Raw genomic sequence first — 72089 nt, forward strand, 5'->3', positions numbered from 1 at the left:
TCTCCCTGCACATTTTCTTTTGAGACTACGAGGCGGTTCCTCGGGAGTTCTCCCTGTATATTTTCTTTTGAGACTACGAGGTGGTTCCTCGGGAGTTCTCCCTACACATTTACTTTTGAGACTACGAGGCGGTTCCTCGGGAGTTCTCCCTACATATTTACTTTTGAAACTACGAGGCGGTACCTCGGACGTTTTCCCTATATAATTATTTTGGGACTACGAGATGGTATCTCGGGAGATCCCCTATTGTTTACCCCTGTGTGTTGTACTGTTGCCTTGATATATTCCTTTTGTTAAATTCTAGTCTCTTATTATACTGTATATTCTCTTGCTTTAATTATTATCTACCAGTGGACCTGACCTGACCACGTCACTACTCGACCGAGGTTAGGCTTGGCACTTACTGGGTACCGTTGTGGTGTACTCATGCTACTCTTCTGCACATATTTTTGTGTGCAGATCCAGGTACTTCTTATCAGCCCCGCTATTAGCTGGGAGTACTTGTTGTTGTACGAAGACTTCAAGGTACATCCGTCGTGTCCGCAGACCTCGGAGTCCCTCTCTATTCTCTCATATGCCATTTACCTTCCGTACTTCTTTTGTTAGACTCTGGTGTATAGAGATACTAGTTTTCTTTTGTAGCTTTGTGACTTAGGATGTTCCGGGTTTTGGGAAGACTGTGTATTTATAGAGTATTGGTTATCATATATACCGAGCGGCATTGTTACTAGTTATTCAGTTATCCACTACTGTTAGTTGCCAAGTTTTACTTTCGTTTGTTATTTTCCGCAATTTTTTAGGCTTACCTAGTTGTAGAGACTAGGTGCCATCACGACATTATACGGAGGGAGTTTGGGTCGTGACAAGTTGGTATCAGAGCTCTAGGTTTATAGGTGTCGTGAGTCACAAGCAAGTTTAGTAGAGTTTTGCGGATCGGTACAGAGACGTCTGTATTTATCTTCGGGAGGCTATGGAACTGTTAGGAAAAATTTCACTTCTTTAATTCCTTATCGTGCGAAATTGTTGACTTCAAAATTCTAAACTTTTGTATTCTATTCTCTCACAGATGGTGAGGACACATACTGGAGGATCTGATGACCAGGCACCCGCGCCCCCTGCTAGAGCCGCGAGAGGCCGGGGCCGGGGTAGAGGCCGATGACGTCCACGCTGTGCATCTAGAGCACCCGCACGAGCTGCTACAGAGGAGCCCCTATTAGCTCCAACTGGAGGGCAGACACCTGAGATATATGTTGCTGCACCAACTCTCCAGGAGACTCTAGCCTAGTTTCTGAGCATGTTCAGCACCTTAGCTAAGGCTGGATTGATTCCACTTGCTCCTGCCATATCTTAGGCCGGGGGAGGGGCACAGACTCCCGCATCCCGTACTCCTGAGCAGAAGGTCTAGGTTGACCAGGCCCCAGAGTTCATCCTTATGTAGTCGGTAGCTCCGGTTCAGCACGAGACTAGGACAGTCGCTTCTGAGGCGGAGTAACTCAGACTTGAGAGGTACAAGAAGTACCACCCACCTACCTTCAATGGATTGGCTACGGATGATGCTCAGGGTTTTCTGGAGGAGTGTCATCGTATTCTCCGTACTATGGGAGTAGCGAAGACGAGTGGGGTTTCTTTTACCACCTTCCAGCTTATAGGAGCAGCCTATCAGTGGTGGCGTGCTTATGAGTTGAGTAGTCCGAATGAGGCAATTTCACTTATATGGACTCAGTTCTCGAACATATTTTTGAGAGAGTATGTCCCTCAGAGCCTCAGGGACTCATGGCGCATGGAGTTTGAGCAGTTGCGCCAGAGTGCTATGACTGTGTCAAAGTATGCAGTCCGCTTCAGTGATTTGGCCCGACATGCACAGGCCTTGGTTGCCACAGTTCGAGAGAGGGTTCGATGGTTTATTGAGGGACTCCACCCCAGTATCCAGATTAGTATGGCCAGGGAGTTGGAGATGGATATTTCTTATCAGCAGGTTGTGAGTATTGCCAAGAGATTGAAGGGCATGCTTGCTCGGGATAGAGAGGAGAGGGAGGCCAAGAGGTCCCGAGAGTCTGGCACTTATAGTGGCACTCGTGCCCCAGCTACAGTTAGACATGGTAGGGGTTATGAGAGTCGCCCCATTCATTCAGCTCTTCTAGCCGCTAGTGGTGTTTCAGCCCCCGCTAGGCCCCATAAGCCTTATTATGCACCGCCAGTATCTAGTGTGCCTCCTGTTCGGGATGCTTTTAGCGGCCAGTCTAGCAGACCTGGCCCGAGTCAGTCACAGCAGCCACGCCCTCCGATGGGTTATTTTGAGTGTGGCGACACTCGCCATATGGTGAGGGATTGCCCCAGACTTAGGAGGGGTGCACCTCCATAGATTTCTCAGCCACCGCGTGCTCCACCGGGTCCTCAGGCTATGATTCCAGCACCAGCTACCGCCCTGCCTGCTCAGCTAGCTCGAGGTCGAGGTCAGGGAGGTCGAGGTCACCCTAGAGGGGGAGGCCAGACCAGATATTATGCTCTTCCGGCTCATACAGAGACAATTGCTTCCGAATCTATCATTATAGGTATTGTTCCGGTCGTGTTTGATTGCTCTTAGTGGTTTTGAGACCAGAGCTGATTTATTATTACTCAACATGGTAGACTTTGATGTTATCTTGGGCATGCACTGGTTGTCGCCCCATTATGCTATTCTTGATTGTCACGCTAAGACCGTGATGATGGCTATGCTAGGTTTACCACGGTTAGAGTGGAGAGGTACCTTAGAGTATACTCCCAGCAGAGTTATTTCATTTCTTAAAGCTCAACAAATGGTTGAGTTAGGGTGTGATGCGTATCTAGCTTATGTGAGAGCTGTCAGTATTGATACCCCTACAGTTGAGTCAGTTCCAGTAGTGGGGGACTTTCCAGATGTGTTTCCAGCTGATCTTCCGGGCATGCCGCCCGATAGAGATATTGATTTTGGCATTCATTTGTTGTCGGGCACTCAACTCATCTCTATTCCTCCATATCGTATGGCTCCTCCTGAATTGAAGGAGTTGAAGGAGCAGTTACAGGAGTTACTTGATAGGGGATTCATTCGGCCCAGTGTGTCATCTTGGGGTGCTCCTGTCTTATTTGTGAAGAAGAAGGATAGTTCTATGCGGATGTGTATTGATTATCGCCAGTTGAACAAAGTCACAGTGAAGAAAGAACAAGTATCAATTGCCTCGTATTGATGACTTATTTGATCAGTTACAAGGTGCCAGAGTGTTTTCCATGATTGACTTACGTTCAGGCTATCATCAGTTAAAGATTTGGGAGCCAGATATCCCTAAGACTGTTTTCTGGACTCGGTATGATCACTACGAGTTTCTTGTGATGTCATTTAGGCTGACCAATGCCCCAGCAGCATTTATGCACTTGATGCACATTGTGTTCCGATGCTATCTTGACTCATTCATAATTGTGTTTATTGATGACATTCTAGTGTACTCCCGGACTCGGGAGGATCATGAGCAACACCAGAGGACTGCGCTTCAGACCTTGAGAGAAAAGAAGTTGTATGCAAACTTTTCAAAGTGTGAGTTATGGCTAGACTCAGTGGCATTCTTGGGTCATGTAGTATCGAGTGATGGGATCCAGGTGGATCCAAAGAAGATTGAAGCAGTGCAAAGTTGGCCCAGACTGTCCTCAGCTATAGAGATCCGGAGTTTTCTTGGTTTGTAGGGTATTATAGTCGATTTGTAGAGGGTTTCTCATCTATTGCAGCACCTATGACCAGGCTGACCCACAAGGGTGCTCCGTTCAGGTGGACAGAGGAGTGTGAGGAGAGCTTTCAGAAGCTCAAGACAGCTTTGACTACAGCCCCAGTATTGGTATTGCCTACAGGTTCGAGGTCTTATATTGTATATTATGATGCATCGCTGATTGGTCTTGGCGCGGTGTTGATGCAGGACGGTAGGGTGATTGCCTACGCGTCCAGACAGCTAAAGGTGCATGAAAAGAGCTATCCTGTCCACGACCTTGAGTTAGCAGCTATTGTTCATGCCTTGAAGATTTGGCGGCACTATTTGTACGGTGTCCCTTGTGAGATCTACACTGATCATCGGAGTTTGCAGCATCTGTTCAAACAGAAGGATCTTAACTTGCGTCAGCGGAGGTGGTTGGAGTTTCTTAAGGATTATGATATTACCATTTTGTACTATCCCGGGAAGGCCAATGTGGTGGCCGATGCTTTGAGTCGCCGGGCGGAGAGTTTGGTGAGCTTAGCATATCTACCAGCAGCAGAGAAGCCATTGGTGTTGGATGTTCAGGCCTTAGCCAGCCAGTTTGTTAGATTGGATATTTCTTAGCCTAGTCGAGTATTAGCTTGTGTGGTCTCTCGATCTTCTCTTTATGATCATATCAGGGAGCGTCAGTATGATGGCCCTCATCTGCTTGTCCTTAAGGACAAGGTTCAGCACGGTGATGCTAAGGAGGTCACTATTGGAGATTATGGTGCATTGAGGATGCAGGGCAGGCTATGTGTGCCCAATGTAGATGGATTGCGTGAGTTGATTCTCCAGGAGGCTCACAATTCGCAATACTCCATTCATCCGGGTGTCGCAAAGATATATCAGGGCTTGAGACAACATTACTGGTGGAGAAGAATGAAGAAGGACATAGTGGAATATGTATCTCGGTGTCTAAATTACTAGTAGGTGCAGTATGAGCATCAGCGGCCAGGTGGGTTGCTTTAGAAGTTAGAGATTCCGGAATGGAAGTGGGAGCGGATCACTACGGATTTCGTTGTTGGGCTTCCACGGACTCAGCGGAAGTTTGATGAAGTTTGGGTGATTGTGGATAGGATGACCAAGTCAGCTCATTTCATTCTAATGATAACTACCTATTCTTCCGAGCAGTTGGCTCGAATTTATATCCGTGAGATTTTCAGGCTTCATGGCGTACCGGTATCTATCATCTCTGACCAGGGTACGCAGTTTACGTCACGGTTCTGGAGGGATTTATAGCAGGAGTTAGGTACTCAGGTTGAGTTGAGCACAACATTTCACCCTCAGATGGACGGACAGTCCGAGTGCACTATTCAGATACTGGAGGATATGCTCTACGCTTGTGTGATAGATTTTGGGGGTGCTTGGGATCAGTTCTTGCTACTTGCGGAGTTTGCCTACAACAACAGTTATCAGTCGAGCATTCAGATGGCACCGTATGAGGCTCTGTATGGTAGGCGGTGTCGGTATCCAGTGGATTGGTTCGAGCCGGGCAAGGCTATATTATTGGGTACAGACTTGGTTCAGGATGCCCTGGATAAGGTGAAGGTGATTCAGGATCGACTTCGCATAGCTCAGTCCAGACATAAGAGTTATGCGGACCGAAAGGTTTGCGATATTGCATTCATGGTTAGAGAGCGGGTCTTACTCTGAGTTTTGCCTATGAAGGGCGTTATGAGGTTCGGAAAAAAGGGCAAGCTGAGCCCAAGGTTCATTGGTCCCTTTGAGGTGTTGCAACGTGTTGAGGAGGTTGCTTATGAGCTTGCCTTGCCTCCCAATCTTGCAGGGTTCCATCCAATATTCCATGTTTCTATGCTCCGAAAGTATCACGGCGATCCGGCTCATGTGTTGGATTTCAGCTCAGTCCAGTTGGACAAGGATCTATCTTATGTTGAGGAGCCAGTGGCTATTTTGGATAGGCAGGTTTGAAAGCTGAGGTCAAAGAACATTGTTTCCGTGAAGGTTCAGTGGAGGGGTCAGCCGGTCGAGGAGGCGACTTGGGAGACCGAGCAGGATATGCACATCTGTTATCCTCATCTTTTCACCACTTCAGGTATGTCTTTATGCTCGTTCGAGGACGAACGATTATTTTAAGAGGGGGAGGATGTAACGACCCGGCCGGTCATTTTGAGAGTAATAGCCCCAATCCCCTATTTTCTGCTTTCCCTGTATTTGTTTCTGCTTATGTGACTTACTGGGAGGTTGTTGTTGTGGTTTCGGAGTGATTTTGGGATACTTAGTCCCTAAACGGAAGCTTAAGTCTTAGGATTTTGAACGTAGTTGGAACTGTGTGAAGATGACTTCGGAATAGAGTTCTGTCGGTTCCATTAGCTCCATTGGGTGATTTTGGATTTAGGAGCTTATCCGGACTGTAAATTTGAGGTCTGTAACTGATTTAGGCTAGAAATGACTAAAGTCGAATTTTTGGAGATTTTTTACCAGAAGTGGACTTTTTGATATCGGGGTCGGATTCTGATTTTGGAAGTTGGAGTAGGTCCGTAATGTTGAATATGACTTGTCTGCAAAATTTGAGGTCAATCGGACGTGGTTTGATAGGTTTCGGCATCGGTTGTAGAAATTTGAAGTTTCAAGTTCATTAAGTTTGGATTGGAGGGTGATTCATGTTTTTGTTGTTATTTGACGTATTTTGAGGGCTAGATTAAGTTCGTATGGTATTTTAGGACTTGTTGGTATATTTGATTGAGGTCCCGGGGGCCTCGGGTGTGTTTCGGATGCTTAATGGATTGAATTTGGACTTAGGCTAATTGCTGAAGTTTTCTGGTTTCTGGTGTGTTTCGCACCTGCGGTGGGGAGACCGCAGGTGCGGACTCATAAGTGCGGAAGGAAGAGCGTAGATACGGTTTTGTCAAGCTTGGTCTGTGGGCGAAGGTGCGAGATTGGCCCGCAGAAGCGGAGCCGCATCTGCAGAAGATGGAGCGCAGAAGCAGACGGGGCCTAGAGCATGAGGATTGTAGAAGCGGAAGATATCGGCTGGAGCGGGCGCGCAGGTGCGGCCCCTTGCTCGCAGATGCGGACCCAGCCTCCTTAAGTCATTTCCGCACCTGCGAGGGAAATTTCGTAGGTGCGGCATCGCAGGTGCGACCGGTGGTCCGCAGATGCGAAAATGCCTGGGCAGAACCTTTTTAAGCGATGCATCGAGATGTTTGGCCATTTTCTTCATTTTTGAGCTCGGGTTGACGATTTTTTGAGAGCATTTTTGAGGGATTTCGTGAGGTAAATCCCTTGTGCTTATTTTTTATCAATAATCTTGCTTCCCCATTTATTTTTTCACCTAGTTAGTGTGTGAAATTTGGGAGTTTGAGGCTAGGGATTTGAAGAGTTTGATTTTGGGTTTTGAGTGGTCATTTGAGGTCAGATTTTGATAAATTTGATACGGTTGGACTCATGAGTGAATGGGCTTTTAGATTTTGTGATTTTTGACCAATTCTGAGATGTGGGCCCGGGTCGACCTTTTAGGATGGATTTCAGAATTTTTGTTAAAGTCTTGATTTCATTAATTAGATTAGTCTATTATAATTGTATTTATGATATGTAATTATTTTTTGCTAGATTTGGGCCATTCAGAGTCGGATAATCGAGGAAAGGGCATTTTACTGATTGATTGAGCTTGGTTCGAGGTAAATGGCTTGCCTAACCTTGTGTGGGGGAAATCGCCTTAGGATTTGGTACTGTTATGATATGTGAGCGCTGTGTACGTGAGGTGACGAGTACGTACACGAGCTATTTGTTGAAAAACCCGATTTATTTTACTGAGTAACAACATGTTTTTCCTTTAATTTGAGTTATACCATTTAAATGAGTATTAGTCTGTTTTCATTCTTAATTGAGTTATTCCAATAACGAGGCGGTACCTCGGGAGTTCTCCCTGTATAATTATTTTGGGACTACGAGACGATATCTTGGGAGATCCCTTGCTGTTTACCCCTGTGTGTTGTATTATTGCCTTGATATATTCCTTTTGTTAAATTCTAGTCTCTCATTATAGTGTATATTCTCGTGCTTTAATTATTATCTACCAGTGGGCATGACCTGACCTCGTCACTACTCTACCGAGGTTAGGTTTGATACTTACTGGGTACCGTTGTGGTGTACTCATGCTACTCTTCTGCACATGTTTTTGTGTGTAGATCTAGGTACTTCTTATCAGCCCCGCTATTAGCTGAGAGTGTTTGCTGTTGTACGGAGACTTTAAGGTACATCTGTCGAGTCCGCAGACCTAGGAGTCCCCCATTATTCTTTCCTATGTCATTTACCTTCCTTACTTCTTTTGTTAGACTCTGGTGTATAGATATACTAGTTTCCTTCTGTAGCTTGTGACTTATGATGTTTCCGGTTTTGGGAAGACCGTGTATTTATAGAGTATTGGTTATCGTACATACCGAGCGGCATTGTTACTAGTTATTTAGTTATCAGTGTTGTTAGTTGCCAAGTTTTACTTTCGTTTGTTATTTTTCGCAATTTGTTAGGCTTACCTAGTCGTAGAGACTAGGTGCCATCACGACGTTATACAGAGGGAGTTTGGGTCGTGACAGTTGTACTCATACTATACCTTGCACTTTGTGTGCAGATCCAGGTGTTCTCGGGACACAGTTGGTGTTGATTTCTTTGCAAAGTTGATTATCCGGAGATTTCGAGGTAGCTTCCGGTATTTCGCAGACCTTGTCTCTCCTTCCTTATCTTTTTGATTACTGTATTTGGTCTCAGACTATTATAGACCGTGTTTTCCAGACATGTGAGGTATAAATGCTCATGTACTCTGTGACACCCCGATAGTTGGGAATTCTGCATTATGTTTTTGGTTTTCTATCCCGGTTATGAGAACTTTTACTACTAAAACTGCTTTAAATTCATTCTTGTTAAAAGTGTTGGAAATATTTGCGAGAAATCATCTTTTCTAGTACCACGTTAGGCGCCATCACGACAGGTTAAGATTTTGGATCGTGACAGTGCATGTTTGGTTTGAAGCCCGAGGGGCTCGGGTGAGTTTTAGGTGAGTATCAGATGATTTTGGATAGTTTTATGACTGCTGGTGCAAGCTTGCAGATCCTCGCAAATGCCCGCTTTTACGGTTATTGGATCGCATTTGCAAAATGGGGACTCGGGGCTGGGCATCGCATTTTCGAGGGAAAGTTCGCTTTTGCGAAGCTTGGACAGTCGCTTTTGCGAACATTTTATCTGCATTTGCGACCATTGAGAATTTAGGACAGCTTCGCATATACGAAGTAATTACCCGCATCTGCGAAGGTGGGGAGTTCGTATTTGCGATAAATATGTCGCATTTACGACTACAGTGGGTCTGATGCACTGTCGCATTTGCGAACAATTGTTCGCAAATACAACGTCTGCAGCTGGGTAAAAGAGGGGGAAAACGGGACTTAGCTCATTATGCACCATTTTTCAATCCCAAACACTCTAGAGACGATTTTGGAAGAACTTTTTCTTCCAAATTCATTAGTAAGCAACTCTAATTCATTTCCTATCAATTCTTCATTACCTTTCATGAATTTTTAACATTAAATATGTGATGATCTGATAGGCCATTTATAGTTTTAATCCTCAATTTTGTGTTTTGAAATCTCGAATAGCTCCGTTTAGTCAACCTCAATTTGCGTGCACAGTCCGTGTCTTTTTCCGAAAGATTTTTATATGAAAAATTATTAAACATGTGAAATCATGCTTTAAAATGTATTTGAGTTGACTTCGGTCAATATTTTGAGCAACCGGACCCGGATCAGTATTTTGACGGTACCGATGGATCTGTATCGTGATTTGGGACTTGGGTGTATGCCCGGAATTGAATTCGGAAGTCCCTAGCTTGAATTATCGTCATTTGTTGAAAACTAGAAGTTTAAAGGTTTAAAAAAATTCCAAGTTTGATTGTAATTTGATTTTGTTGCTATTGGGTCCGGATTCTGGTTCCGGGACTTGGTATAAGTTCATTACATTATATATGACTTTTCTGAAAAATTGGTGCAAAACGGAATTTATTTGACTTGATTCGGACGTCCGGTTGTTAAATAAAAGTTCTTAAGTTTCTTTGAAAATTTCATTCGTTTTAGTGTTCGATTCGTAGATGTAGGAGTCATTTTGGTGTGTGGATCACGCGAGCGAGTTCGTATGATATTTTTGGACTTGTGTGCATGTTTAGTTTGGAGCCCTGAGGGCTCGGGTGAGTTTCGGATGGGTTACGGATGTTTTTGGACTTAGATATTTCTGGTTTTCTTGACTCCTACTGGTGTCTGATGAATCCTTCTTCGCGATCGTGAAGATACTCTCGTGATCGCGAAGATACTCTCGCGATCGCAAAGATACTCCCACGATCACGAAGAGTAGTTGGGACTGGGGTGGATTTTACTCTTCATGAACACTAAGTGTTGGACGCAAACGCGAAGTGGAAGGGGGGTTTACCTTCGTGAACGCGAATAGCATATGCGAGCACGTAGTGCTAGAGAGGCGGGGGCTTGGGAATGGAAATTACTTTACGCGAACGCGAACGCGAGCCCAGGCTTGCGAACGCGAAAGCAAGGTGGGCTAAGCCTACGCGAACGCATGGAGTATTTTGTGATCACATAAGCCAATTGGGCAGTGCCCTTCGCGAACGAGTCAGGTGTCTCGCGAATGCGATGAACACCTGAAACCCAGTCATATAAACTTCTAAAAATCGGGATTTCACCCATTTTTCACCATCTTCCATTTGAGCTCAGCCTAGAGGTGGTTTTAAAGAGAAAATTCACCATCTTTTTCATAGGTTAGTGTTCTTCAACATATTTTCTTCCATTTCCATCATCACCTATTAATTTCTAACCTTAATCTTTGTTCTTTCATGTTAGAAAATTAGGGATTTGGAAAGAATTGTGGGGGGGGGGGTTGCAATTTTTGGATTTAGACCTCAAATTTGGGTCGAATTTCGAAACTAATTACATAATCGGGCTCGGGGGTGAATGGGTAAATGAGTTTTAGTCCGAATCTCAGGTTTTGACCAAGCGAGCCCGGAGTTGACTTTTGTTGACTTTTTGGAAAAAGTGTAAAGATCTTAACTTTATATATCGTAATTGATTTCTCTATCATTATTTGATGTTATTGAGTCGATTTTAGTTAGATTCAACTGGTTTGGACATGGATTCAGAGGAAAGGCCCCGATAGACCTCTGAGTTAATTGCGGAGTGAGGTAAGTGTTGGGTCTAACCTTGATTTGAGGGGATAGGGACCTTTGAGCTCTGTGATATGTGAATTTCATGTGTAGCGGCGTATATGCAAGGTGACGAGTGTATATACGCCGTCAATTACTTGTTTCCATGTCTACCCGTATTTCATTAATTATGCCATTCCATGTCTTGATTGTTACATGCCTTAATTGCTTCCTATGCCTTAACTTGCTACTTGTCATTTATTATTCTCGCATTATAAATGGTAATTTCTTCCATGCTTCCATGCTTAAGTGATACTTGGTTTAATTGTCTTACGTGTACCCTTTAACTGTCATATATTTGACTTATCTTGTTGCTCGGTATTAATTGTAGCCTTTCATGATTTGGTACGAGATTCCCTCTTGATTTGTAGCTTTCATATTTGTTAATTGTAGAGATTCGTGTGATTCGAGTTATTAAATTGATTGCACTTATTGATTTATTTATGGATCGGGCTGCACGCCGCAACAGGTGGAATAAAGGATAATTTATATTGGTACGGTGGATGCGCGCCGCAACAGGTGAAATAAGGGTGGATTGATATGGTGAAATAAGGGAGGATTATGATATTGACTCTGATTATATAGTGGGATTGGGTTGCGCGCCGCAACATATATTTACTTATTATTATTGATATTTACATGTTGGAATAAGGGATAATCGTATTATATGACGGGATCGGGTTGCGCACCACAACAATTTATGTGTTTTGTATTCCTTGTTGTATTGTGTTGGCTTTAGTGCTTTCGCACGAGACTTTGAGGATTGGTATTTCTGTATTTACTGGATTTTGAGGATTGAGTTACTTTCATGAGTTAAGTGTTTTACTTTTCCGTATGTTCCTTTTTCTGTCATTATTTTTATACTACGTACAGGTTATTGTAAGTATTTCGCCTTAGCCTCGTCACTATTTCGTCGAGGTTAGGCTCGGCACTTACAGAGTACTTGAGGTCGGTTGTACTCATAGTACACTCTGCACTTCTTGTGCAGATTTTGGAGTCGGTCCCAGCGGCGGTCAGTAGATTGCTTGGGTTGATTATCAGTACATAGACTTGAGGTACAGCTGTTCGGCGTTCGCAACCCTGAAGTTCCCTTCTACTATATCTTAGTTGTGTATTTTCTTTCAGATGGTTTTACTTTCATTCAAACCTTTATCTGTATTATTCTAGTAGCTCATGCACTTGTGACACTAGATTTAGGGTTGTATTTAGATATTTCAGTTGTTATGGCTTTCCGCACTTTATTCTAATTTTATCTCAGTAATTGACATCAGTTAAATTCGATTTGTTTAAAAATGGCTTAAAACTAATCTAACGTTGGTTTTCCTGGCAAGTGAGATGTTAGGCGCCATCACGGTCCCGAGGGTGGAAATTCCGGGGCGTGACAAAATATATGAAATCATGGTAGAAATTAGGGGTTTTGGGTAAAATTTATAAATTTTATAAAATTGAGATTTAGACCTCAAATTGAGGACGAATTTCGAAATAAATCATATAATCGAGCTCGGGGGTGAATGTGTAATCGGGTTTTGGTCCGAATTTTGGATTTCGATCAAGCGTGTCCGGGGTTGCCTTTTGTTGACTTTTTCAAAAATGATCAAAATCGAACTTTTTTGTTTGTGTGTAATTTCTAAAGCTTATTTTGAATTATTTGATCAATAATTGGCTATATTCGATTGATTTGGAGGCTTATTCAAAAGGCAAAGTCACGATTGATTGTTGATTTGGTTGCGGAGTAAGGTCAATATCGTGTTTAATTTTGACTTAAGGGAATTAGGACTTGTTGTACTAATTGCTATGTGTATTATTTGTGGGGACGACGTATATGCAATGTGACGAGTATATATGCGTTGTCATGAGTTAAAGCATGCAGCTGGAAATTGTCTTATTGTACTGTGTTGTTCCATTCGCTATGCCTTCCATGTCTTAGTTAGATGGTTACTCTTAATTGGGCTTCCGTATTTATTGCTTATCTTGAAGTTATAGAGATATTGAAAGTTGAGATTGCTTGTTCTAACACCACGGTTGAAGTTGAAATTTGCTTCCAACCTTGTTTGATACCTTGGATTATTATTGTTGCTTGGCGAGCAAGAGTGAAAAGCATGAAGGGTGTCGTGCCTTATTTGCATATTGTTATCATTGATTGAATGAATGTGAGGATTAAAGCACGAAGGGTGGTGTCGTGCACTTGATTACTTTATTATGATTATCATGTGAGGATGAGATTAAAAGCACGAAGTGTGATGTCGTGCCATTGCATTTATCATATCATGTAAATAAGAGAGTAAAAATACGAAGGGTGATATCGTGCCATTGTAGTTATTATATTATATGGTGATGATGCGAGTAAAAGCATGAAGGGTGATGCCGTGCAATTTGATATTTTCATTGCTTTTACTTGGTACTTGGATTGTGAATTTAACTTGGTGATTTTATTGCTTATTTCGGAAAGAGACTATTTGGTGATTCGGTACTTATTGTTCCGGTTGTTGCTCCCTTTTATATGTCCCCTCCTCATTATTACTTTTAAACGTTTTACTTGTTATTTTCATTGCTTTATGTTTATATCTGTACAGGTTTTTAGTAGGTGTCTTGTATTAGCCTCGTCACTGCCTCATCGGGGTTAGGCTCGACACTTACTGAGTACATTTGGTCGGTTGTACTCATACTACACTTTTGCACTTCTTGTGCAGATTTTGACGTTGGTACCAGCAGAGTCCCGAGAGTGTTGTATTTAATTTCGGACAGTGTTGTATTTAATTTCGAATCTTGTATTTAGCTGGATCTAGATGCTCATGACTTGTGACACCAAAGATCTTTGGATAGTTTATGTTATGTCATTGGCCAGTTATTAGATATTTATTGCTTTTCTTTTTATATATCTGTTATGTTGGCTTGCCTGGCATTCAATGTTAGGCACCGTCATGGTTTGTGGTGGGAATTTCGGGTCGTGATAACTATTTGAAGTTTAGTAAAAATAAAATATTTAAAATTGAAGTTGTGTTTGGAAATAAAAACATAGTTGGAATTTTGTGATTGAAAAACTCCTAAAACATATTTTTAAAATTTCAGATTCAATATATCAAACTTGAAGTTAAAATGATAAGCCACGTTGATAAATAAACACATATTTTGAATGCGTCTGCTTCTTATATTAAATTTTCGAAACAAGGTCTATGGACAAACTTGATTGCATTATTTCATTTATTTGTTTATTTATTTATTTATTTATTTTTAGGATTAGCTGGATGTCTTTGTCTAATTGTGCAGTTCCTCAGTTAGAGGATTCATAGATAATGTTAGTTCAAATCTTGTTTGTCTTATATTGTATGTTCGACGAAATGTGAAATTAAAAAGGAAAATACGACTTTTGACACATATATAAAATATTTTGAAATCTTGTAGTTTTAAATTTATCATAATATTTTTATGGCTATAAGAAGATGTCATTACGCGTAAAGATAAATTTAAGTTAATAATTTTTTAAATATATAAACGTGTTATTTTATTAGAATATATTTCAAAAAAGAAGTCCTATATAGATATGGTAGTATATGATCTAGTTTCATCAAAAATATATACCGACTACTATTGAGGTGATAAGCTTAATTCTGTTTTGGCAATATGAAAATCATAGACTGACATTCAACTTTGTATTAGGACATCTCGCATTTGATTTAGATAATTAAAAAGATTTAAACCATGTTACTTTTAAGAAATCATATGCATAAACAGGGCCCTAGCTAGAGCACGATCTACGGGTTCGGTCGAATCCAGTAATTTTTGTCCAAATCATGTATTTGTCTTGAAAAAATCATCGAATATATATAATTTATTTATTTAGAATTTAATAACTTAAACAGATTAGATTCCCGAACCCATAAACTTCAAATCTTGACTTCGACTCCGTGCACAAACAGTTATGGTGATGGAGTCTTCACTGTAGTGAAAGATTTCATATACAGGTAACATCTTAACCGGTGTGGAAGTGATAGGGGCTCCGAGCTTATTCTTTAACTAGTGCATTTTTTCGCGCTTCGCGCGGTCATTAAACAAAATAGTAAAAATATCATGTGATCCTGCTATAAACTTAATTGAGATAGAAGAGATTGGTAGGATGCATTAGATAAAGTAATGCATGCATTAACTTTGTGTATTAATAATATCTTATTTGGTACACTTTTTGAACATATGCATTAGTTATGCAAGTATTTTGGTATTATCTTATGCATAACTAATGCATAAGAAATCATATTATTAATAATGCAATGAGTTTTAATGCATGCATTAGCTTAGTTAAAGATAAAATTATCCTTCAAAATTTATACTTGATTAAAATATACTATTATATTAATGCAAGTTTGATATAATCCAAGAAAGTGAGAAATAAAATTATATCTCTAGTAAATAAATAAATACTTAGCATATTTCTTCTTTTATAAATATTTAGTTCTATATTGCAATATAGGTAGACAAATCAAATAATTTTTTAAACCTTTTCATATAAAAACATTCCTCAACATATGTTTCTTTTAAAAAGATAAAGTGATGGACTGGTTATGAGGGTATTTTTGTAAAAAAATAATTCTTTTAGAAATTATGCAATACTTTAATATATCAGACCAAACAATAAATAAGAAATATGTCAGTATAACTAATACTAGTATTGCTAATACACCCTATTCAGCATTATACTTATACACCCTACCAACCGACCCCTAAACGTACATGTAATATGATTCAAATGCATATACACTCATCGTACTATAAAATCAAATGCTTACACCCTTTTTAATTAACACTATTATATGATGTTCTTCAATCTCTGAGTTCGAAGGGTAGAACAAGGGAAGGTTAAGGCTTTCATCTCATTACTCTTTTCACGGCAAAGTCAGCATCTTAACTCAAAGAGCAAGGATTTCTTTTTATATAATTTTCATAATATAGGGGTATACGTGTGTGATTTATAATATAAAGAATATAAATACATCTAATAGCTTGTTTGACCAAGTTTCTTTTGAGGCAAAAGCATTTTTATTTTTGTCGAAGGTATTTTTTTTCTAAAATTAAGGTGTTTGGCCAAGCTTTTTAAAGGAAAAAAAAATGCTTTTGAGGTGAAGCATAAAAAAGTAGTATTCTCCAAAAACACTTTTTTGAAAAATACTTTTGAGAAAAATATATTTAGAATCGGTTTTTAAAAGTTTGGCCAAATACTAATTGCTGCTCAGAAATACTTTTTAAATTAATTAGCCAAATACAAATTGATTCTCACCAAAAATACTTTGAGAAAAAACACTTTTCAAAATAAGCTTATTTTTGTAGCTTTACCAAACATGCTATAAATCCTATTACAGAAATATTTTTGCGAAATATTACCAAAAAAAAAAAAGAAAAAAAAGAAAAGTAGTCTTGGTGCTGATTAATGGACCATAGCTTGATACCCCATTTATAGATAAGCTCTTTTTCTTTTTCCCTTTTCCCCAACATTTACACGTGAAAAATATAATATGGTCAACTTTGACATAAAAATTCAAAAGTTAGTATTCGCCATTCAACTCGGCCGAGTTAACCCGAGTGTTATTTATAAACAGCTGTTGACCCGTGAAGTCATTTCACTCAACTTGGTCATTTCCTTTTCAGGCCAAGTCCATTGTATTGTATATCACTTTCCCCTCTTTACTGTGAATGTGATCATCATCTCCCAATTATTTTGGCGATGGGATCTCTTCTCCGCATGAATCGCTTTGTAAGTCCCTTTAAACCCTAATTACTACTCTCTTTTTACTAAGTTTGACTTTTAATTGTTGAAAAATAGTCTTTTTAAGAGTTATTTAGCTCAAATTAATTAATTTATGATACGCCAAATAGCATAATTGAAATTGCGAGTCAGTTAACGTTAGCATTTTAGTGATTTGAAAGGTTATATTTTCGTCGAGCAAGGTTATTAGTTCTTGGAGTGTGGAGTATATTGAGATTTAGGGACGTTTTTTAAGAATGATAAATAATATTTAAATGAATTCAAATTGCAATGATCAACTATTAATATATTAGTGGAAGTTTATTCAATAAGTAGATTTTTTTGTACATAGCTCGGATTATGGCGAATTGAAAGAGAAATGATACAAAAGAAAAGAAACTAAGTGGTCATTTATGCGACTGAGTTTCGATGGTTTCTCTGTTTCTGTTAAAGACATGATATAGTTAAGTAATTAAAAGTGTGTTCTCTCCAACTATTTAAGCTTTTAGATGAGTTGGTCACACATTTCAACAATTTCCGAATGTGATAGTATACCTTTGTGAGGAGGAGGAAGTGAGGAAGGAGAAGTAAGTGAAAGAAGAGAGGAACTTTACCAAATGAGATAAGCATTGATCCCTTGTGATTGCCAACTATGATATTTATAGTTAGTAGTAAGTGGCTTCACCATAGACTAGTAATTGTAAAAAGAGAATCTATCTAAGCGATGCAATTTATCCATGAGTGTTGAGAACCACTTCTAACTGCCCGTTGGGTATAACTGCTTTTTTAATCGACCTCCACAAGTAGTTTTCTGGCCAATTCAACTTATCTTGCCTATATGGATCTTGGAGGAATTGAAATCAAAGGTAAAGTTGAAAGTACCTGTCACACTTGCACAACCCTGCTTGAGGTTTTTATCCTTTAAAATGAAGAAGGTCCAGCTTTGGAAGAATGAGTAGGAATTTTGAGGCCTTGGTTTCATGGATTTTACTCCTTATGGTCTTGGAAGGTTCCCGTCGCCGGTATGATCTATTCTGGAAAAGGCTCTTAAGATGCTGCAGTTGTCAATGTTCCAGTTCTCCAGAGTTTGACTCAACTCTCTTGAGTCTGATCTAACAAGATCTTGTTGACTTTGGCATCATTCTCCTATATGTATTATGTCGCCGGAGTTCTACTCTCTTTATATACTACGACTCACCTTAATTTGATCATGTTCTCTCTGCTATGATGAATAAGTGGGTCAAGAAGGAGGATCGGATATTAACTGCAATGAACTAAACATGCAATCCATAGAGAGCGGATTGAAAAGTTTATTTAATTAGCAAAATTTTTGTAAAGCTCGGAGTACAATGAATCAAAAGGGTGTTACAAGAGAAAGGAATTAAGAGGTGACTCCAGCAATTGACTGTTGTTTCCCCATTGATAGTTTTCGTGTCAGAATGAATCAAAGAAATAAGGATGTCTACTATATCGACAACAACTCCCCTCCCGCTAGAAGGTGGAAGAAGAGAAACTGGGAGTGGAAGAAGAGATGAACTTTACCAAATGATATTCATTATGAGATAGCAACTATGTGCAAGTGGCACTATAGATCTGTAACTGCCAAAAGGAGAATTGATGTGAGCAATCCAATTAATCCACGAGCACCCGGTCCACTTTTTTTTTTTTTTTTTTAAATTTAGTTGAGAGGCTTTTTTTATTTTATTTTTAAATTATAAGGAAAGGTCTTACAAAACAGAAAATATCATCAAGCTGATACTGTGAAATTACATAGAGAAAGCTAGTTGAAGAACATTAAAACCCTAAGCAATCAAGCATGTCCAGCATGTTATGTAAAATTCAGCACAACATTTTCCATCTCTCCAGTAATACTGAATGTAAGAAATTATATTTAACAGACTGCAGCTGCTCCTATTTGCCATCAAAACATCCTCTATTTTTTTCATTCCATATAGTCCAAGCAATGCTAGGAGGAATACCTCTCTAGATCTTCTTTAGGGATGCTTCTAGACATGCGGATTCCCAGCACTACAGCACACTCCTGAACTTCATAGGGCTTCACCAATGGATGCCAAAGTCAGCCACGAACATGGTCTATACCTGCCTAGTAAATTCACAGTGCACAAAAATACGATTCACAGTTTCACAAGCCTTTTCACACAAGTAGCATCTACTGCACATGATCCAACCCCTTCTCATCAGATTTTCTTGAGTCAAATATGCTTCATTAGACACTAACCAGCAAAGACATGCCACTTTTGTTGGGACTAGTCTTCCGGATCAAATTCACAGTGCACAAAAATATGATTCACAGTTTCACTATCCTTTTCACACAAGTAGCATCTACTGCACATGATCCAACCCCTTTCCATCAGATTTTCTTGAGTCAGACATGCTTCATGAGACACTAACCAACAAAGACATGCCACTTTTGTTGGGACTATAGTCTTCCAGATCATCTTCCAAGGCCACTTCTGTGCTTGCATTGATTGAGCAGCATTGAGGATTTTATAAAATGAACTGACAGTAATTCTACTAGCTTTCTAGAATAAACAATCCTTTTTATCTGGCAGTAATTCTACTAATTGCATCGTCTGTATAAATTTATCAACTCCCTGCATTTCCCTATCAAAGAGATTACTTCTAAACTAGTAGTTCCATCATGTATCGGTAAATATATCAACCAAGATTACATCAGGATTGTAAGCCAATTTGTACAGGTTGGGAAATTGGTCTTTCAACAAACCAAAACCATCCCAATTGTCTTTCCAAAATCTGATCTTTTTCCCATTACCCACCTTCCCATTACTTATTGAATTCCTCTCAGAGATTACTGATTTGTCTCCAAACAGCTACTCCATGGAGTCTTTACTGCCTTGGGTGCCCAGAAATCTTCTTTCCCATATATCACCTCAATCAATTCTTTTCAGGGAGCATCTTTCCCATCATTTAACCTCCATAGCCATTTACAAACCAAACTCTAATTATGAGCTCTTAAATTTCTAACTCCCAGCCCCTCTTCCTTCTTATGTTTTGTCACAATGCTCCACCTTACTAAATGATATTTCCTCCTTTTTCGTTACATTCCCATAAGAATTGCCTTTTGATTTTATCAATTTTCTTCTCCGCACTAGCTGGCATAGGGATCGGGGACATTAGATAGGTTGGTATGCCATCAAGGATACTATTTAATAATGTCAGTCTGCCCCCAAATGATAAGTAATGTTGCTTCCAACAAGCCAACTTCTTTTCACACTTCTCAACAACTCCATTCCATACAGATTTATTTTTGAATTTTGCACCTAAAGGCAATCCTAGATAGGTGGTAGGAAAATTTTCAACTTTGCAACCCATAGTATCAGCCTGCATATTTACATTACTGTTAGCATTCAAAGAAAACATTAAACTCTTGGCCTAGTCGATTTTCAGTCATGTTACTGCTTCAAAAGCCAGCAAAACCACTCTCAAATGCAGCACTTATTCTCTTTCAGCCCCACACATTAACAATGTATCTTGTATCATCAACATAAAGCTATAAGAGACTTCTATAAAGTTTCCTGAATGACCCTCCATTTTAAAGCCTTTTATCCAGTCTCTTCTCACAGCAATTTTGATCATCTGACTCAAAACCTCCATCACTAAAAGAAACAAATTAAGGAGATAGTGGGTCCCCTTGTCTCATGCCTTTTTGGGAATTAAAATGCCCTACTGGACTACCATTGATAAGAATTGAGAACTTAGCAGTGGAAAAACAGAATTATATCCATTGAATCCATCTTCCTCCAAAATTCATCTTCTCCGGCATCTTCAACATACAAGGCCAGTTGACATGATCATAAGTCTTTTCCAAGTCTAGTTTAAACACCACTCCAAACAATTTCCTTTTCCAATAGGAGTCATTGCATTCATTTGCCAAAAGTGTTGCATCTGCTATTTGCCTGTCTTTCATAAAAGCATTCTGATTTACAAATACCAATTTTTATATTACAAGCTTCATTCTCTCAGTGAGAACATTAGCTATCAACTTGTTTATGCTCCCAAGCAGACTAATAGGTCTGAATTCCTTGATGTTGACAGCCCCTTTCTTCTTTGGAATTAAAGCAATGAAGGTAGAATTCTAGCTTTTAACAAATTCTCCTTCCTTGTAAAACACCTCAAATGTCTTCAGAACATCTTCTTTCACAATATACCAACATTTCTTAAAGAAACTCATATTAAAGCCATCCGGACCAGGTGGCTTATCCCCTTCCACCATATTAATAACTCTTGTTGCCTCAGCTTCATCAAGGTCTCTCCAACCATTCTTTCTTCTGGTCACTGATCATAGCAAGCTCAGGGCATATCCATGAAGGTCTCCAATTCTCCTTCTCTGGAAAACGATCTTTTTAGAACTCAAGGATGTGATTTTTAATCGTACTTTATCTTCAGTGAATTCCCCATCAATTTGTAGCTTGTCTATCCAATTATATCTCATGCTTGAATTTGCTATTTTGTGAAAAAATCTAGTGTTTTACCTCTGGTTGATCGATAAAAATCTGGAATTTTGTCTCCAATGTATCTCTCCTGTCCAGACCCCACGGTGTGGGATATTACTGGGTATGTTGTTGTTGTTGTATCTCTCCTGCCTTGGCTATATCATGTATTCCTTTGTTAATGCTATTCTATTAGATTCTTCTTCCTCTAAGTTACTATTCTGATTATCACTTTGCCCCCTTCTTTCCAATTGTTGCAAAATCTGATCTTTTCTTCTTCCCAGGTAACCAAAAAATTCTTTGTACCAATTCTTTAAATCTTCTTTTAACTTTCTGAGCTTTTTTGCTAGAACCCCATCTGGTTTGCCTTGGAACTCATAAGAATTCCACTAATTCTCCACTGTGGACAGGACATTAGCATGTCCAGACCACATGTTTTCAAACTTAAAGTACTCCTTCCTTCTTTCCCATTCCCCACACTCCAACAATATTGGACAATGATCTGACTCTACCCTAGGTAGCACCGTTTGTTTGATGGCTTTGAAGGAATCATCCCACTGTCATGAAACCAAAAATCTATCTATTCTTGAAGCTGATTCTTCATTATTCCGTCTGAACATGTGAACTGTCCACCATGTAAAGGAAGATCAATAAGTTCCATATCATCAATGAACCTTGATCCACTTACGATACCTATAGGAAATAATTTCTCTTTCAACCTCTACAACTAATTTTCCCACCTATTCAGCTTGTCTGTATATCCCTTAAATGCAAAACAAATTATGCGGGGTACTTGGTGTAGCGTTTTTCCAAGATACGATGGTGAAGACCCCTAGTTTCTAATATTTGTGGGTAGCATTTGCATTGTAAGAACTAGATCATGTTTAGGACACAATCTTATCATTTCCAACAAGACTGCTGAAGGAGAGTTATGTTTTTCAATATATTCTATGATTCTTGTCTAAAGGATATTATTAAAAAGAAACACTTAGACCCCCGAATTCATCCAACACTTTTAGCTTTTAGCTTTTTAGAGATCTAGGCATATTAAATCAATAAAGAGGCGGCTTACAAAAAGTATGTATCATAGAGATGAAAGTCACAATTTAGTTTTCTTTTGGTGTTAAGGGCACTATGATTTGACTCTAAGCACAATAATTTGACACTAACTTAGCTGTTATATTTTATTATTGGTTTCTACTTCACCTTGTTCATTTGAAGCAGAATTCCTTTTTCACGAAAGTATGTCATAACTTATGCTGCAGTTATGTTCAGTGTCTAATTCTTGTTTAACTTGTTATTCTTCTGAGCCATATTTCCTTCTCTTTCATGACCTTATGCCCTAATTTTTGCTGCAGTTATCTTCCATCGTGGATTCATGTAACTGCATCATCGACCCACAATTGCCTGCTGATGACTTGCTAATGAAGTATCAGTACATATCTGATTTTTTCATAGCACTTGCTTATTTCTCCATTCCAGTGGAGTTGATATACTTCGTTAAGAAGTCTGCTGTTTTTCCATATAGATGGGTTCTTGTGCAGTTTGGTGCTTTCATAGTTCTTTGTGGAGCAACACATCTTATCAACTTATGGACATTTAATATGCATACAAGGAATGTGGCAATAGTAATGACTACTGCAAAGGTCTTGACTGCGCTGGTATCATGTATAACTGCGCTCATGCTTGTCCACATCATTCCTGATTTATTAAGTGTCAAAACTAGGGAACTATTCTTGAAAAAGAAAGCTGCACAGCTTGATCGTGAAATGGGTATTATTCGCACTCAAGAGGAGACTGGTAGACATGTTAGAATGCTAACTCATGAAATCCGAAGCACTCTTGATAGACATACTATTCTAAAGACTACACTGGTTGAGCTAGGAAGAACATTGGCCTTAGAAGAGTGTGCATTGTGGATGCCAACACGTACTGGAGTAGAGCTTCAACTTTCTTACACTCTACGTCATCAAAATCCAGTTGGACTGACTGTACCTATACAACTTCCTGTAATCAACCAAGTTTTCAGTACAAACCGTGCCGTAAAAATATCACCAAATTCCCCTGTTGCAAAACTTCGACCTACTGGGAAATACATGCCTGGTGAGGTGGTTGCTGTCAGGGTTCCGCTTCTGCATCTCTCAAACTTTCAGATTAATGATTGGCCTGAACTTTCAACAAAGCGCTATGCTTTAATGGTTTTGATGCTTCCTTCAGACAGTGCAAGACAATGGCATGTCCATGAGCTGGAGCTTGTTGAAGTGGTAGCTGATCAGGTTTGATTTTTCTATTGGAAGTTCCTTCATGTAATATTTTGTAGTTTCTCTTTGTACGAGTATGGATTGCGCACAACCATGTGGACATACTGAGTTTTGGGTGTGAAATTAGATATGGAGAAGACAACAACAACTAATCCCAAACAAGTTAGGGTTGGGGTTGACCAGATGAATCCTCGCTAACCATGTTTCTCCATTTAAACTCATCTCAGGTCAACATTTTGTCAAATAACAGATAGGGAGAAGACCAATTACAAAAATCTGAGATATCCTCTGATAATCTGCAACAGGAATTGCATAGCTGAGTTGTTATTTGTATTATTGGTATTAAAAATTGGAATTGCAGAGCTGAATTTTTATTAGTAAAATTGTTATTATAAATATTTTCAAAGATGAATCAGCAGGTGAATTATGACTATATATATCTTTCATCTGTTGATTGCTTTCCGGTGAGTGAATAGTTAAGCTGGCTGTGGATGTGTTTATTGAGTGTATTTTAGTAGATTTTCTGCTAGGACCTTAACTCCCACTGGATTTTGCTTTCATAGCTGACATACTGTATTAGAAGCATAGGAAGTAGGATCTATGGTATATAAAAATATTAGGAACTGCCATTCTGAATTAATTGAGTAGTCCTTTCTTGGTACATAAAATTTATTATATGTAGTTTTTTAAGTACTTCTATCATGTGAAGTGAATCACTTCTGGGGTAATGTATTTAAGTGTATAAAAGTAAATACTACTGAGTTGCTACAAAAATGATTTTTCAACAGAGCTGTTTCAAAAAGTTACATATCTGGCATCTTACTTCTTCATCAGAAACTTAGAAACTTAACTTTTTCATTCTGTCCCTGGTAATGCACTGTTCTCGAATGTAATTTAGCTCACTAGCAAGTGGCAAGCCTAGTCTTAGCTTGACTCATTAAATAATCATGATATTTTTTCATTTACAGGCGACGTGTCCAAGTTTTACTGTTATTGCTGTTTACATTGTACGATATTCAGGAATTTTTACTTTTTCTCCATACTTAAGAATTATTATCTTTGTCTCTGATTCCTGGATTTCCAACGGATATTGATGGAAAACACAACTCAATCAACTTGGCCTCGATCTCAAAATCGGAATCAGAGACAAAAATCGGAATCGCCTATAAGAGTTTAATAGATCCTGACATGTATGAATATGGAAGAAAAAAGAGTAACGCGTTTCAATAACATTTGATAAGATAGTAATGACACAAACCATTATTTAAAGTAAATAACAATATATGCACTTCATAGTTCTATTAAATATTATATCCTATGAGAGGATCACAAATATTTCTAGGCATTTTCTAAAAACAACAACAAGAGCAAGGTGGGGAGTTCTTGGAGGGATGTAGCCGAGGGTCTATCGGAAACAGCCTCTCTACCCCAGGGTAGGGGTAAGGTCTGCGTACACACTACCCTCCCCAGACCCCACTAGTGGGATTATACTGGGTTGTTGTTGTTGTTATACTTCTAGACATAGGAAAATACTCTGTTCTAGCTGTTAGTGTCTGGTTGCAACTAGTTTTAGGTGTGTATACGCCTATTTAATCAACTAAGAGCCAATCTTGAGTGCCCAGTGTGATTTAATCTACGCGTTGTCAATTCAGGTTGCTGTTGCTCTCTCACATGCTGCAATTTTAGAAGAATCGATGAGGGGTAGGGATCTTCTTATGGAGCAGAATGTGGCTCTTGATCTGGCAAGAAGAGAAGCAGAAATGGCTGTTCGTGCACGTAATGATTTCTTGGCTGTTATGAATCATGAAATGAGAACTCCCATGCATGCGATAATTGCACTTTCTTCGTTGCTGCAAGAAACTGATCTAACTCCGGAGCAACGTCTGATGGTTGAAACAATCCTCAAGAGCAGCAATCTTTTAGCGACACTGATCAATGATGTCTTGGATCTTTCAAGGCTAGAGGATGGAAGTCTTCAACTTGATATTGTCACTTTTAATCTTCATGCTCTATTCGGAGAGGTGACCCCCCCCCCCCCCCCTCCTTTTGTTTCTTTTTTTCTTGCCAAGTTCTAGGTTATCTGTGAAAAATAAAAAGCAAAGACTTGTAGATCTGTTTAATACATTACTGATATTTTGCAGTTCACTATGTTTTGCTGGACGTCACTGACTGATTTATGTGTCTGCTTATTGCTGTAGGTCCTTAACTTAATCAAGCCTATTGCATCTGTGAAAAAGCTGTTCGTCACACTTAGTTTGTCTTCAGATTTACCAGAATATGTAATTGGGGATGAACAACGGTTAATGCAAATTCTATTAAACATCGTCGGCAATGCTGTAAAGTTCTCAAAGGAAGGCAGCGTGTCAATTTCTGCTTTTGTTGCAAAATCAGATTCTTTAAGAGATCCTAGAGCCCCCGAGTTTTTTGCTGTGGCTAGTGAAAATCACTTTTATTTACGTGTACAGGTATAATTTTTACAAGCTTGATATACTTGTTTTTTTATAGGTTAAGGATAGTTGCAAATTTGACAGTTTATACTTGTACTGTCAAATGATTAATTCTTGATATATTTGTTATTCTCACTACTATCTTCTGTAGTTTAGGTAAAAGATACAGGGATAGGAATTAATCCCCAGGATATTCCCAACCTGTTTAGCAAGTTTACACAAAGCCAAGCGCTAGCTTCTACAAATTCTGGTGGCACTGGGCTTGGCCTTGCAATTTGTAAGAGGTACCTCAGTTCTTGGTGTAGTCTTTTCCGAGTTTTTCTTTTTTGCTATGTGAACTTGGTAACTACTTCAAATTGAATTTCTGTTCTCTTATTGCATTTAGTATTTGTTCATGCACTTAGTGGAAATAAATGTGGAGTTACTTGCATATTTGTTGACGCACTTACTGGAAATAAATGTGGAGTTACTTGCATTGGTGATTATTGTCTGACACATCTTCTAATGGGCTGGAAAACAGGTTTGTAAATCTTATGGAAGGACATATTTGGATTGAAAGTGAAGGTCTTGGCAAGGGATCCACTGCTATATTTATTATTAAACTTGGCATTCCTGGACGCTCCAATGAATCTAAGCTCCCATTTGTGGCCAAATTGCCAGCAAATCACATGCAGATGACTTTTCAAGGACTAAAAGTTTTGGTTATGGATGATAATGGGTGAGTAATGAATTTCTGGCCTCTTTATCTCCAGTTCTTGTCTTGTCATGCTGTTTAATGCTCTATATCAGTCATGAGTTTCTCTACCTTGTATGTCTTGATCCATCTTACGTGAGACTGAACATGTAAATACTTAACAAGAGGTAATCATAGATATCACTTTTGAAGATCCGGGGCATCTGCTGAGTCTTCGTAAGAGTAAGGAAGTTAGAATCCTAACAACTATATGTGGATGTGGGTGTACTGGCGCCATGTACTTAGGAGTATAGGCCTTAGAATCCTAACAACTATTTATGGATGTGGGTTTGTTGGCCCGTGTACTTAGGAGTATATGCCTTTTTGTAACGAAAATGAGGATAGGTGGTGAACTGATGGGCTTATGGTAGTAGGATCGAGAGAAGGGAAGGAGACATGATCCGCCTTCCCCTTGGGACTCACATCATTATTTCTAGTTGGAAGAAAGGAGTGACCAACTAGCAAGTAGTACTTTTGAATCCAATAAAAGGAAATATTGTCCTTTCAAGGCATAAGAAGATGGAGGAAAAGGATGTGTGTTAAGAACCATGATGTCTCAGGTTTAAATCCTAGCGAAGGCAAAAAGAAAATAGGTGTATCTTCTCATCTGTCCAAGTCTTGCTGGACAGAGTTATCTGGTACCTATGCTGGTGGGAGGTAGCAGGTATCCGGTGGAATTAGTCAAGGTGTGTGCAAGTTGGTCCGGACACCACGGTTATCCAAAAAAGAAAAAGAAGATGGAGGAGAAAGTGGCTACATAAATGTCTTAATTCAAGTCTTTGTTACATATGCATTGAAATAAGGGGTGTCATAGTCAATCTGATTGCCTTAATATTTCTTTCCTCAGACTTCTTTAAAGTAAGAAATGAAAGTGTGGTAATCTCGAAGAGTAGCTTGTCGATTGTCCTACATGAAACCCCTCTAAAAATGAAACTACAAACCTCTTTTCCACCTCCCTCAAAGGGCAAAGAAAGAAGAGAAGATGGGGATTGTTATGGATATTATTAACCTTTCCTTGCAAGATGTTCATGTATTATTTGTGTAAAGATCATTATCATTGGGTTTTGGTTCCTCTTGCTTCTGTAGTTCTGGGCTGGCCGCAAAGCATGCCCTTGTTTGGCTTGTCAATGATCTCTTGATTAGGTGCCTAGTCCTGTATGTAACTGAAGGCACGAGATTTGGTCTTGCATTGTCAGCAAAACCAGAGTTATAGTGCTAGGTCTTCCCTTTCAAAAGGAAAGTAGGAAGGTGGAAACCACTTTTCTCTAGTTCTTTTGGAACCTATTCCTGAGAAGACGAACATACTGCTCTTGCAAAATATTCTGTTGCGATAATAATAGTAAATGGGAGACCCGAGCCAGTTATAGAGTTCCTTCTCTTTTTCTTTGTATCCTCCTTTTTCCCGCCTGCCTTTCACTTTTCTCTTGTGATGACTGCTGTTAATTTTTTAACCCTAGGTAATGATAAATTGAAGGCCAGTTCTATTACCGGATGGAAATTTGTATGAGTGATAAACTGAAGGCCAGTTGTTTTATTGCCGAATGGAAATTTGTATAAGTGGCGATCCTGCAATTCTCCTTTTAAGATGTTGATCATAGTTTCCCTTTTTTGTTTTCCAACCTGGTTATATGATTGGTTATGACATTAACTATCAGAATTGTTTGTCTTTTTACTCTTTCATGCAGGGTTAGCAGGATGGTAACTAAGGGTCTGCTCGCACACCTTGGATGTGATGTAACAACAGTTGGCTCACGTGATGAGTGCTTGAGAGTTGTTACTCAGGAACACAAGGTAGTGTTCATGGATGTTAGCATGCCAGGTATAGACTGTTATGAAGTTGCCGTACTGATTCATGAAAGGTTTGGGAAACATCATGGCAGGCCACTTATTGTGGCGTTAACAGGGAACACGGACAGAGTAACTAAGGAAAACTGCATGAGAGTTGGTATGGATGGAGTTATTCTAAAACCTGTTTCAGTGGATAAAATGAGAAGTGTTTTATCTGAGCTGTTAGAGCATGGAGTTGTACTTGAATCTTAGTGAACCTAGGAGTTTGGGCGGGGGGAGGGGGGAGCGCTTCACTACCAAGATAAGTATATGTCAAGACCTCAACAAAATGTGCAGCAACCATTAGAAAATTCACTCAAATGCACGGGTCACTGTATATATGTCTCGGCTTTGGGCAAAAGGAAGAGTTATTCTTGATGAGGGCACAATATGACACTTGCAGGTGTATGTATCTGATTAAAAGTGATGCAGAATGGTGCTCAAGGACTTCAACAAATTTGTAGAAAGGAATTGATTTTTCCACGTCAATTCAAATGTTGAAGTGTTCATATTCCACGGAACTTGCATAACATCTGGACGTTGACACATTCCGTCATTGCTTAGAAACTTTAGAAACATTGAAAATTTCTGGAAACCATATTGCCTTGGCTTAAACTTTGGGGCAAAAACATGATTGATGAATAGATTATGTGTTTCTTCTTATTCTTTTTTCTTTTCCTCTTTTACTTTTTACATTTCGTTTTTCTCAGGGGTCAGGCAAAAAGGATTTTGACTCTACGCGCCACGGAAGCAACAAACAATAGGGGGTCAGAATAAAAAGCTAACTGGTCTTTCAAATGGGGAGGGGCTCTCAAGTTGAGACCTTCACTTTTTTTTCCCCTTGAATTTTCTTTTCTTTTAGGGGTTAAGGTTGACTTATAAGTCGTTAGGGAGGAGAATTTAGAAAAGGTGGAAGGCGTTTTGGTAGATTTTTTATTTGTTTCCTGGTCAGTGTACCATACCTGCTTTGCAGCCCGACTAATCTAGGTTTGTGCTGGGAAGTCCCACTCCGAAACATTGAGAAAGTTGTAATTCATAACGCGATGTCAATTATCAGTCTCTTTTTTTTTTTAATTTATTTTTTGGGCGTATAATGAGGCATAAACTTGAATATTGGTGATGAAAGATGCAGTTATAATTATTGTCCAGGCCTCATATCAAATTGGTTGGAAGGTATTTGGTGTATGAGAGGCATGGACAGCAACATCAAAGTAGTATACCAAGAAAAATGGTATCAATCATAATCACGTAACTCAACTGTCCAACAATTCAGCATGCCTAACCTTTAGGAGTTTGTTAGAGAAATAGCTTTGCGTTTGACAGGTAAATGTGATAAAGATGTACAAATTTGACTCTACCTTTCTCATTCTTCACCCAACCACCCCCAGCCCCAGCCCAAGGGACGGAGCTTCACTCAGCGAAGGGTGTATATAAGTTAGGAAAAGTAAATAATGTTACCTTTTAAATAATCTTGAACACCCTTAAGCGCGTTCAAGAAATTTCTAGTTTGGCAGCAATAATCTTGAACACCCTTAAGCGCCTTTAAGAAATTTCTAGTTTTGCCGGTGCCTCTTCCCAATAAAGCTTGGGTCCATTTGGAGAATTACGTATCATACCACATAAAGTTTTAGAAGTTAAGGAACCTCACAAAATCAAAAGGGGTAATAAGGGGAAAATATGAATCGTAGACGTATACCTCATAAAAGTAGAGCCAAGACAAAAAAAATGCGAGAAAGTTGTAGGTAGGAATTATAATTCTAATGGCTTATTTTCTTTTTTCTCACAATCGTAATATTTACTCATACGTAATACTAAGTGAGATTCCTGAACCACTTTGGATCAGAGTTCAAATTCTAAAAGATCTCCTATAGTTAAAAAGAAAAAATGACTTAAGGAAAAGATGTATAAAAGAAGGAATCTCCCACAACCACTTTGTAAAATTGTAACATTTGCTACTACTAAACATTTTGGTATAGGTTATAAAAGCCGATGCACCGAACCCAATAGCTTTAGTTCAAACTATGTTTCTAGATTAAGGAATTTATTAAGAGCTCATTTGGATTGGCTTAAAAAAAATGTTCAGCAGAAAGAACTTTTAAGCCAAAAAGCAACAAGTTAGGGGTTGCTTAGCTTATTGCTTTTGGCTTGTTTAAGTAGTTTTAAATTTATTTTAAGCACTTTTTGGATTTGCCATTTGGTTTTGCTATTTGGCTTTGCCAAACACTGAAAAAAACTAAAAAGAGCTTAAAAGTTGATTTGACCAGATTAAAAGTCAATCCAAACACCCTCTAAATATGTACAAAAGTTAAATTCAGAACCTAGTTACTAAAACCTGATACCAGTATTGTAGAATTTAAAACCCATAAAGTTTAAATTATGACTTCACGTCTGCTTGAATGCTTATAGTTAGAAAAGAAGAGAAGTAAGAAAAATCTGAAAGGATGCCCATGAAAAGGCAGAGAATTAGATTCCTCATTGTCAACACTTAATCTATATTTTGCCGTTCAAGAGTCGTAACCACACTGTACTTTTTGTGCATTTGAAAAAAAAAATTAACAAAGAATTTAAATATGAAATTTATAAGACGAGTATACCTTTGTTTGGTATATACATGTATATAAGAGTTAACGTCAAATGCATTATTCATGTGAAATGGTCGCTATAGAGAGTACAACTCATAATTTATGTGCAATTATTTTGTGTCACAACTCATAAGGCATCTATTTGGACCACACTAAAAAGAACGACTCTTTGCTACTATATTTATTCATCTTTTCTAATGAATTTAACTTTTTTCTACTTTTTCAAATTAAACTATGTACAAGTAAAGTTCAATTTATAATATGCTCGCTTCGCTTTCACTATAATAAAAATGAAACATGGATCAAATTTATCCTTCTACTATTTGAATTTGAGCAATTTTGACTCTATTAAACTTTGAATTTAATATTAACTTCGTTGTTAAGAAAATATTTTATTTTTGCTCTCGACTCCCAACGAAGTTCCAATTTGAAAGTAATTTTAAAACATAGTCAAAACTTGTGGGATATATTTGGGAGAAATTCAAAAATATCCAGATTTACAAGTGGTCATTCAAAAATAGCCACAGTTTCAAAAGTCATCGAAATTTAGCCACTTTTCATGTAAAGACAAATCTGAACAAAAACACTGTTCAAAATCCGAAAAATACTCCAACATAATATACTGGAATTCCAGTATAATATACTGAAAATATATTAGAGTTCCAGCAAAGTATACTCGAACTCCAGTATATTATGCTGGACCTATCTCTGTTGCAGCAAAATAATAGCTATTTTTTAATGACTTGGCAAACACCAACTATTTTTGAATGACCAGTCCAAAAACTGGCTAACCTGTGCGCTATTTTAAAGATAAATTTAGACCCCTTTCACGTAGAAGCTTTGTTAATATACTAACGGTTGGGGGTCCGAATGAGTCAAATATAGAACACGAGGTAGAATTAAACAATTTAAAATAGTATGGAGGCGAATTTGACCTTTTTCCTAATAAAAAAGCAATGAATATAATTGTACTTTATTCGCCCCTACCCTGCTATTGCATTTTCTTCTGAAAATGTACTTGAAATAGGGATATTATTCTTCCCAATTTACATGGGTTTGTTGGTTGAGAGAATCAAGAAAAGAGTAAAGAAGGTGAGATAAAGGTGAAAAAGGAACAGCGCATTTCTTCTTTTATCTTTTAGCAAGTGGATATAAATGAAGATTTCCATTGTCAATGAGTAATTTTTCTTATCACAAGACAAAAAAGAAAAGAAAAAAAGAAGAAGAGGAAATTAAATGAAAAAGGACTTTTAATTACTACTCCAATGATATCTACCTGGCTTCAAGTTTGATTTATTGATTATATATAAATTATTGAATAAATATATTGTCTCAAGGGTAAATTGGTGTTTTGCATTCATGTATTAACTTTAAATATCGATTGCATGCTTGTTTTTACGTTTATTTTCTTCTGATTTAATTATTTCAGATATTATTGACTCGTCTAATACGAATCCGCGTCGAATAAGCCCACTGATGGGTAAAACTCTTCATATCAGGAAATTCCGTTCTCTGTTCTTAAGGCCCGTACCCAAGATTTTTTGGATAAAAGTGTTTCACCATAACCTTTGGTGGTTGTATTTATTATTCGAGAAATATAAATTGTTTCATAAGTTAAAATTTTTTTATTAGTCTAATTAGGAATGCTTGTTGAATTAAAACGTGCGTAAATGCTAGGAGATATGAAGTTTAGAAATTTTGGCCTCATTAGAGGATTTTTCACTATTTTTGTGCCAATTCTTTTTCCATGATGTGATATGAAAGAAATGTAACTGCGTTTCCCCAAAAATCGTACGCTTGTCAATTCTTAATTAATTAATAAATAAATGAAATCCAAAGATACCTCAACAAAACCATGTGAGTTGGTTGCATAGGAATTATTTTACCCTGAACATGAACTTCTTCTAATTTATTAACTTAAAAATAACTCAATTGGTCAAGAATCTTTTCTTGTGATTAATTTCAAAGTTGTAATATTATGATTTGAATTGTGATATTGACTATAGGGACTGCCAAAATTTTCACATAGGGATACTCTAACAACCATTTATGCCTTTCAGTTTATGACCAGATTTTTATTCTAAATTCCTAATGGAATATTCTGAAGTATTTCAATCAAATTAATTTGATGTCAATGTCAGATTAAACATTGCTCATTTTTTTAGTATTTTATTCGACATCCAATATTTATATTAGGGCTTTAACTAATTTGAATTTGCGTTACATAAGACTACTAGTATTACTCATTTAATATAGACTAGAAAAAAATCTGAGGAATGAATACTCAAAGCACAATTGCTATCACAAGAAGAACCATGACAATATGTACAGTCACTTTCATCCCCCCACCAACAATTCCCACTAAAATATAGCACCTCTTCTCTCCCCCCCCCCAACCAGGGGCGGAGGTAGCCCTTCGTATACGGGTTCGGTTGAACCCAATAACTTTTGTCCAACTCTGTATTTGTCTTAAAAAGTTATTGAATTAACCATAAATTATTAATTTAAAATCTAGTAATTCAAAAGAATTAGAATACTGAATCCATAAGTTCCAAATCCTGACCCCGCCTCTGCATATTTTATGTCTGGAGTTAAATTCGTTGTTGCATCTTAAAGTTTACAATAAATTAATAAATAATTTTTATATCTTATTTATATACATTTATATTACTTAAATGTAATTAATTAATTAGTATTCACGCATTAATTTATTAATTGACTATAATAAATTAATGTATCTTAATATAAATATCGAGGTGAATATTTTTTTTCCTTTTTACTACCCCTGAGGTCCATACTTTAGAGTAAAAGAAAATGTCCATTTGGCTTAGTGGCAGAATTAGTGCCAAATTTTCGAAAGTCATAACATTTTGATGAAACCTTCAATAGTTTTAACAAAAGAATATTGGAGTTACAATAATCTAATTCAGACATTTTCTTGTATTTTGTTCTTTTAATTATTTCAATTCAAAGAATTTTTTTTTGCAGTACCTTTCTTTTCCAATTTATTAGATAATCACTATTCACCAATCATCACGCACTCCATTGTGTGCAGTGCCGCCACTAAAATAGCAGAAAGATCAGACACAACTTATTAGTACTCTTTAATTTGTGTATTGTATTTTCTTCTTTAATAGGTTTCAAAAAAAATGTTATATTTTTTTTTTATTAATAATTTAATTTTAAATTTTCTATTTTAATCTTAATAAAATAATTGGTGTTATATGATCAATTTTCATAGGTTAAGTCAAATTTATGAGATTTTTGTAACACCCTTTTTTTATATTCAAATTATTATTAGTTAAAGGAGATCATTTTCCTCCTTACCCCTCCCTTATCTTAATTTAATGCTAAGAAAATTCTTATTTGTATTCAATATATACATCAAAATGACACTATTAAACGCATGACATGTATATTATGCATAAAATTTATCAGTTAAACATAATGTATTAGAATCACAATATTTTACTACTAATAAATAATGTGGTAGAAAGAAATAGAAGAATTTTTCTTCTTTACTATACCATTAATCAAATATTATTATATAATTTTAACACATGCAACCTATGCTCTATCAAAATTGTTACCACAAAAATTATATTAGAATAGTAAGTATTTATCCTTAATCAGACATCTCAGATTCGGTCATTTTATTCCTCAAGGGAGACTTTTGTGTGTGAATTCATATTAGTAGAGCATCAAAAATATTTGTATAATTTGTGTATATAATATACAGAATATATATATATATATATATATATATATATATATACAAAAAAATTATTTTTTTGGCTATTATTTTTTTAAAAATAATATATATTTTTCGAATATTATTTTTTCAAAAACAATATATGCGGGGAGAAACCCAAAAAAACAAATAAGAAAACCTATAAAAAGAATTTCTCCATCTTCAACCTCCTCCCATTCTCTCTCCACACTGCATTTCCTTCTTTCTCCCTCTATATGCCTACATTCACACATAAAACCTCACTTGCCTCTACAAAACTACAACAAAAAACAAGAATACCACCAAAATCCTCTGCCTTCTGTTATTCAATTTGTTACCAAACAAAAACCCTATAAAGTTTTTTACTATCTTTTTCTCTACTCTTCCTCTCTCTCACCACCTTCTTCTTTTGTTCCATTTCAGACTCTTTTTCTCCAAATGGGTCTGTTTCAATAGGCCTTTCTACACACATTTCTACTCTTAGAATTCCATATTTACATGTATAAATAAAAATTGTGTCTTTGCACAAAAAGGGGTTACTTTAATTTATCAGAATTATAGAATTCTAGTATTTTCTTGCTATTTTTGAGCTTATTTAATTTACTAAGATCATCCAAATCTCAGATATTTACATACAGTACAAAGATTGTGTTTTTTCATAAAAGGGGTTGCTTGAATCTATTGGAATTTTAGAATTCTAGTATTTTCTTGAAATTTTGAGCTTTTTCTGTTTTGTGGGTTTGAGGTTTTATTTACTATTTCAATGGCTGCTGGTGCAAAAGAAGTGTGTGGTGAGACAACAGTGATTGAAGCTCCTGCTGTTCAATCTCTGTCACCAAACACTGACAATAATATTATTTCTGAATCTAATAATGGTTGTGTTAAGGAATCTGATCCAATCCCAAATGCAAAATCTGAATACCAAATGCAAGATATTGTTGACATGTTGAAAAAACTCAAGTTGAATCCAATGGCTAAGGAATTTTTCCCATCTTCTTATAATAATAATAATAATAATAATAATAATAATCGCGGTGATCAGATGCTTCTCATGAGTAATTTTGTGCCAGCTAACAAGACTCCTCTAGGTGCTGATGGTTTGCAAAATAACAGAAGGGTATACATTTCAGTTCTTGATTCTGATTATAATTCTTCATTGATTATATGATTGAAGAAAAATTGATTATTTCGTCTGTTTTGTCGGTTGTTTCATGACTTAACAACTAGTTCAAGATTTCGTCGTGGCAAAGTTGCAATTTTGATGTTGTCAAATTAATGGTGAATGAATTCTTGTTAAGTTTTGTAGTACTCTGTGTGTGTTTGTTTACTTAAAGCCTTTTGTTTGTTTTAGTACTCATGGGAGGTGGCTGTTTAAGCATTAATTATTTTGGTATGAATTGCTGTGGTTTTGGAAATATAACTGCAATTCCAGCCTTTGGTTTTGAAAATTTTAACATTTCCTTGTTAGGAGTGATCTTTGGAAATTACCCAAAAAAAATAAATATAAAAGAACGATCTTTGGAGCTTCAGTAATCTGTTTCTCAAATTATGCAATCAGACATTGGTCATTTATTGCTGAATGGACTGAATATAGGAATTGGGCTTCACAGTTATCAAGGAAATGTTTGAAGGGTTTATAGTCAAAAATGGATTTCTGACACCTGGTTTATTGATTTGGGTTTCCTGATATTCCACTCATTAACAATGGAAACTTGACATTCAGTTAGTTAAATGGGATCACCGAAATTTGGTTGTCAGTAACGTACTTAGGTGGTTAAAAACGGATGAGTATCGTCGGTCCATTATAGTGGATGACATGGAAATTTGTCGTATTGATCTGAATGTGAACGTGCTGTTTGCACCTTTCTATTACAATGGTTTTTTCGATGATACTTAACCTTTTGCTGTATGCGGATGAGATTTAGGGGATTATTTTGTTGTTTTGTTATACTTGAATCCAAGTTTTTGTCAGTTGGTCTAAATATGAATATATTTGTAAATAATGAATTGCATTGTGTTTGTTATGAAGGCCTCCAGGGCTTCAACTTCCCTTACTTATCGATTCAAAGCATCTCTATGTGTTTTGACTGCATTTGCTAACTTTAAAACTACTGAATCTGTTATCAGGAATTTGTACATTATGCTTAAATGCAGTTGTGATTTTTTTCATTTTTAGCTTTATGGAATAGTTATGGAGGAATTGTTTTCCCCTAGACTTTTTTGTTTTGGAAAAAGTTTTGCATTTGGAACTTGACTTCTGCACTCGTAACATTCAATAACCTACAGTGGCATATTTATATTTCATGTCAATATGGGGTTAATGGGTTTTAGTTGGTTACTTTAAATGTCAGTTTGATTTGTATTGAGTCATCGCAGCCATCATCTCTAGAGGTTACTCATTAAATAAGTGATATTGTTGTTGTTGACTTTTACATCTCTTGGGTTAATGGTAATTTCCTAATTGGGAATGTTTTATCTGTATGCATGTTAGAGTTAGTTGTTGTTTACATTTTCATAAGAACATCAATTTAGATGATTTTGAAAATATAGAGAATTTCTATTACTTTTTAATTGCATTTGCATATTATTGGCATGAAACGAGTTTAAATGGAGTAACATGGTCAGTGAGGATCTATATAGCTGACTTGAACTTATTTGGGACTGAGGCATAACTGTTGTTTGTGTTGTATCAGTTCAGATGATTTCCTAGCCTCATAAACTTATCAACAACATACTTGACATTTCAGTTGCAGCTTTGCCTGGATCAATCTGGTCTTATTTTGTATGCTAACCAGAATATTTGAATCACAGACAACCATCTCAATTTTCTTGTCTTCCTTGTAATATCTCCTAAACTTGTGTTTCCACAGAGAGGCAACAACTATAACCAAGGCAAAAGGAGAATGAACAATAGAGCTTACAAGGCTCAAAGAGAAGATAGCATCAGGCGAACAGTATATGTCGCTGAGATAGATAACAACGTAAGGATATATTCTCATTAATTTTATGTGATATTTTTTATTAGTACTCAGAGAGTATCTTTGGTTTTGCCTTTTCAATATCTAGGTCACCGAAGAGCAGCTTGCTGCGTTGTTTAGTGCTTATGGACAAGTAAGTCACTTTGCTCTTCTGAACATTGATGTGATCCATTATATTAGATATTTGACTGCTCTTATGTGCATATACTTGTAGTTCTTTGAGGCATCTAAATTAGAAATAATGAATTGCTTTTTTTTTCTGTTCTTAGAGTGGTAACTTGATACATAGGTATACATTTGTGTGCTACTTATATCATACTTTAGCAGAACGGAAGCCTTAGCTTGGGAATCCGATACCTGTTTTACTCCCTTTTTTTCGACCTTGATTTAAAATTATTACCTTAATTATGCATTATAGAGTGTCATATAACTTGAGTATCAGATAACTAATAATCGGCTAATCGCCAACGTAATTTATGACTTGGTATATGCATTAGTTATCTGGTCTTTAGACATAATCGGAATATCGTCTCATTCGTAAGTTATATAAATAACATATTGATGCTGGTATGTGGCAAATATCTGTAAATTATATTTGGCAAAAGAATATCTAGTTTTGGTTGTCTGAAATTAGGAGAACAAAAATGTGTAAAACGTGTTGGAAGGCTCATTAGCCTAAGGTAGCTTTGTAATTTTTAATTTCTTCGTTAGCTTGCCGGAGTTTGGAGTAGTTCCTGTTAATATCACATGTCGACAACATAGGAGAAGTATTGGAAAGAAGAAGCGGAATGAGGAAAAGATAACAGATGATTAAAACAATGAAAACAAAGACTCTAAAGTAAAGTGCTTAGATTATAAATGAAGCTACCAAAGCTTCAACCGAAACCATTTAACTCAATGCATAAATGTCATTATTAAACTGAAAGAATTTAAAGTACTTATAAGCTGCCAACTTTCTTACTCAAAACAATATTTTAAAATAATTAAAGAAAAATCATGATATGACTTACTAAAGACCTATCATACAGACTCCCTATGTACCCCTGAACTAGAAACTACATTAATAACCTAAACCTGGCTAGCGGTTTACTGATTGAAAAAGCACTTAAATGTGAAGATAAGAGTCATAAGACCTAATAAGAATATGCCATTTGTAATATTTAACCACTACATGGCGCATAAGTTCTCATTTCCTCCTTGTAATCCAGTGTCCACATCTGAGTGAAGACACCTTCCAGTAAATGTTGCTATATTCAGTGTCTCTCAGTGACGTTGCTGGTGACCATATTGAGGAGGGGCTGGGTTTTGTTGTGGTTTATTGCATGACCATGCTTTCTGGTGACTTAGCACATGGGTCATAGTTCGTACGTGGCTTTCCCAAATTGGAAGCTTTGTCCACTTGACTTTGGTGAAGACGACTTTGATAGACGAGGCGTCTTGCCCTCATGGTTAGTATGGTTAAGGCTTAATGAATATTTAATACAGTCGTTCATTTGACCTGAAGTAAATCCTCAATAGCCCCTATCCAAGGAAATTTTACGTCATTGGTTCTTGCGGTATCCTTACTTGAGGCACCAGACTCTAAGAGGCAGCGTATATAGTGGTCTACGGTTTAGGCACCAATATAATACTTTATTGTGCGCTTACAGTTTTTGCCCTAGAAGAGCATTTCAACTGGCTTCATGGGGCATCATGATCTGTCTTTCCAAAGTTGCTTCTTGTGAGAATTGATATTTTCGCGCACTTGTTTCAACTATTCATTGTGGGACCAAAAATCTTGTCATGAAGAAGTTCTAAATGTGTGGGAGGGCATAGATCGAGCTGCTTGTGTGAAGTATGGTGAAGGTTGCAATGAATTTCAGGATGTTTATCTTCCTGTTTGTCAGCTTAGTTTCTAAATTTTATGCCATATTTGTGATGGCGTAATTGATATACTTCCAAAATAATGACTTTTACGGTTTTACCTCATAGCTACAGCAGATTTATTCTAATCAGTCAATCAACCAACTGTGCCACAATCTCCGCTGGCATATTTGTTTATTACATGTTATGCTTAATGTGAATGATTCCTCCTTTTCTGTTCAAGGTAGACTGTAATCATGTTCTTTTTTTCTGAGAAAAACTTTAATGTGTTAATGTATCAAGGAGTGTAATGATGGTCATTCTCATTTTTGCTACTTCCTTTCCAGGTTGTTGACTGCCGAATTTGCGGTGATCCACATTCCCGTCTTCGTTTTGCTTTTGTGGAGTTCGCTGATGAATGTAAGTTGGATGATTTGGCTTGAAATCTTCTTAAGACAGCTGAATATTCAAAGCTAATATGGAATCGATCCTAGCAGACTCTGCGAGAGCAGCACTTTGCCTTTGTGGGACAATATTAGGTTTCTCTCCACTGAAGGTCCTACCCTCGAAAACTGCTATTCTACCCGTGAATCCAACATTCCTTCCAAGGGTACGGATAAATATTTTGCACTTTATTCTTTATCCAAAAAAAAAAAGGAACTTTGGCACTTTGCTGTGCTAGTATGTGGATGATGCTGAGAAATAGTTTTTATGTTGTTTTCATGGAACTAATTGCTTAATTCTCAATTTAATATTGATGTTTTCTGTAGTCGGAGGATGAGCGTGAGATGTGCGCCAGGACAGTCTACTGTACAAATATCGATAAGAAGGTAGACATTTTTATCTTTGAGATCTTGTAAAGTTTTCTCATTCTTTCCTTGTCTGCATCTTTCTGTCAGATGCACATTTTTGGTAGTTATTATGCTCTGCCTCATACTTGGCTGTTGGTTAAATTTTTTTTTTCTTTCTACCAGAGTATCCATTAGCATTTTATAATTAGTTTACAACCAATTACTCTATTCTGAATAGGTTACTCAGGCAGACGTCAAGAACTTCTTTGAAACAAGATGTGGTGAGGTCAGTATGATGTTTAAACGTTTGCATTAAGTTTGAAATGTTAGCTTAAGAAGTGATATTGAAGAACACTTTTACTTTGCAGGTTTCTCGTCTGAGGCTTTTGGGGGATCACGTGCACTCAACCCGCATTGCTTTTGTTGAGTTTGTAATGGTATGTTTTCTTATCTTTGGTAGGGATTGTTGAATGTTATATAACACAACTTCTATTATGTTGCCTCGGACTGTACTCTCTTATTTCCTCCATTATTCGTTGGCCGGTCTTTTGCCCATTTGATTGCTATTGAGGAAAGGAAGGTTTAATAGATTATTACTTGGGTAGCTTAGGAAATCTGCAGCAAGATATCAAATCTTTGCCTTTTAAAGCTAAAATAGGTATTTCGTTTAAGGCTGATAAAGGAAGAGGACTTATGACTGCTTATTGACTTTCTCAAAACAATATGTTAAATTGTTAATATGGAATGGAATTTGAATGTAATCTTATACTTGAAAACTGCGCAGGCCGAGAGTGCAATTTTGGCATTAGACTGTTGCGGTGAGATATTGGGATCCCAACGCATCAGGTAAAAGCTTATTTACAAGTGGCTATGGCCCCAGCTAGTCCACACTTAAAACTTTTCTAGAAAGATTGTTTCATTTTTCTTTTTGTATTTTCCATCTTTCTGACATTGGTATATTGGTTTAGCTGTATTCAAGGAGGCGCCACGTCATGCTTTCTAATTTCTTCCCCTACTGCCGAAATTTTTCCTTTTCGTTTCTCTCTCTCTCCAAAATATTATTGTGCCATTCCATGCGTTCTACTTTTCTGTCATCTAAAAGTCGATCGTGAATATAATGCTTGCGGCTTAAAGATCAGAGTAGCTCATGCTCGATAGTAGAGAATAAATCAGAAAGTTTTCTAGTTTTGGGAGGACGATTGAATCTTATTTGTATTGGTCCTGTTCAAGGTTAGTTTAGAAGATGTCTCTTAGTAATGTCCAATGGCTACTTGCATTAGTAGAGTTGAGAATTTTGAGGGGCTTGGTTTCATATATAAATTACATGTTCAACTTTTAGTTAGTAATTTGAAGAGATAGGAAGTTATTAATTATTAAATCTCTTAATTGTTTCTGTTACTTATCTAGGAAAAAGGAAATTTCTAGTGGACACCAACCTTAGTTATCATTGAAATACATATTTATTACTTAAGTCTAACTAGGTATGACTAGAATAGGAATCTAGATCTTATTTTCCTCTCTGATTATAACAAATATGAAGGGATCTTATCCAAAAGATACAATCTGCTAAGTATTTGAAAATAGATTACCTTTGCTAGAGTTTTCTTTTTACAACTATGGAAGATCATTAACTTGTAATTCTAATGATTAAAGTGTCAAATATACCTTTTTTTTAGTGTCAAACTAGTTGGAAAAGGAGAAAGGAAGTGTAATTCTAACTTTGCAGTCTTGTCTAATTTTGTAGGGTGAGTCCTTCAAAAACACCAGTGAGGCCACGACTTCCCCGTTCCACGATGCAGTAACCGATGCTTGTTCTTATGACATGGAAAGAGTTCAGGAAAGCCCTCTTGGAAGACTTGAGGTCGCCATGGGAAGGCGAAACAAAATTCTGGTTCAGTAATTTCCATCTTTTCTTTTTCTTTATTGCCAACACAGTAACTTTATTGGTACTGAACATGGCATTACCTTTGGGTTTAACGAACTACTTAACGAGAATATCCCTTACCTTTAGTACTTTTAGCTTGATCAGTCATTTTCTTATGAATCTCTTGCTGGTTGAATGCCGGTTCATAATTTGATCTTTCGTCTCTGGACACAGCATTGCATGTTTCTGTTTGCTGTCGGTGCACGGGGAAAAATTTACCCGCACCAGGTGTTTTACACCAAATTACATAAAGTTACCATAATTAAGTATTGATCTGAGGTCGAGTGACCAAAGTATATGCGGAAGACATAAGTCATGTATTCGTTGTCACCTGGTGTGTGTAAATTTTCTCTTAGTGCATTTTGCAATCACATAATCAAATGTGATTGCGATCTTCAATAAGATGATAATATCTCTAATATTGATTTAGTTTGAGCTTGCTTATTATAGCGAGAGAATCAGAGGGAAGAGAAGGAAAGAGAAGAAGGGAGAGGACACTCAGATTCTGGCTCATGTTTCTATCTGTTTCTTCTTTTATAACTGTAGTGTTTGGGCCAGTAATTCGACTATTTCATCGGGAAATTGTACCAAACCGATCTAGAAAATTGCACAAAATTAAAAAGTCAAACCAAACCGACTGAAAAACTTGATTAGTTTTGGTTTGATTTGTGTCACGACCCAAAATCCATAAAGGTCGTGAAGACGGACACCCCTGTCAGGCAAGCCAACAATAAATACTTAATTAGGTTCTCATTTTGTTACTTTTGAAATCATATTTTCCTTCAATTTAAATAGTAAAGAATGAGGATTTACAAAGTAAATAATAATACTTTTAACAAATTCAATACAGAACAACCCATAATCATCCCAAAACCCGGTGTCACAAGTACATGAGCATTAATTAGGAATATAAAATAAAATACAGCAGTTTTCCGGAATACAAATTGGACAAGAAAAATGTAAATACGCTGAAGGAGACTCTGCTAGCTGCGGATCGACGAATGCAATGCAGCTCACCTAGGTCCCCGCATGTATACACGCCTCTGCTCTCACATGGCCTCTAGACATATATGTACTTGCACAAAAATATGCAGCAAGTGTAGTATGAGTACGTAAGCAACGTGTACCCAGTAAGTATCTAGCCTAATCCCGGAGGAGTAGTGACGAGGGGTCGACATCGACTCTCACTAGTGATCAAACAATATCAGGAACAGTAAAAAGGTAAGTAAGTATGAGGCAGAGTAAATAAATAAAATAAACAAGTATAAAACACGTGATACAAATCCCACTCTTTAACCGGAGCACATATATATATATATATATATATATATATATATATATATATATATATATATATATATATATATATAGTGGATCTCATCAAGTAGCTTACCATAATTCAAATCCGGGAATTCACCGATACACTGGCTTCTTGCCAAGTCTTACGCACGATTTCATGGAGATATGATATAGGAAATGCCGAGGCGTACGACCCGATCCAACATAATAATAAAATTGTGCACTGCTGAGGGTCGAACGACCCGAACTATATGATAAATCAATTAGCCTGCCGAGGCGAACGACCCGCTTCCATGAGAGTGTGGTACATAAATCCTGCCGAGGCGAACGGCCCGATCCCATTAGAATAAGAAGCATTGATGGGTCCTTGACCCCACTCACGGATAGACGTGTGAGTTGTAATTTATTTAATGAAAACCTTTCGATGAAACACGCACATACACACACACACGCACACACACACACACACACACACACATATATATATATATATATATATATATATATATATATATATATATATATATATATATATATATATATATATATACCGGAGCCATGTCGTAAGAGCAGGAATATTATCTGATGGCTAATCGTGAACCCATGAAGTCTCTACAATAGCAAGTGTAGCCTCAAATAGAATGTAAAACAGGAGAATTAATAAGCGAGAGACTACTCAAACAGTACAACTATAGCATGATGTGAACCTAAGTCTACCCGGACAATAACAAGAATGTAGCTACGTACGGGCTCTCGTCACCTCGCGTGTACGTAGTCCCCACAACAAGTAGCACACATCAAACATATCACCTAGGGGTAATTTCCCCCTCACATAGTTAGACAGGAGACTTACCTCGCTCCGAAATTCCATAAATGGCTCCAAAGCCTCTCTAACACCTAAAACCGATGCTCGTCGCTCCAAACTAGTCAATTAAGATGCAACCCAATCAAAATGTACTCTAATACTCATAATTAATCAATTTATAACAATTTCCAACTCCGCTCGTAAAATTAATAAAGCAACCCTCGGGCCCACGTGCCCGAATTCCGAAAATTTTCGAAGACAAACACTACCCATAGCACTACGAACTCAAATATATAATTTATTCTCAATTTTATGCCCAAATTCGTGATCAAAATCCAAGAATATCAATTTCTAGATTTTTCTTCAAAATCCCAAATTTCTACAAATTTTCATGTTTAAATCTATATATAAACCAAGTATTTAACTTGCAATAGGTGGGAATCACTCACCTTGACATAGATGATAAAAATCTCCCCTCGAAGCTCTCCAAAAATTGCCCAACCAAGTGAAAAATGAAGGAAATTGGGCCAAATCCCATCTTTAAAATGACACTGCCTAGCACCTCTCGCATCTGCGGTCAAATAGCCGCTTATGCGGCTCCGCACCTGGGGAAATTCCATCGCAGGTGCGGTTCCAGCTCGGCCTAACAGTCCCGCATCTGCACGTCCGCTTCTGCGGTCCATGCGCCGGACCTATGCCCATCGCCCGCTCCTGTGTTGCCCACCTGTGCCTTCGCAGGTGCGCCCAAATGTTCCGCACCTGCGGTTGCTGACCAACCTCCTCTCCCTCGCACTTGCGAGCTCGCACCTGCTGCCCTTTTCATGCAGGTGCGATTGCACCAGATATCAGTTACATCATCATTTCATCCAAGTCCAAACTTGATCCGTTAACCATCCGGAATCCACCCGAGACCCTCGGGACGTCAACCAAATATCCCAAGACGTCCCAAAACACATCACGAACTTAGTCTAGTCTTTAAATGACATCAAATAACTCTAAAAACATGAATCACCCTCCAATTCAAACGTAGTGAACTTTGAAACTTCAACTTCTACAATCGATGTCGAAACCTATCAAAACACGTCCGATTGACCTCAAATTTTGTACCAAAGTCACATTTGACATTACAGACCTACTCCAACTCCCAGAATTGGAATCCGACCACGATATCAAAAATTTCACTCCCAGTCAAACTCTCAAAAACCTTCAAATTTCTAACTTTCGCCAAATGACCCTGAAATGACCTACGGACCTCCAAATCCACTTTTGGGCGTGCTCCCAATACCAGAATCACCATACGGAGCTATTCCCAGGCTCGGAATCCCAAACGGACACCGATAACATTGAAATACAACTCAATCCAATTTTCATGAAATTCTTCCAAAATACCTTCATGCACTTGTCTCATTCTACACCGGCAATACCTTCGTGCACTTGTCTCATTCTCACCCAATATATATATATATATATAGACCAAATCAATTGGCACGGCAACATCCTTCGTGCATTTATCTCTTTCTCACCGTGCATACGTATAACAATACCAACTAGGTGGGAGTCACACAGTAAGCAACAACGACTACAAGTCACATAGAAAATATAGGTGCACAATAACATCTCAAGATAAAGGCATGAATGTATACACAACAAAACGATATCACAATATAATGTATGTCTCTCGTCCTCTCCTGCACGGAAACACCCTTCGTGCCATGAATATATGATAATATAAAAATAATGGCACGGCATTACCCTTCGTGATTTTACACTCTCAATGGCACGACATCACTATTCGTGTTTTACACTCTCAAATGGCACGTTATCACCCTTCGTGCTTTACACTCTCCCTCACATGATAATATAAATGAAATGGTACGGCATCACCCTTCGTGCTTTTACACTCTCAATGGCACGACATCACTCTCCGTGCTTTACACTCTTTCTTACCAAGCACATGTATATCATTAACAAGCAAGGTAGGAAGCATAAATAACATCAATGAGAGTGTTTAAACCACAACACAATACAACAATTTATATCACAATTTATCACTGACCACAAGTAAATTCCAAATATGAGGCAGAATCAATAAATTTCTCAACAAATAGCCTAACGCTCCACACAACGTATATAAAACCTCAAAACAATCAATAGAGGTGAAAAATACTCAGTATAGGGCAACGCCTTCATTAATCCAAATTCTTGATAATTATATTAACTCCTCAATTTAAACTTATTTAATAAATATTTGCAGAAAAGGATTCCATCATGAATTTAGTTCTAAGAAAAATATCAAATCAATAAACACACGGAATTCACATAAAATCCAAGTGACAATAACACCAAATTATTATATAAAATACAAACTCGACAAATAAGGAAAGAGGCGTGATAATTCAAGGATTTACCAAATGCCAATAATTATCCAATTTAATACATAAAGATGCCTAAAACTTTAAACCAATAAAATCTGCACATATAAGCCCGAATACGTACTCGTCACCTCGCGTACACGGCTTCCAATCACACAATTTTCACATAAGACTCAATGCCCAAGGGGTAATTCCCCCACTCAAGGTTATGCAAGATACTTACTTTTTTGAAGTTATGCCGATATTCCAAAATAGCCTTCTTGCTTGAATTGACCTCCAGACATCTCAAATCTATCCAAATTAATTGTATAACTTCATTAAAATTCATCGAAAATAATTTCGGATAACAAAATGTCGACTTAAAATTTCACATTAAAAAGTCACCCAAAAGTCAATGCGGGACCCGCCTCTCGGAACCCGACATAATTTTCATGAAATCTGTATACCCATTCCGATAAGAGTTCAACCATACCAATTTTACCAAATTTCGATAACAATTCGACCTCCAAATCTTAAATTTTCGTTCTTGAAATTTTTTGCAAAAATCTTGATTTCTTCCATTTAAATCTGAAATAAATGATGAATATAATCATAAAATCATGAAGTATAATCACTTTCGGATATAGAACACTTACCCCAATCCATATGGTGAAAATCGCCTCAAAAATTGCTTCAATCCGAGCTCCATAGCTCCAAATATGTTAAAAATGGCTAAAACCTTGAAATATAGCTACTGCCCAAGTATTTACTCTTCGCGATCGCGAAGCACAACTTTTCTCAGCCCAAAATTTGCCTTTCGCGATCGCGAAGAACAAGTGCTCAGTTCTTCCAGACAGCCTCTAGTATAATGGTCATAACGTTTTGTACAAAATTCCAAATTGTAAATGGTTTAACTTTCTAAAAACTAGACACCAAGGTATACAACTTTCATGTTTTTCTCATCTCCTAGTTCCTAATAGATTGCTAGATATAAGCTGCCAAAGTTAGCCGTGTGCAACACAAATTTCTTCTTAGCTATTTCCAAACTCTTTCCAAACATCCTGTAGTATATCAACCATAACTTTTTGTACACAACTCCAAATTCCAAATGGTTTGATTTTCAGAAAACTATACACAAAGGGATACAACTTTCATTTTTGGATCATCTCCAAATTCCTTATAGATTGCGAGATATAAGCTTCCAAAATCGGATCAGTGCAACAAGATTTTTCTCTACGCGATCGCTAAAAGGCTTCTGCGATCGCGATACAAAGTGTCCAAACATCAAAATTGCTCTTCGCGATCACGACCGTTTGTCCGCGATCACGATACATACCTCTGTGGCCAAAACCCAGCAACTAAAAATGGCCTAGAAATGGTCCGAAACCACCCCGAAACTCATCTAAGCCACTCGGGACCCGTCCGATCATACTAACAAGTCTCAAAACATATTATGGACTTAGTCGAAACCTCAAATCACATCAAACAACGCTAAAACCATGAATCATACCCCAATTCAAGCTTAATGAAACTAAGAAATTTTAACTTCTACATTCGACGCCGAAACCTATCAAATCAAGTTCGATTGACCTCAAATTTTGCACACAAGTCATAAATGACATAACAGACCTATGAAAATTTTCAGAACTGGATTTCGACCCTGATATCAAAAAGTCAACTCCCCGATCAAACTTCCAACTTAAACTTCCTATTTTCGCCATTTCAAGCCTAATTTAACTACGTGCTTCCAAATAATTTTCCGGATACACTCCTAAGTCCAAAATCACCATACGAATCTATTGGAATAATCAAAACTCTATTCCAGGGTCGTTTACTCAAAAGTCCAACTCTGGTCAACTCTTTTCATTTAAGCTTCAAAAATGAGAATTGTTCTTTCAATTTAATCCCGAATCATCCGAAAATCAAACTCGACCACACCCGCGGGTCATAATACATATTACGAAGCTGCTCGAGGCCTTAAGTCACTGAATGGGGCGTTAATTCTTAAAACGACAAGTCGGGTCGTTACATTCCTCATCCTTCGCTGCCCAGTTGTTGCCCCAATTCCAAATCCATCTCTGTAACACTTAAACCAATAGATCGCTACCATTCTAAACCTCTACGAAGATCATCCTTCTCGAGCCATCAACATTAGGATTATCGATTCGATTCTGAACCACAGCACACTGCGACATCTGACAGCCGCTTCCCCGGCACCATTCATAATACTCTGCCCCAAAGGTGATTTGAAGAAGGCCATAACACCAGCGAACTTAACACATTCAATCAAGGACGACGATACCACATCTCGGATGAAAATTCCACCACACTCGAAAATACTAAGTTTCTTTACTCTATCAATAAAACTTGAACATTCTTAGTCCGATTGCCTTTCCCTCCGCTGGAAATAAAACACTGAACCTCTGAATCACGTATTGAGAAAAACCTCCTTTCAATTCATTCATTGCCCGTACATGTAGACAAGTATCCTACCATTACTTTAATATTATGCGATAACAACTCGTGAACATTATAACAATTGGTGCATAGCCCCAAAACCATCAGAAATACAACTACTGAGCTGAGATGACACAACATCCTTCCAAAAGGCGACGACATCAGCCCAATCGAATACGCAGGGAGAAACATCCTGCTATACATCCGTAGTGCCATTAAAATTCCTCGATTCCAAATTAATAACAAGCACTTCACATCGCATAAGATTGAATGGGAAAAAAATTAAGGCATAAGCCTCAAAGGAATCAAATCGCACGATGAGGAATCAAGAAGAGAAGTGCTCCTAACAGTCATGTAGCCTCTCGAAGATAAGTACAGACGTCTCTGTACCGATCCGCAAGACTCTACTAGACTCGCTCATGATTCGTGAGACCTAAGTGAACCTATTTCTCTGATACCATGTTGTCACGACCCAAAATTCATAAAAGTCGTGATGGCGCCAGACACCACTGTTAGACAAGCTAACAATAAATACTTAATTGGGTTCTCATTTTGTTACTTTTGAAATCATATTTTCCTTCAATTTAAATAGTAAAGAATGGGGATTTACAGAGTAAATAATAATACTTTTAACAAATTCAATACAGAATAACCCATAATCATCCCAAAACCGGTGTCACAAGTACATGAGCATTAACTAGGAATATAAAATATAATACAACACCTGTCCGGAATACAAATTGAACAGGAAAAATGTAAATACGCTGAAGGAGACTCTACTGGCTGCGGATCGGCGAATGGAATGAAGCTCACCTAGGTCCCTGCATGTATACACGCCTCTGCTCTCACATGGCCTCTAGACATATATGTACCTGCACAAAAATGTGCAGCAAGTATAGTATGAGTAGGTAAGCAACGTGTACCCAGTAAGTATCTAGCCTAACCCCGGAGGAGTAGTGACGAGGGGTCGACATCGACTCTCACTAGTAGTCCAACAACATCAGGTACAATAAAGAGGTAAGTAAGTATGAGGCAGAGTAAATAAATGAAATAAACAAGTATAAAACACGTGATACAAATCCCCCTCTTTACGAGGAACTCAAGCTCTTCATTAGAAATTCCCTCCTTAACCGGAGCATATATATAGATATAGTGGATCTCATCAAGTAGCTTACCATAATTCAAATTCGGGAATTCACCGATACACTGGCTTCTTGCCAATTCTTACGCACGATTTCATGGAGATATGATATAGGAAATGCCGAGGCGTACGACCCGATCCAATATAATAATAAAATTTTGCACTGCCAAGGGTCGAACGACCCGAACCATATGATAAATCAATTAACCTTCCGAGGCGAACAGCCCGCTCCCATGAGAGTGTGGTACATAAATTCTGCCGAGGCGAACGGTCTGATCCCATAAGAAGTGAAATATATAATCCTGCCGAGGCGAACGACCCGATCCCATTTGAATAAGAAGCATTGATGGGTCCTTGACCCCACTCACGGATAAACGTGTGAGTTGTAATTTATTTAATGAAAACCTTTCGATGAAACACACACATACATACATATATATATATATATATATATATATATATATATATACCGGAGCCATGCCGTAAGAGGAGGTATATTATCTGATGGCTAATCGTGAACCCATGAAGTATCTACAATAGCAAGTGTAGCCTCAATTAGAATGTAAAACAGGGGAATTAATAAGCGAAAGACTACTCAAATAGTACAACTATAGCATAATGTGAACCTAAGTCTACCCGGACAATAACATGAATGTAGCTACGTACGGGCTCTCGTCACCTCGCGTGTACGTAGTCCCCACAACAAGTAGCACACATCAAACATATCACCTAGGGGTAATTTTCCCCTCACAGAGTTAGACAGGAGACTTACCTCGCTCCGAAATTCCATAACCGGCTCCAAAGCCTCTCTAACACCTCAAACCGATGCCCGTCGCTCCAAACTAATCAATTAAGATGCAACCCAATCAAAATGTACTCTAATACTCATAATTAATCAATTTATAATAATTTTCAACTCCGTTCGAAAAATCAATAAAGCAACCCTCGAGCCCACGTGCCCGGATTTCGAAAAGTTTCGAAGACAAATACTACCCATATCACTACGAACTATTCTCAATTTCATACCCAAATTTGTGATCAAAATCCAAAATACCAATTTCTAAGTTTTTCTTCAAAATCCATAATTTCTACAAATTTTCATGTTTAGATTCATATATAAACCAAGTATTTAACTTGCAATAGGTGGGAATCACTAACCTTGACATAGATGATGAAAATCTCCCCTTGAAGCTCTCCAGAAATCGCCCAACCAAGTGAAAAATAAAGGAAATTGGGCCAAATCCCGTATTTAAAATGACACTGCCCATCACCTCTCGCATCTGCGGTCAAATAGCCGTTTCTGCGCCTCCGCACCTGTGTTAATTCCATCGTAGGTGCGGCTCCAGCTCGGCCCAACAGTCCCACATCTACGCGTCCGCTTCTGCGGTCCATGCGTCGCACCTGTGCCCATCGCCCGCTCCTGCGTTGCCCACTTCGCACCTGCGCCTTCGCAGGTGCGCCCAAATGTTCCGCACCTGCAGTTGCTGACGAGCCTCCTCTCCTTCGCACCTGCGACTCGTGGCTCGCACCTGCGACCCTTTTCACGCAGATGCGATTGCACCAGATATGAGCTGCCTGAGCATTTCAGCCAAGTCCAAACTCGATCCATTAACCATCCGGAATCCACCCGAGGCCTTCGGGACCTCAACCAAATATACCAACACGTTTCAAAATACATCACGAACTTAGTCGAGCCTTTAAATCACATCAAACAACGCTAAAAACACGAATCACCCTCCAATTCAAACTTAGTGAACTTTGAAACTTCTACTTCTACAATCGATGTCGAAACCTATCAAATCTCGTCTGATTGACCTCAAATTTTGCACACAAGTCACATTTGACATTACGGACTTAGTCCAACTCCTCAGAATCGGAATCCGACCCCGATATCAAAAAGTCCACTCCCGGTCAAACTCTCAAAAACCTTCAAATTTCTAATTTTCGCCAAATGACCCCGAAATGACCTACGGACCTCCAAACCCACTTTCGGACGTGCTCCCAATACCAGAATCACCATACGGAGCTATTCTCAAGCTCGAAATCCCAAACAGACATCGATAACATTGAAATACACCTCAACCCAATTTTCATGAAATTCTTCCAAAATTCCAACTTCCATAATAGGCGCGAAACGCTCCCGGGTCATCCAAAACCCGATCCGGACATACGTCCAAGTCCAAAATCATCATATGAACCTGTTGGAACCTTCGAATCCCGATTCCGAGATCGTTTACTCAAAAATCACAAATTAGTCAATTCCTCCAACTTAAGGCTTCCGAAATTAGAATTTTCTTTCCAAATCAACTCCGAACTTCCTGAAATTAAATTCCGATCACGCGTACAAGTCATAATACCTGAAGTGAAGCCGCTCAGGGCCTCAAACCGCTGAATGACACGCTAGGGCTCAAAACGACCGGCCGGGTCGTTACAATTTGATTTGGTATTGAGTAAAAAAATTCAATCCAAACCGGCATATAAATATATAATTTTTATATATACTTTTAAGACTATATATACATTTTTTTTAATAGAAAATGCCTAGAAATAATTGTGATCCTGTCATAGGATGTAATATTTAATGGAACTATGAAGTACATCTATTGTTATTTACTTTAAATGATGGTTTATATCATTACTATCTTATCAAATGTTATTAAAATGCGCCAATCTCTTTTTTCTTCCATATTCATATATATCAAGATCTATTAAATGTCCCTTCTGGGATACCCAATTGGTTTGGAGGGTGGTCATCCATACAAATGACCTGGGATCGATCCCCTCCTCAATACCTTCTAGGTTGAGCCTGTCGCACAGGGCTTGCCTAGTGCAGTTTACATCTCGTGTGTTGTTTGCAGGCTATTACACAATGGGGGCTTTGCCCAGTGCTCACCTGAAGGGCAAAGGCTATAGCGGCTGTAGGTTTTCCTGGAAGTTTCCAAAAAAAGAAGATCTATTAAACTCTTATATCTTTTTCGAATTTGAAATGGTATTTTAACGGTAATTTTAAAATTAAATAGTACATATCATTATTTAAGTTTCATATTGATTTTTATGTTTAATTATTACATTCGATTAACCTTGAAAACATACATCAACGAAAAATTATTGTTAGATGATTAAGAAAATAACTATCAATCTATCATGTGTTATTAAAAAAATTCTCCCATAAGAATATTTTAATACTCCATCAATTTCAATTTATGTGAACATATTTTCTTTTTAGTCCGTGCCAAAAAGAATGACCAATTTCCATATTTGGAAATAATTTACCTTTATGTAATGATTTATATCTTTTTTTCCTCTTAAAGTCCGTGTCTGTCAAATAGCTTCACATAAATTAAAACGGAGGGAGTAGATCAAATGTTTGTCAGTTTTTAAATTTTTTTTACTAAATATATATTCATTTATCAAAACTTTATCTCTAACTTTAATAAAGATTGAAATAATATTTATATAACAGAAAACCCCGAAAAAATCGACAAAACCGAGCCAATGCAAACCGATATAGTTGGATTGGTTTAATTTTGATAGAAAACGAACCATGTGGGCTCATGTACACCCCTACTTGCCGGTCAGTTGACACCTTCCTCGGTAAGAAGAAGCGTGGGGTCCTGAATAGTCATTTGGTTTTTGAGTCATAATCGTTATGGGAGAGAGGGTTGGTCTGCAATCCCACTCTCTTTTAGCTGCTATGGAGTCGACCCGTGAATATTTATCGAGATACAATTTATCTGCATCGTATAATTATACTAAATCAATAGATGTATGATATGTGTTCGCACATCGCTACTCTCTTTGAAAATCTTATGCTACCCACCTTGTCCGGAAACACTTTCTACGTCGTGTGTTCACAGAAAAATCTTAAAACTAGGCCAGACTGATATAGAATCAAACTGATTATATAAGTTAATGTGTTGTTTTTGTCTGGTACTATTTGATGCTAAATTTAGAAAGCTGTCAATTTTTTATTTGGTTTTTGGTATTAACAAAAAAATAATTCTAACCAAAGTTGCACCAAACTGGCTATATTGAAGTTCTTAGGTGGGGAAGAAGTTACATTTTGAAAATAAGTATATTGACTTTAACGACTAAAGATCATGTATGGGCAATTATATTTGAATGACTACTAATATAGTTTATTAATACTAAAAAATACATTCGTGATTAATTTATTTTAGTTGATTGAATGCATTTCTCGATAGTTATTTGTTCAAAACTATGCCAATTTTTAATAAGGTTACCGTTTTCAGTAATACGTGGAAATATCAATTAACTTGCAACTTAAGACAAACATTGCAGTCAACAGAATTGAATTCTAAAAAGGAGGAAATATTGAATAATGTCCTTGTTGTTAATTAATCACAGGACGACGAACAAAATTGCCAAATTGGCCAGAAGATTGGTAGTGGAGTAATAAATATTCTTTTATTTTTAATTAAATATTTCGAATTTGAGTTCTGCAAATAAAGTTGTTTTTAGGAAGCGTTTTATTCTCAAAATACAAACATCCGACACAAACCTAATAAACTAGTCAGTCCGAAAGCTAATACCGAACACCAAATAAAAAACCAAAACATTGTCAATCAGAAAGGCTTCTGGCATGAGATGCCCCCACTCTTTTAATTACTAATTAGGACATCTGAATAGGAGAGTGATGTGTACCTATTTACACCCACATATTCTCTTGGTCTTAATTCAAAGTTATTTTGATTATATTGATATATTGACAAGTATGACGTGGTGTATTACTATATTTCTTTTATATTGGGTTATGGTCAAGTCTACTGGTCAAATTAAATCAAGCCACCTTCAAATTGCTCCAAGAAAAAAGTTTGAACATTTGTATATGTCAACAACCTGATAATTAATTTATATTGTTTCTATTGAATTACTCACGTAATTTTTGACTATATATGCCGTTTTTGTTATGTTGATAAAAAGGATTGTTCTATTTTTTTTTTCCTTTTTTTTCCACAATAATTAGTATAGGGTAGTACTGGAACAACAATAACATACTCAGTGTGATTTCACAAATGCGGTCCGTGGAGGGTGGAATAAATGCAAGTAAAATGGAACTCTTTACGCTGTTCGAATGGGATTCCTCTGGGAACTTTTGAGTAAATAAAATTAAGTGTTTATTTTTTCATTATTCCATAAATTTTAATGGGAAGATTTTTTTCGATCTTTAAATAAAATCTGATTCTATCGCTGCAACAAATTATGAAGACTTGTTTTTGGGTCTAAAAGGATTCTTCTATCAATTTTATTATGACAACCATATCCAGTGTGAACAGATGGCATGGAAATTTTCCTTCTAATTGATTATGTGTGAGACTTTCTTTACAATCAAGATTCCTTGAAATTTCCTATAGTTTTGAATAAATAACTCCGCGTATATGTGCTTCAATTAATAAAGTTTTCCAGAATTCAAATCTAAATTTAGTACTATAAAAATATTATCCAATTAAGCTTATTCGCAAAAATAGTTGGTTTAATCAAGGGTAAAACTATGATTCATCACACAATTACACTTGTGCAAATAGATCAAAAACAATTTTCTTATGTATATGATAAATATTGAATTTAGCTTTTTGATATAAGAGAAAACTTATCGTTTAGTGATAGAGGTGGTTAAAAGTTACTAATTTCTAAATGGTTTAATAACTTCTCTATTACAATTTGGAGGTGCAACATGTACACTAATTTTTTTTGCTTTTCGTTCGGTGTTTATTAGGGCTTCCACAATAAGAAGAAAAAGAAGAATTTTTCCAACTTGCTTCGATTAAACCAGATTTACATCGTGTAAGGCCTATTAAAAGAGGAACCACTTCCTATCAGATTTTCTTTTTCATTCTTAGGATTCAAATTCGAGTCGTCTGACTAAGAGTAAAGAAATTCCTACCGATCCCATACTAGAAACATTGGAGGTATATATGTACCTTAAGCTCCCGTTTGACCATACATTTATTCATGAAATACGATCAGTTTATGAAAACAATTGAGTGTTTTTTTTTCAAGTTCCTACAATCTTGTTTAGGGCAATTTTTGGGTGAAAATTTTTCCTCCACTCACAATACTTTAACTATTTTTCAAATCATATACATGTTCAAATACAATTTCAACTTTCAAAAATTATTTTTCTAACACGACTTCAAAAACCCAAATTTATGTCCAAACACCGGCTAAAACATAGTTCCTTATTAGAGCTAGCTTATAGCTAGCTGCTAGCATGCATGTGGACAAGTTGTTCAATGAAACGAATGCAACTTCGTGTATTGTGGAGAGCCAAGGAATGAATAATTAACTCAATTTGCTTTCTTTGACTCCATCTCTGGTCATTCTAGACTGCTTGATTGATTACGACGGTCAACTCTTCCTTAATATATCCACCTTGTCAATCTTTTCTCAAGTCCTCCTCTTACTACTATAAATATGTACATATAAATCTTAATTACATATATAACACCAGCACTTTTCCCTTTCCTCATAGCCATATATATCCAAGAAATCATCTTCTCCCCATAATATTCGTCAAAGGATATATTATTATTCGATATTTGAAATTTATTGTCCGGACTAACTAATTCAGAAATACAGCCATTTCTTGTCGAAAGAACTAAGGAAAAACAAAGACATGTCAAGAGGAAGAAATGGGAGAGATCAGGTGAAGGTGGTGATAATAAACACAGAATATATAGAGACTGATGCTAGGAGTTTCAAATCAGTAGTGCAGAAACTAACTGGAAAGGAAGCAGCAGCTGCTCCAGTTCAAAATTCTGGTGTGACAATGTCTAAGTTCAAGTCTAATAATCCTAGTCCTAATTTAGGAAGGGGGATGTCATTCAAGTTGGATAACTTGCTGAAATTAGAGTTGCCTTCTTTCGACAACCTTTTTACACTTTACGCAGAAGAAGATCGATCAAATATGTTCTTAACATAATATATAAACTTTTGTGGCATATTAATGCTGCTAGCTTTTTTTAATTACTTGTTGATGGAGTGCAATATATATAACAGTGGAATAGACTGCTTGTCTAAATTTTCTTTTCATTCTATTTCTCTCGCCTTTATTCCTCAACTTCTATCTTTGGTACTTTCAGTTTAGTTACGTTATATTTCCCTAATTACATTCTTTTAATTTATTCCAAAAAGAAATGATGGGATTCGGGCGAATAAGACTGAAAACATCCAATTTTTAGTGTAAAATAGGAATGCTCTCTCTCTCTCTCTCTCTCTTATATTTTAAGATAATATGTATATATATAATCAGTTGAAGCTTTAAATGGGGTCAAAGAGATTCTCGGTAGAGATCATTTTCCACTTTCTTAATATATATGAGAAAAGTTTTTGTTTAGGGAGAAAATATATCGGATTTAATTTATATATAACTCGATGGTCAATGAACTTATGGCGTGTTACTCGAAAAATAAATTACTCGGCGCGTGACTGTATATCCCGAAAATGGAAGTTGCATGTCTTCGCCCGCTCCCGGTTCATGGTGGAATCCATTGAATGCCACTTTCGCCCTATCCAATTCACCTCCATCGAGGCAGCGAAGAGAGATCGGGATGATGGAGACTTGAATCCAAAAAATAAATTAAATCTAACAAAAAAGTCTACTAAGCATGCCAAATCAGCAAAATTGCCTATGTGACTTTCCAGATCATCCTTTTCTTTTCTTTTCTTTTTTTTTGTAGCAGGAGCTATGTATCTTTCATCCCAACTAAAAACATTGCAGCACTTTCTTATTGCTGTTTGTGAAAGAGTGTGGCTCTTTAGTTAATTACGAACTGGAGCACATAAGAACTACTATAAGAAAAATAAAATGAGTATAGATTTTTGGTCAAACTTTGAAGGAAATTGATAGACCCTGACCTAGGCTCAATGAATCTGGTGGCCTAAAGCGAAACCATATTGAGAGGCCCTTAAATTTATTTTATAAAATATTTATACTAACAACAAAATTTACTTTCTAAACAATAAATTAATCATTTAAGAAAAAAATAAGAGAATTTCAAAAAAAAAAGGAATACAAAAAATAAAGTGGTGGACTATCGGATGTTGAGGTCTACAAATTTTAATTTGGCTATCATCACAAACAAGAAAAAGAAATAAAAGACATAACGTAATAGCTTAAGTTTTGAGCATTAACTGTGATGACCCAAAATGTCATCTTTAAATTTAACAAGTAATTCTATGTTCTAAGACCTCGAAAAGCACCATTTTATCATTTCTCGACTTACGTGCACAGTCCGTACAATTTTTCGGAAAATTTTTATATGAAAAATGAATTAAATGGGAAATAGAGCTTTAAAACTCAACTAAGTTGACTTTGGTCAACATTTTGAGCAAACGGACCCGGATCAGTATTTTGATAATTTCGGTAGATCCGTATCATAATTTGGGACTTGGGCGTATGCCCGAAATCGAATTCCGAGGTCCCTACTCCGAGATATGGAATTTTGATGAAAAATTAAAAGCTTGAAAGCTTAATGATTTCTAAGAAATTACTGATGTTGGATTTATTGATCTCGGGTCCGTATTTTAGTTTCGGAGCCCGGTATAGGTCCACTATAATATTTATGACTTGTCTGCCGAAATTGGTGAGAATTAGAGTTGATTTGACATGATTCGGACGTCCGATTGTGAACATATAAGTTTTAAAGTTTTCTTGAAAACTTCCTTTGAGTTGGTGTCCGATTCGTAGTTCTAGGTATAATTTTGGCGATTTGATCGCACGAGCAAGTTCGTATGATGTTTTAGAACTTGGGTGCATATTTGGTTTGGAGCTCGGAGGGCTCGGGTTGATTTCGGGTGGTTAACGGATCATTGTTGGACTTAAGAAAACTACAGAAATCTGCTTCTGGTTTCCTTCTTCGCGTTCGCGAGGGGAGTCTCGCGTTCGCGAAGAGGAAATTTGGATTGGCACTTTTTTGTGCTTCGCGTTCACGACTAAGGAAACACGTTCGCGAAGGGTCGAGGTGCAAAGCTTCGCGTTCGCGATCGAATCCCCGCGTTCGCAAAGGGAAAGAGTCTAGCCAGGAAAATTAGCCTTCGCGTTCGCGAAGGCCAAGCCAGGCAAGCATCGCGTTCGCAAGGTAGCCCTCACGTTCGCGAAGAGTAAAATTGGACAGCAAAAATTTGTGCTTCGCGAACACGAGGCACTGACCGCGTTCGCGAAGGATAAAAATCCTAGAAACAGAACTTAAGTTCTGGAAATGGGGTTGCGACCCATTTTCAACTCTTTTCCACTTTTGAGCTCGGGTAAGGCATTTTTTGGGCGATTTTTACGGAAAATATTGGGGTAAGTATTCCTTATCCTAGATTATATTTCATGATTTCATACTCATTTATATCATGAATCCGTGAATTTATGGAAGAAAAATCAGATTTTTATAAAATCTTCCAAAAACAAAAAATTAAGATTTGAAGGTACATTTGATATCGGAATTGGACAAATTTTGTATGGTTGAACTCGTATCGGAATGGGTGTTCGGATTTTGTGAGTTTTTTCGGGATTTAAGACGTGGGTCCCACTGTCGAATATTTTAATGAATTTTAAATTTTTATCCGGAAAATATGTAAATTCATATGGAATTAATTCCTATGATTAGTATTGAATATATCGAATTGTTTGTGAATAGATTTGAAGCTTTCGGAGGCAAATTTAAAAGGAAAAGCTGTGGTTGAATAATTGATTGGAATTTGCAAAGCGAGGTAAGTGTCGGGGTTAACCTTGACTTGAGGGAATAGAACCCTTAAATTATTTATTATGTGAATTGCATGTAAACGACGCATAGGCGAGGTGACGAGTGTCTATACGTCGTCAAATTAATTGTTTGCTTGCTTACTTGAAAATTCATAAATTATTTTTAATCATAAATTAATTATTATAATAATTGTTTCTCTCTTATTCTTTGTCAAATATTAATTCTTGAATTCCTGCATTAATTGTTACATGCTATGTGAATTATGTGTTTTAATTGTTATTTGACATTTAGCATATTAAATATTAAACTGCCTATTTTCTCCCTGATTTCTATAATAATTTGCTATTTGTCATTGTTTGTTTCATAATTAAATCATAATTGTTGTATGCTTGTTGTCTTATGAATTTATATTAATGTTTGCATTTATTGGGGAATTTCTTCTATAAGAATTGATTGAAATAGAAATATCGGAAATATTGGAGGATCGGGTTGCACGCCGCAACAGACTTATTAAAAGTTAATATTGGAGGATCGGGTTGCACGCCGCAACAGACTTATTAAAAAGTTAATATTGGAGGATCGGGTTGCACGCCGCAACAGACTTATTAAAAGTCAATATTGGGGGATCGGATTGCACGCCGCAACAGACTTATTTAAAAGTCTATATATGTACTTGATTGAAATAAATATATGACAGACTTTATTAAAATGAATATATTGGAGGAGCGGGTTGCACGCCGTAACAGAACTGAAAGTGAATATATTGTGAGAGCGGGTTGCACGATGCAACAGAATTGATGGAAATGATAATTGGTTATGACTGCTGAGTTGGCTTCAATTATTATAAATGAGTTACCTGATTTATTTCTATTATTTGTTGTTGTTATTAATATTGCGTACATGTTAATGTAAGTGAACCGCCTTAGCATCGTCACTACTTTGTCGAGGTTAGGCTCAGCACTTACCAGTACATGGGGTCGGTTGTACTGATACTACACTCTGCACTTCTTGTGCAGATTTTGGAGTTGGTCCCAGCGACGTACCATAGACTTGCTCGGATTTCAGCTACCAGAGGAGACTTGAGGTATAACTGCATGGCGTCCGCAGTTCTGAAGTCCCCGTCTATTGTACTTTAGCTGTGTGTTTATTTCGAGACAACTTTATTTTATTCAGACTTTTATTTATATTTATTCTAGAAGCTCGTGCACTTGTGACACCAATTCTGGGATGGTATTTAGACACCGTTGTTTTTTATGGACTATTTCAAAATTGCTTCCGCATTTGCTTCCTTGTTATTAATAAATTTAAAATTCTTTTAAAAATGGATAATATTATTCTAACATTGGCTTGCCTAGCAAGTGAAATGTTAGGCGCCTTCAGGGTCCGAAGGTGAAAATTTTGGGTCGTGACATTAACGGTGTCAAAAATATTTACTCCTTATGATCAATTTAAACGATAATTGTAGTTCATTCTATTAAATTACACTTATTGGTGGATATCTAAAATAGATTATAAATAACCTAATATAATATGTCGAATTACACTAAATGAAAACCGGTGCATGAATACGTTTGTGTTCATGCAATTTGAGAGAACATTGTAAAAGATATTTATTATGTTGTTGATATATATAACTTAATTCCTATATAAAAAGGATAAAATTAAAATTGAATATTGAAGCAAATATACTAATTAATTAGTAAAGAAAATTATCATAATTTATGAATTTATTGATATAAAATAACCTCAATCAAATAACAAAAAATAATATATTGTAACACTTTTCTTTATACTAATTATTTATATAATTTATATAATATACAGTAATAATAATAATAATAATAATTTAAAATAAATTTGGGGCCTTCAAAATTTGGGGGCCTAAGGCGACAACCTCACAGCCCAAGCCTTTAGAGCCACCCCTGGACCCTGAGGTAAAAATTGCACGGGGCACCCTATTTGGTCGCCCCCACTTAAGCTATACCTATATTTTTAAAATTCTTTAACCTATACCCTAATTTTGACAACTTTAGACGCCTCCTCTTCTTCCTCCTGACCTATGCGCTCCTTTCTTCCTCCTCTTCTTTTTCTCTTCTTCTTTTCTCTCTCAAACACATGAGACTTTGTATAAGTAATATTGATTGGATCTGTAAAAATTTTATTAAATCTTATCAACTACCATATTCTATGTTGAAGGACGAGTAAATAAAACTCCACAAGCTGGTTAAAGTAGGTGTGATTTGTGTCTTTCCCTGATTCATCCTTCTTAAACATACAACAACAACTGACTACTACATGTCCTCTCTTCCAAGTTACTTGCCACAAGAATGGCATGCATGTGAAATTTATTATACACAATATTTGCTTTCGCGATCTCTTGGAATTAGCTTACCCCTTGCTTTATGATATCATCCGCAGAAAAAACGACAGAAAAAGGCTGCAGAACTGAAAAATAAAAGATAGGAAAAATAACTTCAGAACATTATCAAAAAAATCAGATAAAACTTCAGCACAATTTGGCTTACGTTATATTTTAAAGCCATCTAACTTCAAAGAAAGGCAGAACACAACTTCAGCTCTAAGACTACTGAAATTTAGCAAATATAAAACAAAAACTTCAGCTCCTAGAATGCTGAAGTTCAGCAAATACAAAACAAAACTTCAGCTCCTAGAATGCTGAAGTTCAGCAATTACAAAATAAAATTTCAGCTCCTAGAATGTTGAAGTTCAGCAATTACAAAACAAAACTTCAGCTCCTAGAATGCTGAAGTTCAGCAATTACAAAACAAAAACTTCAGCCAAAACATGTTGTAGTTTTATTGAACTGAAGTTTTTCATTACACTATGAACTGAAGTTTGTGTGATTGCCTTTGCAAGTCATGCCAAATTTCAGGCAAAAATATCTTAAATTTTTCTTTAATAAGGCTACACTTCAGGCAAAACATTCTGAAGTTCAAATTTCATACATAAATTTTTGCTACTTCAGGCCCGTATATTTGAAGTTACCCGAAAAGTGGGTACGCTTGTAATTTTTTTTATAAAGCGGATATAAGTTAAAATATGACCCAAAAACTGGGTATAGATGCAAATCCCCCGACCGTGAGTTGAAACTGCAAAGATAGAAAAAATTAAAAGAAACAACAAGAATCAGAAGCTGTTGAGATTGGTCTGATCTCTGAGATTATACTGTATAATGGGGTGGTGCGGGTGTAGGACGGGGTGAGTTAAGACATATGCGGGACGGGCGGGTTTATACATATGCGGGTGTGGGACGATGAGGGTTAAAATAAAAAAAAATTAAGTTTGCGGGTGGGGGTGGGGGTGGGGGTGTGCGTGTGGGTAGGGGTGCGGATGTGAGTTTAAATTCTTTACGAAATTACAGTTTTTCAAGTTCTTGTGGTTGTTGTTATGAAATTTATTTTCACATTTCCTTCATCTGCGATGGATGAACTAATAGGATCTTTACTATTATAAACAAAATACATTAATTTTTTTGACAAATTGACCATTTAGTAAATAGCTTTTGTAATTTGTTGTTACTGTCTACCTTCTGCACAGGTTTTGGAAGTTATAGAATTGGTATATAAAGTGTCCGTTTTGGAATTGAAGATTGGGGTGTGTATCGCATCCCGGTGGAAAAGTTTTAGCTTAAATGTTTTTTCGGCAAAGGGTCAAATATATCACTCTATTTTCGAAAATGGTCTAAGAATACCCATCGTTATACTATTGGGTTATCTATACCCCTGCAGTCATATTTTGGGTTCAAATATATCCCTCATTTAAACGGAGGGACACGTGTCATCGTCCTGTTGGTCAATTCTAAATATCTCCTAATTAATTAAAAAGACCTATTACCCATACCCGAAAAATAATTTTTTTTTTTGTAAAAACTGAAAAAAAACTAAAAATAAATTTTTACTAAAAACTGAAAAAAACGAAAATATTTTTTTTCTATTTTTTATAAAAAAAACTGCTTTAAAAAAACTGAAAAATAGTTTCTAAAACAATATTTTTGTAAAAACTGGAGAAAAAAAAACTGAAAAGCAATTTTCTAAAGCAATTAAAAACTGAAAAAAACTGAAATATTTTTAACTAAAAAATGAAAAAAGTAAATATTGTTTTTTCAGTTTTTACAAAAGCATTGCTTTAGAAAATTATTTTTTAGTTTTTTTCCCAGAAAATATTATTTTAGAAAATATTTTTCACCTTTTTTAAAAGCAGTTTTTTTGTAAAAACTGAAAAAAAAAATATATTCATTTTTTTAGTTTTTAGTAAAAACAATTCATTTTTTTCAGGTTTTACAAAAAAAATTGCTTTAGAAAATTAATTTTCAGTTTTTATTTTCAGTTTTTACAAAAATATTGTTTTAGAAAATATTTTTCAGTTATTTATAAAGCAGTTTTTTTTTGTAAAAACTGAAAAACAAAATATTTTCGTTTTTTAGTTTTTAGTAAAAAATTATTTTTAGTTTTTTCCAGTTTTTACAAAAAAAAAATTATTTTTCGGGTATGGGTAATGGGTCTTTTTAATTAATTAGGAGATATTTAGAATTGACCAACATGACGATGACACATGTCCCTCCGTTTAAATGAGGGGTATATTTGAACCTAAAGTATGACTGCAGGGGTATAGATAACCCAATAGTATAACGAGGGGTATTCTTAGACCCTTTTCGAAAATAGAAGGTATATTTGACCTTTGCCGATTTGTTTTTGCACTCAAAAATATGAAAAGATTGGCTTTTTTGCCTTACTACATGCTTCATCTGTTGCCACTTGCTATTGTATATTCCTTTTCATTATAAAATTATACTTTTTAAAAATATAATCGGTGAAAAGACTAGATATTTGGCCCACTACAACATTATGCATCTATAGCTACGAATTCTCAGCTACAAATATGAAAGTCATGGCTAATACCTAACAATAGCCATAAAAATTAAAATTTCATAGCTATTTATAATTTCATAAAATTATTAGCTACAAAACTAAACTGGCAAAGCTAATTCTTTATTTTTGCTATAGTTGCTAATTACCGTGGCAATAATAACCCAAAAGCTAAAAATTTATTCTACAACAAAACTTCATAGCTAATGGTATATTTTTTGCCACGCGTTTGAAATTATTATAGCAATAGCAGCCTTATAGCCACAAAGAATTACTTGAAATAAAATGTTATAGCTAAATAGATCTTTTTGCTTCAAGATATAAAAATCCATGGCAATAAGTGGCTTAATAGCTACAAACTTATTCATACAATTCAATTTTGTAGCTAATAGAATGTTTTTGTCATGTGTTTGAAGATATTTTAGCAATACTAAATTTTTAGCCACAAAAATTACTTGAAATAAAATATTGTAACTAAATGAATATTTTTGCTTCAATTATAAAAAATCATAGTAATAGCTGGCTCAATAGATACAAATTTATTTTCAGAATAAAATTCATAGCTAAATATAAGCTCTCATCACGCATTTGAAGTTATTGTAGTAATATTTAGCCATAATAAATAATTTAAAACAAATGTTCAATCAAAAAGAAATTGTTTTATTCAAGTTATAAAAAATCATGGCAATAATTGGATTAATAGTTACAAGTATTTATTATGACAACTTGATATAGCCACAAATTGAGGGACAATAAACTTACGTAGCTAAGTTATAACTTTTTGTCATGCACATGAAATTACCATATCATTAGTATTATTTTGAACCACAATAAATTAGTCATAACAAAAACTCATAATTAAATAAATATTTCTTCTTTGATTAAAAAAATCATTACAAGAGTTTGTCCAAAAAAGATAAATTTTATGAAAAATGAATTTTAAATATAAAAGTTATATTACACCTAAAATATTTTTAAAAAATAGTAATTGTATATAAGTTAAATAAAATAATTCTCAAATAACAAAGATTAAGGTACAAAGAATAATATTCAATAATAAATCATTCCCATGGTAACTTATTGCCTCAAAGCTTATCAAGTGACTTCTTGTGCTTATCAAACTCATACTTTATATATTTTGTTGTTTTTTTTTTATTAACTATATAATTGTATATGTAAATTTTAAATTTTTATTGTTGTAGAGGCATTTATGTGTATTTGATCCTTTATTATTTTTAAATAGGCTTTTAGAATGTCTAAGCACTTCTTAAAAAAATAAATACTCATATAGTGAAGACTTTGATAGTCTGAAGAGATATTTATATATGTGCGGTCCTTAATTATTTAAAATAAATATTTAGAATAATTTTATATACTTTCTGTCATGACCCAATTTTCCCTCTGTTGGGTACCGTGATGGCACCTAGTCTTAGGGATTAGGTAAGCCTAACATTTACGGAAATAATAACCATATTAATTAACGCTGGACAAATGCGAAGTAGAAATCTCTATACAATACTTACAATCCCAAAATCGGTAGTACAAGTCATAAGCTCTACTGAATTACTAGAAAGCCTATAAATACAACTGTTTTGAAATAGAGATAAAACAGTGCAAGTACAATTTCAGAAGGTGACTCCAAAACCTGCGAACGCAGCAACAGGTTTACCTTGAGTCTCCACAGCCATATCCGTACCGTTAGCAAGCGGTCAACCGACTCCACATTACCTGGCTCTGCACAAAAATATTCAAAAGTGTAGTATGAGTACACCACAGTCGGTACCCAGTAAGTATCAAGACTAACCTCAGTGGAGTAGTGACGAGGTACAGTCAAGACACTCACTAGTCAAATAACCTGCGTCATACTAAAATAATCGAAAACAAATAGCAGTGATAGCAACAATAATTAACTAGTGATATAAACAATAAGGCAGCAAGAACACCATAATTATTACTTAGAGGAACAAGAAAAATACAAGTACAACCAATTAAACAAGTCTTTCACATATAATTTCTTTAAATAAATACCCTCCAAATATATTTTTTCAAATAAGTATCCTTTAAATATAAAACTCTTTCAAATAAATATCTTTAAAATATAATTCTTCAATTTAAAAGTCACCCTGTGACACCTCATTTCATAATCATAAAATATATGTCTCAACCCACCTTCATATTCCACGGCACCTCGTGCCCATATTTCTATCACAACTGCACGGACTACTCACGTGCCAATAATATCAATGCATATAAGATCCACACGATCAATTTATTTCTGATAAAGTAAGTTTAAAATTTTTAAATCAAGTAAGAAAATCAACAAAGAAATAAATTTATTTTAGAAATCATTTGGGTGAAGAAAATAATATTTCAATTAAAATGAAGCCCCCGATAGTTCCTGATTTGGATGTAAAACTTATAAGAATTAAAGCATACAATAATTTCTTTTATTCAAAATAACTTAACTTTGAAAACTAATAAAGACTAGAACCACAAATCCTTAGAGTCTCGTACAAGAGTCAAAGCCAACACATTACAACAAGGGATACAAACACATAATAAAATCAAATATTACATCACAGAAGAACACAACAATTTATCTATCACGGAAATACAAAATAACCGAAGACAAGTGCAACCATTGAGAATGTCAACAAAGGCACTCCCGAGATACCGTCTCGTAGTCCCAAAAGTAAATATGCAACAACAACAATGCCCCCAGGCCATCACAAGTCATCACAATTCAATCCTCGACATAGCCCACCTTGTCTCGCCACATGCGCAATAATAAAGTAAACTGCCAGCTTTGTCACGCCGCATGTGCATACATCAATAGCAATAATAGCACGGCAGAAACCTCGTGCAAACACCCGAACATAACTCCCACAATATAACGTGCTAATATCACATCTCATAAAGTGCACCTCAAGTGCTCAAATATTACAACATATCACAGATTGCGCATCAAGTGCTCAAATATTACAACTTATCACAAATTGCACATCAAGTGCTCAAATATTATAAATTATCACAGATTGCACATCAAGTGCTCAAATATCATAACTTGCCACAAAAATCAACAATACCTTATTTTTCATAATAAGGAGCTCATGGCTTGACCATAATGTGCACAAAATCTTAATAAAATATCCGGAAGTGAACAACTCAACAAAATAATATTTCACATAAAAATCAAGGTGGCAATCACACCAAATCATCATGTAAAAATAATTTCAACAAACAGGATCTAGGCATAACAAATAGAGGATTTAATAAGTGCCAATAATTTTTATTTTAATACATAAGGGCGTCTAAGAATTTTTAATCAATGAAATTTTGCACATATAAACCAAGTACGTACTTGTCACCTCGCGTACATGGTTTTTCAATTTCACAAATTGCACATAAGACTCAATGCCTAAGGAAAAATTCTTCCACTCGAGGTTAGGCAAGATACTTACCTCTAACTGTTAAATTATTTACTACGTTGTGCCTTTGCAACGCGAATTGGCCTCCGAAATACTTGTATCTAGTCACAATTAATTTGATACAGTCAACAAAATTTATATAATCAATTCCATAAGAAAATACTATATTTTTCAATAAAAATTCAAAATTAACCCAAAAATCGCATGCGGAGCCCACGTCTCGGAATCCGACGAAAGTTACGAAATACACACCCATTCACTCACGAGTTTAACTATACTAAAATCACTAAATTCGATACCATTTCGTCCTTCAAATCGTGATTTTTCATTTTGAAAATTTTCTTCAAAAACCACCATTTCTTCAACTCAAAGCACAAATTAAATGATAAAAATAAAGATAGAATCATGAAAATAAATAAATTCTAGGTGAAGAACACTTACCCAGTCGATTTGCTTGAAAAACCCACAAAGAATCGCTCAAACCGAGCTCTACAACTCAAAATATGATGAAAATGGTCTAACCCTCGATTTGAGAATATATTCTACCTGCCCAGGTATTTGTACATCGCGATCGCGGAAGAAATGATGCGATCGCGTAAAAGGAAAATGGTTACTATCCAAAATCTGCTACGCGATCACGGAAGGGCTTATGCGATCGCGTAGTGAAGGAATTATTTGCTGCCCAAAGCCACACTTCGCGATCGCGAAGCAGAAGATGCGATCGCGTAGAAGGAGTAGGCAGACTTCGGCGATCGTGAACAAGGTCATGCGAACGCGAAGAGTAACGAGTACCAGTGCTCAAGGCCAGCTTTCTACTATGCGAACGCGATGGAGGGTATGCGAACGCGAAGAAGGGAAAAGCAGACCTTCGCGATCGTGAATGGAATCATGCGAATGCGAAGAACAATAATTCATTCTCCCCAAATTGCACTATGCAAACGCGGAAGAATTGACGCGGACGCGATTAAGGAAACCAGATGGCAGAAACCAGCAGTCCAAAAATAGAAGAAATTAGCCCGTAGCCCATTCGAAACACACCCGAGGCTCCCGGGACCCCGTCTAAACACACAAACAAGTTTCATAACCTAACACGGACTCGCTCGAGGTCTCAAATCACATCAAACAATGTCGAAACTACGAATCGTAACATGAATCGAACTTATGAACTTTCAAATCTTCCAACTCCTAAAACTCATGCCAAAACCTATCAAAACCAACCCGGAATGACGTCAAATTTTGCAGGCAAGTCCCAAATAAGATAACAGAGCTGTTCCAACTCTCGGAATCACATTCCGACCCCGATATCAAAAAGTCCACTTCCGATCCAAATCTCCAAAAATTCAACTTTTGCCATTTCAAGCCTAAATCAGCTACAGACTTCAAATTCAAAGTCCAGACACGCTCCTAAGTCTAAAATTACCCAATGGAGCTAACAAAATTGACGGAACTCCATTCCGGGGTCGTCTTCATACAGTTCTGACTACGATCAAAATCTTAAGACTTAAGCTTCCGTTTTAGGGACTAAGTATCTCAAATCACTCTGGATCATCTGGTAACTAAATTCAACCATGCACACAAGTCAATACCCATAATACAAAGCTGCTCAGTGCCTTATGCCGCAGAACGGCACTTAAATTCTTAAAACGACAAGTCGGGTCGTTACACTTTCACTCATTTTTAATATAATTACTTGTATATTAAGAACTTTGTGGTAATTTTGGTGCATTTAATTTTGACAAATGACCAAAGGTCCCAAATACACATAAGAACATACTAACACTATAAATAGAAAAAGTGTAATAACCCGACTTGTCGTTTTAAGGATTAACGCCCCGTTCAGTGACTTAAGGTCTCGAGCAACTTCGTAATATGTATTATGACCCGCGAGTGTGGTCGAGTTTGATTTTCGAAAGATTCGGAATTTAATTAAAAGAACAATTCTCATTTTTGAAGCTTAAATGAAAAGAGTTGACCGGAGATTTGACTTATATGTAAACGACCTCGGATTCGAATTCTGATGATTTCAATAGCTCCATATGGTAATTTTGGACTTAGGAGCATGATCGAAAAAATTATTTGGACCGTAGTGGAATTAGACTTGAAATGGCGAAAATAAAAGTTTAAGTTGGAAGTTTGACCGGGGAGTTGCCTTTTTGATATCGGGGTCGGAATCCAGTTCTAAAATTTTTTATAGGTCCGTTATGTCATTTATGACTTGTGTGAAAAATTTGAGGTCAATCGGACATGATTTGATAGGTTTCAGCATCGAATGTAGAAGTTGAAATTTCTTAGTTTCATTAAGCTTGAATTGGGTATGATTCGTGGTTTTAGCGTTGTTTGATGTGATTTGAGGTTTCAACTAAGTTCGTAATAGGTTTTTAGACTTGTTGGTATGCTCGAACGGGGTACCGAGTGGCTCGGGTGAGTTTCGGGGTGGTTTCGGACCATTTCTAGGCCATTTTTAGTTGCTGATTTTTAGGCACAGAGGTATGCATCGCGGATAAACGGTCGCAATCGCGAAGAGCAATTTTGCTGTTTCGACACTGTGAATCGCGATCGCGGAAGACTTTTCGCGATCGCGTAGAGGAAACTCCTGCTGCACTATCCCGATTTTGGAAGCTCATATCTCGCAATCTATAGAGAAAGGTAAACCATTGTCATTTGGATGTGTGTACAAAAAGGTATGGTGGATACACTACAGGCTGTCCAGGAAGAGTTTGGAAATCTCTGTTGCATAGGGCTAACTTTGGAAGCTTATATCTAGAAATATATAAATAATTTGGGAGATAAAAAACAAATAAAAGTTATAGCCCTTGGAGTCTAGTTTTCATAAAGTTAAACCATTCATCATTTGGAGTTTTGTACAAAAAGTTATGACCATTATACTAGAGGTTGTCTGAAAGAGTTGAGGAGTTTATTCTTCGCGATCGCGAAGAGCAATTTTGGGGCTGAAAAATTTTGTGCTTCGCGATCGCGAAGAGTAAATACCTGGGTAGTAGCTATATTTCGAGGTTTCAGCCATTTTTAACATATTTGGAATTATGGAGCTCGGATTGAAGCGATATTTGAGGTGATTTTTACCATATGGATTGGGGTAAGTGTTCTATATCCTAAAGTGTTTATATTTCATGAACCTATGATTATATTCATCGTTTAATTCGGATTTTAATGGAAGAAATCAAGATTTTTATAAACTCTTCCAAAATAAAAATTTAAGATTTGGTGTTCTAGTTGTTATTGGAAGTCGATAAAATTGGTATGGTTGAACTCGTATCGGAATGGATGTTCAGATTTCATGAAAATTATGTCGGGTTCCGAGGGGCGAGCCCCGCGTTGACTTTTGTTGACCTTTTGGAATAAATTTTTAAGTTGACGTATTATTATCCAGAATTATTTTCGATGAATTTTAATGAAGTTATACAATTAGTTTGGATAGATTTGAGCGGTCCGGAGGTCAATTCAAGAAAGAAGACGATTTTGGAATATCGGCATAACTTCAAAAAGGTAAGTGTCTTACTTAACCTCGAGTGGGGGAAGTACCCCTTAGGCATTGTGTATTATGTGCAAATTGTGTAATTGAAAACCATGTACATGAGGTGACGAGTATGTACTTGATTTATATGTGCAAATTTTGTTGATTAAAATCCTTAGATGCCCTTAGGTATTAAATTGAAAATTATTGACACTTATTAAATCCTCTATTTGTCATGCCTAGATCCTTGTTTGTTGAAATTATTTTAT

General features: G+C 36.5%; 3 protein-coding genes across 4 annotated transcripts; all 3 read left to right on the forward strand.

Annotated features, from left to right (window-relative positions):
- The first annotated feature begins 16540 nt into the window (after window positions 1-16540).
- On the forward strand, window positions 16541-29084 carry LOC104107970 (ethylene receptor 1). The gene is made up of 7 exons (XM_009616919.4): window positions 16541-16690; window positions 22512-23429; window positions 25067-25435; window positions 25613-25879; window positions 26018-26145; window positions 26382-26579; window positions 28280-29084. Exons 1-7 carry the CDS (start codon window positions 16661-16663, stop codon window positions 28632-28634), a joined length of 2265 nt encoding a protein of 754 aa, XP_009615214.1. The 5' UTR covers window positions 16541-16660; the 3' UTR covers window positions 28635-29084.
- Window positions 29085-34929: 5845 nt separating this feature from the next.
- LOC104107971 (polyadenylate-binding protein-interacting protein 8-like) lies at window positions 34930-42417 on the forward strand. Of its 2 annotated transcripts, none has more exons than XM_009616921.4 (10): window positions 34930-35850; window positions 37604-37714; window positions 37800-37844; window positions 39901-39973; window positions 40051-40163; window positions 40324-40383; window positions 40583-40630; window positions 40713-40781; window positions 41129-41190; window positions 42089-42417. In XM_009616921.4, the coding sequence occupies exons 1-10, from the start codon at window positions 35497-35499 to the stop codon at window positions 42144-42146; spliced, it is 993 nt and encodes a 330-aa protein (XP_009615216.1). In that variant the 5' UTR covers window positions 34930-35496; the 3' UTR covers window positions 42147-42417. The 2 variants fall into 2 exon arrangements, with proteins under 2 accessions (XP_009615216.1, XP_070033281.1); XM_070177180.1 differs by having other exon boundaries at window positions 34936-35850; window positions 40048-40163.
- Window positions 42418-56958: 14541 nt separating this feature from the next.
- Window positions 56959-57264, forward strand: LOC104107972 (VQ motif-containing protein 10). The gene has a single exon (XM_009616923.2). The coding sequence runs from the start codon at window positions 56959-56961 to the stop codon at window positions 57262-57264; it is 306 nt and encodes a 101-aa protein (XP_009615218.1).
- Window positions 57265-72089: the final 14825 nt, after the last annotated feature.

This window comes from Nicotiana tomentosiformis, chromosome 6 (assembly GCF_000390325.3).
Source record: "Nicotiana tomentosiformis chromosome 6, ASM39032v3, whole genome shotgun sequence".
NCBI lineage: Eukaryota > Viridiplantae > Streptophyta > Magnoliopsida > Solanales > Solanaceae > Nicotiana > Nicotiana tomentosiformis.

Excerpts from the sequence above, each read along its gene's own strand:
- LOC104107970 (XM_009616919.4), top strand. The coding sequence starts at position 16,661 with ATGGGATCTCTTCTCCGCATGAATCGCTTT. Across the intron at positions 25,880-26,017 it reads ACTTTTATTTACGTGTACAG|GTAAAAGATACAGGGATAGG; the intron begins GTATAATTTTTA and ends TCTGTAGTTTAG. Across the intron at positions 26,580-28,279 it reads TTGGTTATGGATGATAATGG|GGTTAGCAGGATGGTAACTA; the intron begins GTGAGTAATGAA and ends TCTTTCATGCAG.
- LOC104107971 (XM_070177180.1), top strand. The coding sequence starts at position 35,497 with ATGGCTGCTGGTGCAAAAGAAGTGTGTGGTGAGACAACAGTGATTGAA. Across the intron at positions 35,851-37,603 it reads GTTTGCAAAATAACAGAAGG|AGAGGCAACAACTATAACCA; the intron begins GTATACATTTCA and ends GTGTTTCCACAG. Across the intron at positions 37,715-37,799 it reads TCGCTGAGATAGATAACAAC|GTCACCGAAGAGCAGCTTGC; the intron begins GTAAGGATATAT and ends TTCAATATCTAG.
- LOC104107972 (XM_009616923.2), top strand. The coding sequence starts at position 56,959 with ATGTCAAGAGGAAGAAATGGGAGAGATCAGGTGAAGGTGGTGATAATA.